Genomic DNA, 71,650 nt, shown 5'->3' with positions numbered 1-71,650 from the left:
ACATGACGGGGAGTCTCGAAATGGTCGAGAGGTAAAGATTCATATATAGGATGATAGTATTCGGACACCGTAAGTGTTCTGGGGGTACCGGGTACGTATCGGGTCACTGGAAGGGGTTCCGGGCAACCCCCGGCAAGCTGTATGGGCCTAATGGGCAAAGAGGGGAAACACACCAGACACAAAGGGGCTGGTGCGCCCCTCCCATATGGGCTGGCCAAATTTGAGAAGGAAAGGAAAAAGGGAATAGGATTCCCCTTCCCCCTCTTCCCTTCCTACTCCGAATAGGAACAGGAAAGGGGGGAGGCCGAATTGGGAGGACCCCAAGTAGGATTCCTCCTACTTGGGGCGCCCCCTTGGCTGCCTCTCCTCCCCTCCAACCTATATACATGAAGGGGGGCATCGCTAGAACATTATTAGCCGTGTGCGGCACCCTCCTCCACAGTTTACGCCTCCGGTCATATTCATGTAGTGCTTAGGCGAAGCCCTGCGCGGATCACTTCACCATCACCGTCACCACGCCGTCGTGCTGACGGAACTCTCCCTCGACACTTTGCTGGATCAAGAGTTTGAGGGATGTCATCAAGCAGAACGTGTGCAGAACTTGGAGGTGCCATATGTTCGGTGCTTGATCGGTTGAATCGAGAAGATGTTTGACTACATCAAACACGTTAAGCTAACGCTTCCGCTTTCGGTCTACGAGGGTACATGGACACACTCTCCCCCTCTCGTTGCTATGCATCTCCTAGATAGATCTTGCATGAGCATAGGAATTTTTTTGGAATTGCATGCTACGTTCCCAATAGTATAAGTGAAGCAAAAGAGCATTCTTCAAATAACGGTTTTCTATGTGAAGAGAAACAGGCAATCCAAACTTCAAATGATATAAGTGAAGCATATGAAGCATTCTATAAAGCCATACTCAAAAGATGTTGGGGAACATAGTATTTCAAGAAAATTCCTACGATCATGCAAGATCTATCTAGGAGAAGCATAGCAACGAGCGGTGAGAGTGTGTCCACGTACCCTCGTAGACCGAAAGCGGAAGCGTTTAGTAACGCGGTTGATGTAGTCGAACGTATTCGCGATCCAACGGATCCAAGTACCAAACGCACGGCACCTCAGCGATCTGCACACGTTCAGCTCAGTGACGTCCCTCAAACTCCTGATCCAGTTGAGACCAAGGGAGAGTTTTGTCAGCACGACGGCGTGGTGACGGTGATGAGGAAGTTACCGGCGCAGGGCTTCGCCTAAGCACTACGACGGTATGACCGAGGTATGTTTCTGTGGAGGGGGGCACCGCACATGGCTAAAAGATCAACTTGTGTGTTCTAGGGTGCCCCCTCCCCACGTATATAAAGGAGGGAGGGAGGAGGCCAGCCAGCCCTAGGGGCGCGCCCAAGGAGGGGAGTCCTACTAGGACTCCAAATCCTAGTAGGATTCCACCAAGAGGGAGAGAGGGGGAAGGAAGGAGAGGGAGAGGGAGTAGGAATGGGCTCCCCCCTTCCCTTGTCCAATTCGGACTCCAAGGGCGGGCGGCCTGCCCTGGCTGCCCTCCTCTCTCTCCAATAGGGCCCATGGTGGCCCATTAGTTCCCCCGGGGGGTTCCGGTAACCCCTCCGGCATTCCGGTTTTACCCGAAACTATCTGGAACACTTCTGGTGTCCGAAAAACATGTTCCAATATATCAATCTTTATGTCTCGACCATTTTGAGACTCCTTGTCATGTCCGTGATCTCATCCGGGACTCCGAACAACCTTCGGTCATCAAATCACATAAACTCATAATACAAATCGTCATCGAACTTTAAGCGTGCGGACCCTATGGGTTCGAGAACTATGTAGACATGACCGAGACACATCTCTGGTCAATAACCAATAGAGGAACTTGGATGCTCATATTGGCTCCTACATATTCTATGAAGATCTTTATCGGTCAAACCGCATAACAACCTACGTTGTTCCCTTTGTCATCGGTATGTTACTTGCCCGAGATTCGATCGTCGGTATCACCATACCTAGTTCAATCTCGTTACCGGCAAGTCTCTTTACTCGTTCCATAATGCATCATCCCACAACTAACTCATTAGTCACATTGCTTGCAAGACTTATAGTGATGTGAATTACCGAGAGGGCCCAGAGATACCTCTCCGACAATCGGAGTGACAAATCCTAATCTCGATCTATGCCAACTCAAAAAACACCATCGGAGACACCTGTAGATCATCTTTATAATCACCCAATTAGGTTGTGATGTTTGATAGCACACTAAGTGTTCCTCCGGTATTCGGGAGTTGCATAATCTCATAGTCATAGGAACATGTATAAGTCATTTAGAAAGCAATAGCAATAAATAAACGATCATAGTGCTAAGCTAACGGATGGGTCTTGTCCATCACATCATTGTCTAATGATGTGATCCCGACAACACATGTCTATGGCTAGGAAACTTAACCATCTTTGATTTACGAGCTAGTCTAGTAGAGGCATACTAGGGACACTCTGTTTGTCTATGTATTCACACATGTACTAAGTTTCCGGTTAATACAATTCTAGCATGAATAATAAACATTTATCATGATGTAAGGAAATATAAATAACAACTTTATTATTGCCTCTAGGGAATATTTCCTTCAGTCTCCCACTTGCACAAGAGTCAATAATTTGGATTACATAGTAATGATTCTAAGACCCATGGAGTCTTGGTGCTGATCATGTTTTGCTCGTGAGAGAGGCTTAGTCAATGGGTCTGCAACATTCAGATCCGTATGTATCTTGCAAATCTCTATGTCCCCTTCCGACACTTGATAACGGATGGAATTGAAGCGTCTCGTGATGTGCTTGGTTCTCTTGTGAAATCTGGATTCCTTTGCCAAGGCAATGCACGAGTATTGTCACAAAAGATTTTCATTGGACCCGATGCACTAGGTATGACAGCTAGATCGGATATGAACTCCTTCATCCAGACTCCTTCATTCGTTGCTTCCGAAGCAGTTATGTACTCTGCTTCACACGTAGATCCCGCCACGGCACTCTGTTTGGAACTGCACCAACTTACAGCTCCACCATTCAATATAAATACGTATCCGGTTTGTGACTTAGAGTCATCCGGATCAGTGTCAAAGCTTGCATCAACATAACCATTTACAACGAGCTCTTTGTCACCTCCATAAACGAGAAACATATCCTTAGTCCTTTTCAGGCTATTTCAGGATGTTCTTGACCACTGTCCAGTGATCCACTCCTGGATTACTTTGGTACCTCCCTACTATACTTATAGCAAGGTACACATCAAGTCTGGTACACAGCATTGCATACATGATAGAACCTATGGCTGAGGCATAGCGAATGACTTCCATTTTCTCTCTATCTTCCGCAGTGGTCGGGCATTGAGTCTCACTCAACTTCACACCTTGTAATACAGGCAAGAACCCTTTCTTTGACTGATCCATTTTGAACTTCTTCAAAATCTTATCAAGGTATGTGCTTTGTGAAAGTCCAATTAAGCGTCTTGATCTATCTCTATAGATCTTGATGCTCAATATGTAAGCAGCTTCACCGAGGTCTTTCATAGAAAAACTCTTATTCAAGTATCCTTTTATGCTATCCAGAAATTCTATATCATTTCCAATCAACAATATGTCATCCACATATAATATTAGAAATGCTACAGAGCTCCTACTCACTTTCTTGTAAATACAGGCTTCTCCAAAAGTCTGTATAAAACCATATGCTTTGATCACACTATCAAAATGTTTATACCAACTCCGAGAGGCTTGCACCAGTCCATAAATGGATTGCTGGAGCTTGCACACTTTGTTAGCACCCTTTGGATCGACAAAACCTTCTGGTTGCATCATATACAACTCTTCTTCTAGAAATCTATTCAGGAATACAGTTTTGACGTCCATTTGCCAAATTTCATAATCATAAAATGCGGCAATTGCTAACATGATTCAGATAGACTTAAGCATCGCTATGGGTGAGAAGGTCTCACTGTAGTCAACTCCTTGAACTTGTAGAAAACCTTTTGAAACAAGTCGAGCTTTATAGACAGTAACATTATCGTCAGCGTCGGTCTTCTTCTTGAAGATCCATTTATTTTCTATGGCTTGCCAATCATCGGGCAAGTCAACCAAAGTCCACACTTTGTTCTCATACATGGATCCCATCTCAGATTTCATGGCCTCAAGCCATTTCACGGAATCTGGGCTCATCATCGCTTCCTCATAGTTCGTAGGTTCGTCATGGTCAAGTAACATGACTTCCAGAACAGGATTACCGTACCACTCTGGTGCGGATCTTACTCTGGTTGACCTACGAGGTTCGGTAGTAACTTGATCAGAAGCTTCATGATCATCATCATTAGCTTCCTCACTAATTGGTGTAGGAATCACCGGAACTGATTTCTGTGATGAACTACTTTCCAATAAGGGAGCAGGTACAATTACCTCATCAAGTTCTACTTTCCTCCCACTCACTTCTTTCGAGAGAAACTCGTTCTCTAGAAAGGATCCATTCTTAGCAACGAATATTTTGCCTTCGGATCTGTGATAGAAGGTGTACCCAACAGTCTCCTTTGGGTATCCTATGAAGACACATTTCTCCGATTTGGGTTCGAGCTTATCAGGTTGAAGCTTTTTCACATAAGCATCGCAGCCCCAAACTTTAAGAAACGACAACTTGGGTTTCTTGCCAAACCACAGTTCATATGGTGTCGTCTCAACGGATTTAGATGGTGCCCTATTTAACGTGAATGCAGCCGTCTCTAAAGCATAACCCCAAAACGATAGCGGTAAATCAGTAAGAGACATCATAGATCGCACCATATCTAATAAAGTGCGGTTACGACGTTCGGACACACCATTACGCTGTGGTGTTCCGGGTGGCGTGAGTTGCGAAACTATTCCGCATTGTTTCAAACGAAGACCAAAATCGTAACTCAAATATTCACCTCCACGATCAGATCGCAGAAACTTTATTTTCTTGTTATGATGATTTTCCACATCACTCTGAAATTCTTTGAAGTTTTCAAATGTTTCGGACTTATGTTTCATCAAGTAGATATACACATATCTGCTCAAATCATCTATGAAGGTCAGAAAATAACGATACCCGCCGCGAGCCTCAACACTCATCGGACCGCATACATCAGTATGTATTATTTCCAACAAGTCTGTTGCTCGCTCCATTGTTCTGGAGAACGGAGTCTTAGTCATCTTGCGCATGAGGCATGGTTTGCAAGCATCAAGTGATTCCAAAAGCCCATCAGCATGGAGTTTCTTCATGCGCTTTACACCAATATAACCTAAACGGCAGTGCCACAAATAAGTTGCACTATCATTATTAAACTTATATCTTTTGGCTTCAATACTATGAATATGTGTATCACTACTATCGAGATTCAATAAAAATAGACCACTCATCAAGGGTGCATGACCATAAAAGATATTACTCATATAAATAGAACAACCATTATTCTCTGATTTAAATGAATAACCGTCTCGCATCAAACAAGATCCAGATATAATGTTCATGCTTAACGCTGGCACCAAATAACAATTATTCAGGTCTAAAACTAATCCCGAAGGTAGATGTAGAGGTAGCGTGCCGACGGCGATCACATCGACTTTGGAACAATTTCCCACATGCATCGTCACCTCGTCCTTAGCCAATCTTCGCTTAATCCGTAGCCCCTGTTTCGAGTTGCAAATATGAGCAACAGAACCAGTATCAATACCCAGGCGCTACTACGAGCATTAGTAAGGTACACATCAATAACATGTATATCAAATATACCTTTCACTTTGCCATCCTTCTTATCCGCCAAATACTTGGGGCAGTTCCGCTTCCAGTGACCAGTCCCTTTGCAGTAGAAGCACTCAGTCTCAGGCTTAGGTCCAGACTTGGGCTTCTTCACTTGAGCAGCAACTTGCTTGACGTTCTTTTGGAAGTTCCCCTTCTTCCCTTTGCCCTTCTTCTTGAAACTAGTGGTCTTGTTAACCATCAGCAATTGATGTTCCTTCTTGATTTCTACCTCCGCAGCCTTTAGCATCGCGAAGAGCTCGGGAATTGTCTTATCCATCCCTTGCATATTATAGTTCATCACGAAGCTTTTGTAGCTTGGTGGCAGTGATTGAAGAACTCTATCAATGACACTATCAACCGGAAGATTAACTCCCAGTTGAGTCAAGTGATTGTGGTACCCAAACATTCTGAGTATATGTTCACTGACAGAACTATTCTCCTCCATTTTGCAGCTGTAGAACTTATTGGAGACTTCATATCTCTCAATCCCGGCATTTTCTTGAAATATTAACTTCAACTCCTGGAACATCTCATATGCTCCATCACGTTCAAAACATCGTTGAAGTCCCAGTTCTAAGTCGTAAAGCATGGCACACTGAACTATCTAGTAGTCATCAGTTTTGCTCTGCCAGGCGTTCATAACGTCCGGCGTTGCTCCTGCAGCGGGTCTTGCACCTAGCGGTGCTTCCAAGACGTAATTCTTCTGTGCAGCAATGAGGATAATCCTCAAGTTATGGACTCAGTCCGTGTAGTTGCTACCATCATCTTTCAACTTAGCTTTCTATAGGAACGCATTAAAATTCAACGGAACAGTAGCACGGGCCATTTATCTGCAACAACATAGACATGCAAAATACTATCAGGTACTAAGTTCATGATAAATTAAAGTTCAATTAATCATATTACTTAAGAACTCCCGCTTAGATAGACATCCCTCTAATCATCTAAGTGATCACGTGATCCATATCAACTAAACCATGTCCGATCATCACGTGAGATGGAGTAGTTTTCAATGGTGAACATCACTATGTTGATCATATCTACTATATGATTCACGCTCGACCTTTCGGTCTCAGTGTTTCGAGGCCATATCTGCATATGCTAGGCTCGTCAAGTTTAACCCGAGTATTCTGCGTGTGCAAAACTAGCTTGCACCCGTTGTATGTGAATGTAGAGCTTATCACACCTGATCATCACGTGGTGTCTCGGCACGACGAACTGTCGCAACGGCGCATACTCAAGGAGAACACTTATACCTTGAAATTTTAGTGAGATATCATCTTATAATGCTACCGCCATACTAAGCAAAATAAGATGCATAAAAAGATAAAACATCACATGCAATCAAATAAGTGATATGATATGGCCATCATCATCTTGTGCCTTTGATCTCCATCTCCAAAGCACCGTCATGATCACCATCGTCACCGGCTTGACACTTGGATCTCCATCGAAGCATCGTTGTCGTCTCGCCAACTATTGCTTCTACGACTATCGCTACCACTTAGTGATAAAGTAAAGCAATTACATGGCGATTGCATTTCATACAATAAAGCGACAACTATATGGCTCCAGCCAGTTGCCGATAACTGTTACAAAACATGATCATCTCATACAACAATTTATATATCATCACGTCTTGACCATATCACATCACAGCAAGCCCTGCAAAAACAAGTTAGACGTCCTCTACTTTGTTGTTGCAAGTTTTATGTGGCTGCTACGGGTTTCTAGCAAGAACCGTTCTTACCTACGCATCAAAAGCACAATGATTTTTCGTCAACTGTGCTGTTTTAACCTTCAACAAGGACCAGGCGTAGTCAAACTTGATTCAACTAAAGCTGGAGAAACAGACACCCACTAGCCACCTGTGAGCGAAGCACGACGGTAGAACCAGTCTCATGAACGCGGTCATGTAATGTCGGTCTGGTCCACTTCATCCAACAACACCGCCGAATCAAAGTATGACATGCTGGTAAGCAGTATGACTATTATCGCCCACAACTCTTTGTGTTCTACTCATGCATATAACATCTACGCATAGACCTGGCTCGGATGCCACTGTTGGGGAACGTAGTATTTCAAAAAAATTCCTACGATCATGCAAGATCTATCTAGGAGAAGCATAGCAATGAGCGGGGAGAGTGTGTCCACGTATCCTCGTAGACCAAAAGCGGAAGCGTTTAGTAACGCGGTTGATGTAGTCGAACGTCTTCACGATCAAACCAATCAAAGTACCAAACGCACGGCACCTCCTGATACGTCTCCAACGTATCTATAATTTTTTATTGTTCCATGCTATATTATATTCTGGTTTGGACATTAATGGGCTTTATTATACACTTTTATATTATTTTTGGGACTAACCTATTAACCGGAGGCCCAGCCTAGAATTGCTGTTTTTTGCCTATTTCAGAGTTTCGCAGAAAAAGAATATCAAACGGAGTCCAAACAGAATGAAACCTTCGGGAACATGATTTTCGGAACGAACGTGATCCAGAGGACTTGGACCCTACGTCAAGACATCAACCAGGAAGGCACGAGGTAGGGGGCGCGCCCTCCACCCTCGTGGGCCCCACGTTGCTCCACCGACGTACTTCTTCCTCCTATATATACCTATGTACCCCCAAACTGCCAAATACGGAGCCAAAAACCTAATTCCACCGCCGCAACCTTCTGTACCAGTGAGATCCCAGCTTGGGGCCTCTTCCGGAGCTCCGCCGGAGGGGGCATCGATCACGGAGGGCTTCTACATCAACACCATAGCCTCTCCGATGATGTGTGAGTAGTTTACCTCAGACATTCGGGTCCATAGTTATTAGCTAGATGGCTTCTTCTCTCTTTTTGGATCTCAATACAATGTTCTCCCCCTCTCTTGTGGAGATCTATTCGATGTAATCTTCTTTTGCAGTGTGTTTGTTGAGACCGACGAATTGTGGGTTTATGAACAAGTTTATCTATGAACAATATTTGAATCTTCTCTGAATTCTTTTATGTATGATTGGTTACCTTTGCAAGTCTCTTTGAATTATCAGTTTGGTTTGGCTTACTAGATTGATCTTTCTTGCAGTGGGAGAAGTGCTTAGCTTTGGGTTCAATCTTGCGGTGTCCTTTCCCAGTGACAGTAGGGGCAGCAAGGCACGTATTGTATTGTTGCCATCGAGGATAACAAGATGGGGTTTATATCATATTGCATGAGTTTATCCCTCTACATCATGTCATCTTACTTAAAGCGTTACTCTGTTCTTTTGAACTTAATACTCTAGATGCATGCTGGATAGCGGTCGATGTGTGGAGTAATAGTAGTAGATGCAGGCAGGAGTCGGTCTACTTGTCGCGGACGTGATGCCTATATACATGATCATACCTAGATATTCTCATAACTATGCTCAATTCTATCAATTGCTCAATAGTAATTTGTTTACCCACCGTAATACTTATGCTCTCGAGAGAAGCCACTAGTGAAACCTATGGCCCCCGGGTCTATTTTCCATCATATTAATCTTCCAACACTTAGCTATTTTCATTGCCTTTTATTTTACTTTGCATCATTATTACAAAAATACCAAAAATATTATCTTATCATATCTATCAGATCTCACTTTCGTAAGTGACCGTGAAGGGATTGACAACCCCTTTATTGTGTTGGTTGCGAGGATTTTATTTGTTTGTGTACGTGCGAGGGACTCGTGCGTGGCCTCCTACTGGATTGATACCTTGGTTCTCAAAAACTGAGGGAAATACTTACGCTGCTTTATTGCATCACCCTTTCCTCTTCAAGGGAAAACCAACGCAGTGCTCAAGAGGTAGCACCTCCGCGATCTGCACACGTTCAGCTCGGTGATGTCCTCGAACTCTTGATCCAATTGAGGCCGAGGGAGAGTTTCAAAACCTACAGATCTCGGGTAAGGGGTCCCGAACTGTGCGTCTTAGGATCGAAGGTAATAGGAGACAGGGACACGATGTTTACCCAGGTTCGGGCCCTCTTAATGGAGGTAATACCCTACTTCCTGCTTGATTGAATTTGATGATTATAGGGGTTACAAGAGTTGATCTACCTCGATATCGTAATAGCTAAACCCTAGATTCTAACCTGATTGATTATGATTGCCTCTATGGACTAACCCCTCCGGTTTATATAGACACCGGAGGGGGGTAGGGTTGTACAAGGTCGGTTTACAGGGGAAGGAAACTATACACCCAACGATAAGCTTGCCATCCATGCAAAGGAGAGTCCCATCCGGACACGAGGGAAGGTCCTCGATCTTGTGTCTTCACGGCCCAGTCCGGCCCACATCACATAGCCCGGACGCCCAAGGACCCCCTAGTCCAGGACTCCCTTAGTAACCCCCGAACCAGGCTTCAATGACGACGTGTCCGGCGCACAGATCATCTTAGGCATTGCAAGGCGGGTTCCTCCTCCGAATTCCAAAGCAACAAAAAGAACCGCATTCGACCTTTCGATGATGACGCAGTATTCGGCTTCTGTATCTTCGGTCTTGCTGGGTGGCCCCTCCATGATACTTCGGACGGCTTCAGCTTCGCATTAAACATCATGTCCTTCGGCTACGCCTCCGTCGCCTCGGCTTTGACGTGTCAGACGAATACGAAGGGTCCAAGCATTTTTTACAGATAACACCCTGACGGCGTATGGAAGGCATCTATTTAAGGAGATTAGATCTCAGATGCCATTTCACACCTGACGAAAATCCTTCGAACTCACCACAAGTAACCACGCAAACATGGCCAGCGCTCCCAGTTCTTCCTCCCACCCCCACGGTCCTCAAAAAGGCGATTGGGAGAGTTGCTCGGTATCCCATGTCCAGCTGACCAAACTTCAGGTGCAGGGGTATCTCCCTCCTGCGGATCTAGTCCCCTTTCGGGCGGGATTAACTTTCTTCAATGATGAGGCCCTGGCGGAAAACTTCCCCAATCCTACCGAAGGGGAGCGAGTGTGCTTTGTTTCCTTTCTATTAAGGGGCATTGGGTTCCCAATCCACCCCTTCCTCCGAGGGCTCCTGGAGTATTATGGCCTCCAGCTGCACAACTTCACGCCGGGCTCCATTCTTCACATTGCGGGTTTCGTTGCTCTTTGTGAGTTGTTCCTAGGCTGCGAGGCCCATTTTGAATTATGGAGGAAGCTTTTCTGACTCGTCCCCCGCTCCCAAAACGGATCTATATTCGAGGTGGGCGGTGCCGAAGTATGGCGTATAGCCGGGAAAGGATACCTGTCCGGCACTCCGAAGAAGGCATCCGAAGAGTGGCCCTAGGAGTGGTTTTATATTGAAGATGTTGTTCTCCCAGACCCAATCCGACGGGGCCTACCCGAATTTTCCAACGCTCCGTTAAAGAAGCGCCACAGTTGGCGCCCCCGGAGCCTCGAAGAGGAAGATGGTGCGGAGGTCAAGAAGCTAATGGACAAGATAAAGATACTTGCGCAATCCGGATTGTCCATAATTTAGGTAATGGCGATTTCAATAACGCGAGGCGTTCAGCCACTCCAATCCAGAGGACTCCCCATGTGGCACTACAACGGGGAAGACGATGCATCACGCTGCGGGCGTAAGGGTCTGGACAACTTCGCCGCCTTGGCCGCCATGTTGGCTGATCTTTATAAAGGGGAGAAAGAAGAGTTCACTCGCCTTACATGCCGAGAGGGCTTTTCTATGTACAACCCTACTAGCTGGGTGAGCCTTTGCTCCGTAACCTTACTCGATCTTCTTCCTGAGTCGTACTTAGTTGAACTTTAATCCGACTATTTTTAACAGGAATGGAGGAAGGTTGTCGCGGGGATCTATAGCCCCGCTCCGCAGCCGGAGGACCATATTCAGGACCTGGATCCCGGATTTGAAGAGGATCCGGATATATTCGTAGAGCTCAAGGAGGGGCTCTTCTATCAGGCGAGCTACGACGGCACAGAAGTGGCCATTATAGCTTATTACCCCGGCCTTCTCCCCTCCTCCCACATAAGTACCCGGGAGATGCTTCCTCCAAAAGAGTTTTCTCATTGCGCCTCACCCACCGCACGGTCTCGTGCTTCAAAGGGGTGGCACTCGTCTTGTCACGCCGTATCAGAGGCGTCCCTTAAGAGGGCGGAGCCTGCGCGGGGCGGGTCTTCGAAGAGAAAGGCGGATGGCAATACTGCCGAGCCTTCATCAAAGAGGTATGGTTTTTAATATGCCCTATGGCAATCATACTGAATTTTGACGATTCCTGCTGTGCCATATTTCAGGAAGAGCATTCGCTGGACTGTGTCCGGAGACCTCGCTGGACATGCATCAACCAATCCGACCCCGGACCCTGCCTCCAGGGCTAGAGTTGATACGAGTGCAATGCCGGGTTGTCCTCTCTCCGAAGATTCAGATAATGTGTTCGTCACCAACTCCGAAGTAGAGAGTGCAATGAACCATCGGCGCTGGAGGGCAGCTATGCGCGACCCCAACTTTACTAAAGAGGCATTCAATGCCTTCAGCTCAGCGGATGCATACATCCAAGTCGGTCGGGATGGGGTTGCTGGAGCCACTCGCCAGCTTTCAAAGGATATGCGGGTAAGAACTTTATTGTGTAGATTTAATAATCATATGCCAGTAGCCCCCGAGACTTGAAACAGTTGACGCAACTGATTTAAGGATCATTGTATAATCAGGTACTCACGGAGAAGAACAACATGCTGTCTTAGAAGCTGGAAAAATGTCGGACCCAGCTAACTGTTGTCACCGCCGAACTAGAGAAGTCCAAGGAGGCACCGACTGGTAATGTCCACTTCTGTCCGGAAAATATAATCGTATGCCAGTAATATTTTTTGAAATAAACACTGTGGTATTTATGATGGCAGGATCGCCGGATCAGCTGGAAGAGGAACTAAAGGCCACGTAGGTGGATAAACAACATACCGAAAGGCAAGAGGCTGCTGGTCAGCGTATACTGACACGGACCGGGGATGAGAAGAACAAGCTACAAGATGCCAACATCAAGCTAGCCAAAGAGCCAAAGGATATACGAGCCCAACTGGCGGATGCCTTTAAGGAAAACAGAAAGCTGAGAGGCGGCATATTCAGTATGCTCCTAAACCGTACTTTTGTATGGTCCCCAGGTGGAAAGTTTTAACAATTTTGTCTCCGTAGGTGTGCTGACTGGTCGGCCCGAAGGAGAGGTGTCCGGATGCCACGGTGATCTGCTGCAAGAGCTGTCCAGATTGCATGAGCGAGCCCGGAAGGCAATGAGGAACATTGCTAAAGCTCTATGGCCAGCCGATTCTCCTCCAGGAAGTATGGAGGAACTCGTTAATTTATTCAAAGGAGCTCGTCGCCGCTTTGGACTATGGAAGATATCGGCCTGCCGAGAAGGCGCACGAGAAGCCTGTGCCATGGTGAAAACACAGTATACCGGACTTGATCCGAATCATATGGCCCGGGTCGGGCCTCGGGGACCAGATGGTCAAGAAATTCCTATTAGCTTGGTGTATGACCAAGTCAAGATAGCCGCCAAGTTTTCACAACAGGATTGTAAACTAGACAACATGTTAGATGGTCTGGAGGAAGAAGTTTTTGAATCCAAGTAGTAATGTACTGTTATCGGCAAACTTTTCTCCGGCCGAATTGTAAAACGATTGTCATGGCAGACCTTCTGCTTCAACTTCCGAAACTCGATGTTCGGAGTGTTTCCGAATACTATACCGTCGGTAAACACCAAAGTATGTTCGGAAACCAGGCAGTCCGATCATAGTTGCTTGAACAGACAAGTTGTATTCGGGGAGTTATGTTATATTACATTTGATTGTAAGAAACAACCTCCAGAGAGAATAGTTCCGTTAAGGGTTCCTCTCCCTGGGCCAGCATGCATTGTTATGCATGCCTAAACTGTGATGCGAAAAATAACAGTATACATAATTTGTGGGGGCTTATATGGCAACAAGGGTAATTCGTCTTTTGTCCGCCGACCAATTATTCCCTTAAGAACACTAGCTTTCGACTTCACCCGTCTGAGGTACACGTCCGGACAACCCAGCTGTAACAATCGCAGAGGTTCTCCCTTTATTCCCTAGCCGAACAAATGGGAACCTAGGGGATAAGCACAGGAGCCAGGCAGCCCAGCTTGGCCAAAACTTAAGTCATAAAGGTGCATATAATTGCGAAGAAAAGGCATATATGAGGAGACGACACATATATACGATGAGCTTGATGCTCGAAAATAATAATAAGCTTCTGTGGCAAGAAGCCCCTAGGTATTGTGGGGTATGTACATTTAAGGATGTAGACCCCTTAAGTGTGTGGTTTATCCGAACATGTACTAGAAGTCATATAAAGACAAAAAGAAGAAAGAGAGAAAATAGAAAAAGGTAACGAACAATGAGTCCGGACTTAGGCGTAGAATCTTCGGAGTCTGGCAGTGTTCCATGGGTCCGACTCTAAGCGATTATCCGATGCGTTGCGAAGGCGATAGGCTCCTCCAGTGAGAACTTTATCGATAATGAAGGGACCCTCCCATTTGGGCTTGAGCTTGTCCTTTTTCTTCTCTGGTAGGCGTAGAACGAGTTCGCCAACATTATAGGTCTTTGCCCGCACTTCTCTGCTTTGGTATCTTCGAGCTTGTTGTTGGTAGAATGCTGAACGAGCCTTGGTGATGTCGCGCTCCTCCTCCAGGCCATCTAAGTCATCTTGCCGATCGATCTCGGCCTCTCTCTCTTCATACATGCGTACTCGAGGTGAGTCGTGAATAATATCGCAGGGCAAGACGGTCTCTGCGCCGTACACCATGAAGAACGGTGTGTATTCGGTCGTGTGATTGGGCATGGTCCGCAGCCCCCAGAGTACGGGGTCGAGCTCCTCAACCCAGTGTTTATCTTACTCCTTTAAGGACCGTACCAGTCTGGGTTTAATGCCGCTCATTATCAGGTCATTAGCCCGCTCGACTTGACCGTTTGTTTGAGGGTGATATACGGAGGCATAATCAAGCTTGATGCCCAGATTAGCACACCAAGTTTTTACTTCGTCGGCTGTGAAGTTAGAGCCGTTATCGGTGATGATGTTGTGTGGGACACCATAACTGTGTACGACACCGGATATGAAATCTATCATTAGTCCGGCTTCGGCCGTTTTAACTGTCTTGGCCTCTATCCATTTAGTGAATTTTGTCGGGTCACGGGTTCCGGCAAAACCCTTAAGGTTCAAACTTTGGGTTGCGCGCGAAGTTCTTTCCCTCCTACCGATCCACGCCCTAGGTTTGCTAAGATCTCGCGGACGAACTCGGCGAACTCACAACACAAAAGACACGAGGTTTATACTGGTTCGGGCCACCGTTGTGGTGTAATACCCTACTCCAGTGTGGTGGTGGTGGATTGCCTCTTGGGCTGACGATGAACAGTACAAGGGGAAGAACAGCCTACTGAGGTTGAGGTGTTCTTGTGCTTAGTGAACTTGTGGGTGTGAGGATGGAAGATGGAATCGATCCCCTACTACGGTGGCTAGTTCTACTTATATAGTCCCTGGTCCTCTTCCCAAATATTGAGCGGGAAGGGAGCCTACAATGGCCAATTTGAAAGGGGACAGCTAGTACAGCTTATCCTGACAAAAGCGGTCTTTGCATGCAAAAGGCTCTGGTGGTGACGCTGCCTTGGGCTCCATGGTGACCTCCGTCTTGCCGTCCTGCTGGTCTTGGTCTCGTTGCACTGATATGGAAACCTTTGCTTGATGCCTCGGTACTCTGCGCCTACGCTTGCTCCCTTAGCACCAAAGGGGAAACAAGGACACTGCGCATGTTGGGGCCCGCTTGGCGCCCGCCTGATCTTGATCGTCATGGCTCACGTCACGAGCCCAAGCTTGGACGCGGCTGCCCCCGTAAGCATACCGTGACCCCTGTCGCGGCCCCCCGTTCCCGGGGTGGCACCGCTGCGCGTGGCAGGAGTCGCTCCGGTCGCGGCAGCCCCGTCGATGAAGGGAGACGCGTCGTGGTTGCGCGGCCTCCCCGGCCGCGCTTCCACTCAGCAGAGGTGCTGCCAGAGTTCGTTGTCTGGTCGGAGGATCCGGTCGGCAGCTGGCTCCAGCTTCCCCGCTTCTTTGGCGATGATCTGCTGGCTTCCGGTCCAGGTGGGCTCTGGCTGCAGGCAGACGGTTGCTGCAGCCGGGCTTCTTGGGTCGTGGTCGAGGTCTCCGTCGCGGGCAACTTAGCTCTGGCCCGTGGTTGGCAGACATTCGCCCACGCGCGCAGCCTGGGCAGGCGGTGCACCCTCCACTTCAAGTATGACAGTGACGCGACCCTCTATGTGAGGGTGTTTGGGGAAGATGGTCGCCGCGCTGGGTGCTGCCCCGAGGTGAACGGCGGCGAGGAGGTGCTCGGCCTCGGCGACGGTCGCGACGAGGGCGAGGGCGAGCCCGTCGGCCGCGCCTCGTCCAGCTATGGTGGCTCTTCTCTCGGCGACAACTCCAGCAGTGGCGGCTACGACCAGCTGCCATGCCGTCGCGCTCACTTCGAAGGTGGTAGCGGGTCGTCTCGCCGCCGCGCCTCCATGAAGCGCGAGGAGGGATCCGGCTAATGCTCGGGACGTCGCCAAGGGCCTGCCCCCGTTGACCGCTGCGGGGGCGAGCGCCGCTTTTTTTTGTTCTCCTCTTCTTTCCTGCATCAAAATGAAACCAGTATGGGCCCGGAGGGGCGTGTATCGAACTATGATTCCTCAATCATTATGCTATGCTTGTTTCCATGCTGTGTTGTTATTTTGTGCAGAGATAACTTAGCTTGGTGCGTTTGGGGCAGCCTCCTCTTCACGAGGCATTTGTTTCCTCGTGCCCGTCTTGACCTAGTGGTCTGTGGTCGCTCGGGAACTGAAAAAAATTCGTTAGGAAGCTTGCTAGGAGACTTGTCATTCACCCAAGCCTTGACCCAACGCTTCATATCACGGTAACCGAGGGGCACAGATTAGGGGAGATGCGCCAGCTTGTGGGCTCGAACGAGGGTGCCTCGCGAGAAAGCAGGCGGAAGGCAAAGAGAAGGAAAAATGCTCGCGAGGGCACCTGCCTATCCCCCTCGCGAGGTATGTGAGAGAGAGAACACAGGCGAACTACAGTCGGAAATGGCGGCAAAAGGCGCCGGAACCAAATCAGCAAGGAACACCAGAAGCAAACTTCGATTAAGAGAAGGTGAGCCAACTACGGAAAGCAAATGAAAAGCCGCGTCCGGCACCTAGTCTAGTCTTCAAGTCTTCTCACCAGCGCGGAGCTAAGTGCTGCCACTAGGCGCGGGAGGGAGCCCCCGAGGCCCGAGGGCGGCTCTCCGGGGACTCCGGGGCGTGTACAGCCCCACTCATTATTATGTGAGAGTGTCACAGGCGGCGATTCTTCATAGGCACCGGGCCTTCTTCACAGGCACTAGGCCTTTCTTCACAGGCACTGGGCCTTGCTTCATGGGTAGAACTTCCGGAGGTGCTGGATGTTCCAGGCGTTCTGGATGGGCACCCCGTCCTGCGTCTCCAGGCGCGCGGCGCCAGGCCTGGAGACGTGGACGACCTTGAACGGGCCCTCCCACATAGGTGAGAGCTTGTGCAGCCCTTCCCTGGAGAGGACCCGCCTCAGGACGAGGTCGCCCGCCTCGAGCGTCCTAGAGCGGATGTTGCGGTAGTGGTATCACCGCAGCGCCTGCTGGTACCTTGCCGCCCTCAGTGCAGCCTCGCGGCGACGTTCCTCCCCCAGCACGAGGTCCATCCCCGCATGGCGTCCTGCTGGGTTTCATCAAACGCCAGGACCCGTGGGGAGCGATGCTTAACCTCGTGAGGGAGGATCGCTTCAGCTCCGTAGACGAGGAAGAACGGGGTCTCACCCGTCGGCTTGGTGGCGGTGGTGCGGATGGACCACAACACGGACTGGAGTTTGTCGTGCCAGCCCCTGCTGCAGGCCTCGAGCTTCTTCTTGAAGGTCCTGGTCTTGAGGCCCCTCCGGACCTCTGCGTTGGCGCGTTCGGCCTGGCCATTGCTCCTGGGGTGCGCCACCGAAGCGTAGCAGATCTGCGTTCCAAGGTTAGCATAGTATGTTTTGAAGAGGTTACTAGTGAACTGTGAGCCGTTGTCGGTGATGATGCGGTTGGGAACCCCGAAGCGGCTCACGAGACCCTTGATGAACTTGACTGCAGAGCCAGCTGGGATAGTGCGGACGGCTTCCACTTCCGCCCACTTGGTGAACTTGTCGATGGCGACGTGGAGGTAGTGGTAGCCCCCAGGCGCTCGAGGGAACGGGCCCAAGATGTCTAGCCCCCAAACCGCGAATGGCCATGTGAGCGGGATGGTCTGGAGGCATGGAACTGGCAGGCTTCACAGGACTTCACCAGCTCGGCCGCGTCATTGAGCGCCGTGGGCCAGTAGAATCCGCTGCGGAATACCTTGCCGACGAGGGTCCGTGATGACGAATGGTGCCCGCAGTCCCCACCGTGTATGTCAATTAGCAACTCCTTCCCCTGGTCTCTGGAAATGCAACGCAGTGAAACATCATTTGGTCGCTTCATGTACAACTCACCGTCCTGGATGCAGTATGCCGTAGCTTGCCGGGCCACGCGCTCTGCGTCCTCCTCCTTCTCCGGCAGCACTCCTTGCGTCAGATATTCCTTGAATTCCTTGGTCCAGCATCCCTCCTAGGGCTCGAGCGCCAAGAGCAGGCGAGCTCCTGAGGTCAGGCCACTGGCTGGGGCTCCTGTGGCAGGCGGCTGTGGGAGCTCCTCCCGAGGTTGAGCTGTGCTTGAAAGTGGTGGTGTCGCTGACGGCTTGAAGAGCCGTTCCTCAAAGACGCCGGGCCCTTGGGGCTGCCGCTTGGATGCTCTCTTGGAGATGTCGTCAGCTTCCTTGTTGGTGCCCCGGGGCACATGCTGCAACTCCAGGCCCAAGAACTGCTTCTCCATCTTGCACACCTCCGCGAGGTATGCCTCCATATGCTCGTCCTTCGGCTCGTATACCTTGTTGGAGAAGTTGACCAGGAGCTGCGAATCGCCCTTAACAGTAAGGCGTTTCACCCCCAGAGATGTCGCGGCCTTTAGGCCAGCTATGAGGCCTTCGTATTCTGTGATGTTGTGGGAGACCTTCTCGCCCTGCTGAAAGCAGAGCTGCACAGCGTAGTAGAGCTTGTCCTGAGTGGGCGAGATGAGTACTGCTCCAGCCCCCGCGCCCTGGTGCGCGAAGGCGCCGTCAAAATACATGACCCAATCGTCTGGCGCCTCGAGGTGGACCGGTCTTCGCCTACTTCAAGCGTCGGGGCGTCCGTCCATTCCGCCACAAAATCAGCGAGCGCGGCTCCCTTGATAACCCTGGTAGTGCTAAACTCCAACTGGACTGCCTGCAGCTCGATGTTCCACTCAGCGACCCTTCCAGCAGAGTTGGGGCTCCTGAGCACCCTCTCCAATGGGTAGGCTGAGACGACCTTGATGGGGTGGCCCTGGAAGTAGTGTCACAGCTTGCGCGAGGCCACCAAGAGCGCGAGCAGGAGCTTCTGAGGCATGGGATATCGCGCCCTCGCGTCCCGCAACACTGTGCTGACAAAATACACCGGGTGCTCGACGAGGGCTGGCGCGTTGGTGAGGCTCGTGTCTTGCGGAAGTTGGGGTGTCTCCTGAGGTGGTGGGACTCCTGACGCCTGATCGCTTGCGGGGATCTCGGTGACGTCGTCCTGCCGAGCTTGGTTTTCTGTTGATGCTGCTAAGGCTCTTGCGGCGCCTTCCTGATCTTGCGTCACTTCGGCTGGCGGTGTAGCTTGGCGCAGTGCGCCCTTGGCATGGTGCTCTTCCTGAACCGCCACCAGCGCCACGCTGGCGGAGTACGGGGTGGCGGCAAGGTATAGTACTAGGGGCTCGAGAGGTCGTGGCGCCACCATCATCGGAGGGCTGGTCAAGTATCTCTTGAGGTCTTGAAAAGCTCGGTCGGCCTCCGGGGTCCACTCAAATGGGCCCTTCTTCTTCATCAGCTTGAACAAGGGTAGGGCGCGCTCTCCCAGCTTGGAGATGAAGCGTCCCAACGCAGTTACCTGACCAGCCAGCTTCTGCATTTCCTTGAGGGTCTGCGGTGGGCTCATGTCCTCAATGGCCTTGATCTTCTCTGGGTTCGCCTCGATCCCTCTGTGGGACACGAGGAATCCCAGCAGCTTGCCGGAAGGGACACCGAACACGCACTTCTCCGGGTTAAGCCGCAAGTTCACCTGGCGCAGGCTCGCGAAGGTCTCCTCCAGATCTTGGATCAAGGTCCTTGCCTCCCGAGACTTCACCACAATGTCGTCGAAGTAGGCCTCCGTGTTTCTCCCGAGCTGCCGCCCTAAGGCGATGTGCATCAGCCGCTGAAAGGTCGCGCCCGCGTTGCGCAGTCCGAAGGGCATGCAGGTGTAGCAATACACCCCGCACGGGGTTAGGAAGGCTGTCTTCTCTACATCTTCTACCGCCATCTTGATCTGGTGATACCCTGAGAACGCATCCAGGAAGCACAGCAGGTCTCACTCAGCGATGGAGTCAACGATCTGGTCGATGCGTGGAAGCGGGAACGGATCTTGGGGGCAGGCCTTGTTGAGGTTGGTGAAGTCGACGCACATTCGCTCCTTCCCGCCTTTGTTCGGCACTACGACAGGGTTCGCCAGCCATTCGGGGTACCGAACCTCGCGAATGGCACCCGCTGCCTCCAACTTGCGGGTCTCTTGGACGATGAAGGCATGCTTCTCCCTGGATTGCCGTCTCGCCCGCTGCTTCACGGGGCGCACATTGGGGCACACCCTTAAATGATGCTGAATCAGCTCTCTCGGGACCCCCACCAGCTAGTTGGGCTCCCATGCGAATATATCTTTGTTTGCGCACAAGAACTTCACCAACGCTTCCTCTTGGCTCGGGTCGAGGCCGGCACCTATGGTAAAGGTGGCTTCTGAGGACCCGTCCTCGTTGACCGGCACCTGCTTGGTTTCCGCCTTGTCTTGGGTGAACAGCTGCTTCTTCTTGGTTGGTGCGGCTCCCTTGGCCTCGGGGGTGCCCGCATCGGCGGGCTGCGCCGCCGCGGCGGTCTTGAGGGCGAGCTTGAGCGCCGCCAGTGCCTCCTTGGTGCCCCCCTTGACGGTGAGAACGCCCTTGCTCCCAGGCATCTTCATGAGGTTGTAGGCCGGATGAGTCGCTGTCATGAACTGGGCCAGAGCTGGGTACCCGAGGATGGCGTTGTACGGGAGGCCAATGCGGGCGATGTCGAAGTCGACAAGCTCGGTGCGGTAGTTGTCGCGCGTGCCGAAGGTGACGGGGAGGTGGATCTGCCCCAGGGAGCAGGCAGTGCCGCCACCAACTCCTGAGAAAGGCTTGCTGAGGCTGAGCCGCTCGAGCGGCACGTGAAGAAGGCTGAAGGCCTCCACGCAGAGCAAGTTGAGGCCGGCGCCGCTGTCGATGAGGGTCTTGGTAACAGCCACGTTGCAGATGGTGGGCGTGCAGAGCATCGGGAGCATGCCCGAGCCGGCGGTGGAGTCGGGGTGGTCTCCTAAGGCGAAGGTGAGGTCGGCTTCGGGTGCAGCCTAGCCCGGCGGAGCCCCCGAGCGCTTGGAGGCGGCTTCGATCTGGCGGAGGAATGGCTTGACATGGCGATCTGAAGGCGGCGCTTGAGAGCCGCCTAGAAGGGCCGCGACCGCGTGGTGCGCCGGTGCCGCGTAGTGCACAGTGAAGGGGTCGCGCAGTTCCTCCCAAGATGTCACCGTAGACCCGGGGAGGTTGAGCAGCCAGGCGCGCGGCGCGTCGGTGAGGGCCATGGGGAGCCAGTTGGCCATGACCTTGTCGTCGCCCCCGGCCTCGAGGACGGCCTCCTCATATGCCAGCAGAAGGCCGACGGGTCCGCCGCGCCGTCGTAGCGCGGCGGCATCTCCGGCTTGAACTTGGGTGGCCACCGCACCTGCCGCAGGGCGGGGGCCAGGGCTCGGAGCCCCCTGGACCCGTCGTCAGCGCCGGTCGTCGGAGTCGGTAGCGGGGCGCCTGCCATGAGGGCGAAGCGCGGTGGCGGCGGAGCGTAGATTGGCGGAGGGAAGGCTACGGCGCACCCCTACCTGGCGCGCCAAATGTCGGATCACGGGTTCCGGCAAAACCCTTAAGGTTCGAACTCTGGGGTGCGCGCGAAGTTCTTTCCCTCCTACCGATCCACGCCATAGGTTTGCTAAGATCTCGTGGACGAACTCGGCGAACTCACAACACAAAAGACACAAGGTTTATACTGGTTCGGGCCACCGTTGTGGTGTAATACCCTACTCTAGTGTGGTGGTGGTGGATTGCCTCTTGGGCTGATGATGAACAGTACAAGGGGAAGAACAGCCTCCTGAGGTTGAGGTGTTCTTGTGCTTAGTGAACTTGTGGGTGTGAGGATGGAAGATGGAATCGATCCCCTACTACGGTGGCTAGTTCTACTTATATAGGCCCTGGTCCTCTTCCCAAATATTGAGAGGTAAGGGAGCCAACAATGGCCAATTTGAAAGGGGACAGCTAGTACAGCTTATCCTGACAAAAGCGGTCTTCGCCTGCAAAAGGCTCTGGTGGTGACGCCGCCTTGGGATCCATGGTGACCTTCGTCTTGCCGTCCTGCTAGTCTTGGTCTCGTTGCACTGATATGGAAACCTTTGCTTGATGCCTCGGTACTCTGCGCCTGCGCTTGCTCCCTTAGCACCAAAGGGGAAACAAGGACACTGCGCGCACTGGCGCCCGCCTGGTGCCCGCCTGATCTTGATCGTCATGGCTCATGTCACGAGAACCTCGCGAGGTTTGCCCTACCTTGATCTCACCGCTCCTCGCGAGGCAACCTGGTGAGGCCGCTCCTGAGGAGGTCTTGTGTCGTCCGCCTCACGAGGCTTGGCCCCTCGTGAGGGTCTTGAATGCCTTGTTGATGAAGATGGGTCATACAGGCCCGCTAGCACAGCCACGCCGCGGGCCGCAGGCAGGCAAGTCTGGGGACCCCCGTTCCCAGAACGCTGTCAAATTTGTCTACCATGACCAACAGATATTTTTTCTTATGGCTTCCCCCTTTAAGGGGTCCGACCATGTCAAGCCCCCAGACCACAAAAGGCCAAGTAATGGGGATTGTTTGTAGGGTGGTAGGCGGCATATGGCTTTGATTAGCGAAGAACTGGCATCCTACACAATGTTGGACGGGGTCTTGTGCATCTGCTAGGGCCGTAGGCCAAAAAAACCGGTACGAAAGGCCTTACTTACGAGGGCCTGAGCTGCGGCATGATGGCCGCCAAGACCAGCATGGATTTTGGCCAAGAGTTGCGTCCCTCTTCTTCGGAGATACATCTATGAAGGACTCCGGTAGTACTTTTCTTGTAGAGCTCTCCTTCATGAACCTTGTAGGCTTTCGAGCGTCGAACGATGCATCGAGCCTCATTCTGGTCCTCAGGGAGCTCTCGCCTATTAAGGTAGGCCAGGAAGGGTTCGGTCCATGGGGCAATTACTGCCATGATTACATGGGCCGATGGTGTTATTTCGGTGGCTGAGCCCCCGATGATATCAGGATTGTGTTCGGGATCTGGGGGTATGATCGGATCCGGACTGGTGTTGCCACTCTCGTCCTGCCATACCACGGATGGCTTGAAGAGCCTCTCCACAAAGGTATTGGGTGGGACGGGGTCGCGCTTAGCGCCCATGCGAGCAAGGATCTCCGCTGCTTGATTACTCTCTCGGGCCACGTGATGAAACTCGATACCCTCAAACCGAGCTGATATATTAAGTACAGAGTTACGGTAAGCCGCCATCTTCGGATCTTTGGCATCGAATTCTCCGTTTATTTGGGATATTGCGAGGTTTGAATCCCCGCGCACCTCAAGGCATTGTATGCCCATAGAGACGGCCATCCGAAGACCATGCAATAGGGCCTCATATTCGGCTGCATTATTGGAGTCTGTATACATTATTTGGAGCACATAACGGACTGTGTCTCCTATGGGGGGCGTCAGGACGACACCGGCCCCAAGTCCGGCTAGCATTTTAGAGCCGTCGAAGTGCATCACCCAGTTGGAATATGTGTCGTACTCTTTAGGGAGTTCGGCCTTTGTCCATTCGGCGACGAAGTCAGCCAACACCTGAGATTTAATGGCTCGGTGTGGCTTATATGTTATTTCAAACGGTAAGAGCTCAACAGCCCATTTGGCAATCCGGCCGGTGGCGTCTCAGTTGTTTATGATATCATTAAGTGGTACTTCGGAAGCCACCATGATCGAGCACTCTTGAAAGTAGTGCCGCAGCTTCCGGGATGCCATGAAGACCGCATACGCTATCTTTTGATAGTGTGGGTATCAGGATTTGCATGGTGGGAGGACCGTCGATACATAGTATATTGGTTTTTGAAGTGGGCTTTTATGTCCCTCTTCCTCTCGTTCGACGACGAGCACCGCACTCACCACCTGGTGCGTTGCAGATATGTGTAGTAACATGGGTTCGCCGATGTTTGGCGCGGCCAGGATTGGGTTGTTTGCTAGCAGAGCTTTTATTTCTTCCAGTCCGGTTGTTGCTGCATCCGTCCACTCAAAGTGGTTGGTGCATCGGAGCAGGCGATACAATGGCAATGCCTTTTCTCCTAATCTGGAGATAAAACGGCTTAAAGCTGCCACGCACCCGGCTAGTTTTTGGACCTACTTGAGGTCTGTTGGTATAGCCAATTGTGACAGGGCTCGGATTTTGGCTGGGTTTGCTTCAATTCCTCTATTGGAAACCATGAACCCAAGCAGTTTTCCGGCGGGGACGCCGAAAACACACTTTCTGGATTGAGCTGTATGTCATATGTTCGGAGGTTGTCGAATGTGAGGCGCAGATCGTCCACCAATGACTCGACGTGCTTAGTTTTGATGACTACGTCATCTACATATGCTTTAACCGTCTTGCCGATTTGCTTTTCCAGGCATGTTTGAATCATGCGTTGGTAAGTGGCGCCGGCGTTTTTGAGCCCGAAGGCATAGTGTTGAAGCAGAAGGGGTCGTATGGGGTAATGAATGTTGTTGCCGCTTGTTCGGATTCCTTCATCTTGATTTGATGGTATCCGGAGTATGCATCAAGGAAACATAGTGAATCGTGTCTTGCGGTTGCATCAATGATCTGGTCAATACGAGGAAGGGGGAAGGGATCCTTAGGGCAGGCTTTATTGAGGTCTTTGAAATCGACACACAGGCGCCAGGATTTATCCTTCTTTGGTACCATCACCAGGTTTTATAGCCAGTCCGGATGTTTAATTTCTCTGATAAACCCGGCTTCAAGTAGCTTGGCTAGCTCCTCCCCCATAGCTTGTCGTTTGGGTTCGGAAAAGCGCCGCAGCGTTTGCTTGACTGGTTTGTATCGCTTCAATATATTGAGACTGTGTTCGGCCAGCCTGTGTGGGATTCCTGGCATATCCGAAGGGTGCCAGGCGAAGATGTCCCAATTCTCGCGCAGGAACGTGCGCAATGCGGCATCGACCGTCGGATCCAGCTGTGCCTCGATGGAAGCTATCTTCTTGGGGTCCGTCGAGTGAACTTGAAATTAGACTATCTCGTCTGCTGGCTTGAAGGAAGTGGATTTAGTCCTTTTGCAAGAATTACGTCATCCCTATCCACTGTCAAGCGCAGAGCAGTGAGCTCCTCGGCCGCCAGGGCTTCGGATAGTGCCTCGAGGGCCAAGGATGCGGTTTTGTTTTTGGCGCGGAGTGCTATGTCCGGTCACTGGCAATAGTGATAACACCGTTGGGCCCGAGCATTTTGAGCTTCATGTACCGTAATGAGGTATGGCTTGAAAGCGTGTGAATGCGTCTCGCCCTAACAGGGCATGATATCCGCTGTTGAAAGGGGCCACCTGGAAGATTATCTCTTCGGACCTATAGTTCTCTGACGTGCCGAATACCACGTCGAGTTTAATTTTCCCCGCGCATCTTGCTTCCCGACTGGGGATAATTCCTCGATAAGTTGTATTGCTATGCTCGATGCGACTCCTGTCCGTTTGCATTTTATTGAGCATGTCCTTGTAAATGAGGTTTAGTCCGCTGCCACCGTCCATGAGCACCTTAGTGAGGCGAAAGCCGTCTACAATTGGGTTTAGAACCAAAGCGGCCGGTGCTCGGACTGATCGGGCCCTTGGCTCGTCATCGGCGTTGAAGGTTATCGCCATATCGTTCCAAGGATTTATTGCGGCTACATGATTGACTTCGGCGAGGTCGCGGAGCGCCCTTTTGTGCCGGTTGTTTGAACAAAAGGTCTCGAAGACCATAAACACATTGAGGTCATTATCCTCGGGGGAATGCCTCGCCGGGGTAGTGTTGGTGAGAATAGCCTCACCGCTTTTGGCTATGTGCCGGAGTATCCAACATGCCCGAAGGCTATGAGTTGGTTCGGAATTTGGAGTCATGTGTATCTGACAGGGCTTGTCGAGCCATTCATCAAAGACAGTTCTGTGTCCCGGTAAGGGCTTAGTATTCCTTTCCGCAAAGTAATGATCAGGTGCCCCGTAAGGGTGCATCCTTTTTGCCCGACCGATGGGTGGCTTAAGGGACGGTGGTTCCCACCGAGCTGCCTGGGCTTTCCAGGCGCTTTCCATTGCGCAATACTTCTGTACTATGTGTGACAGGTCTGCAAAGTGCAGTATGAGGTGCCGATTGAGGGCATTAAGGATCCCCACGTCCGTACAGTTGCGGCAAAAGGTTGATACCGCATCGTCGTTGCAACAGTCCTTGATCTTGTTTTTAACAAGTAGGAATCTAGCCAAAAAGTGATGGACTGTTTCCTGGGGTTGCTGTCGTATATGCATTAAATCGGATATGTCCGGGGGACCGGAATTGCTAGGAGAATGTTGATTGTGGTGGGTGGGTGGGCTTAAATCCGAACCCTGACCCACTGTGGAGTCCGGATTTTGAAAAAAATCTGAGGTCATTGGCCCAGGATCCGGAGTGTTCTGGGGTTTTTTAGACTCAGCACCTAAATCTATGTTCGGAGGACAGATGACCTCATCTTGACGATGAGTGTCTGGCTCGTACGGCTCGGAGATCCGGACATAGTTTGTTTTCAGCATAGGAGGAGTAGTATCCTCAACTTGTTCTTCCACGACAGTCACTAGGTGGGTGACAGGTGGAGACCTGATTTCCCTCTGATCGGGTTTAAGCCCAATCAGATCATAATCTGTTGCGACCCCCAGGGCGGCGATGCGATCTAGTAGTTCGTTTAAAGACGAGACATCCGTCGGATCCATCTTATTAACACTTTCGGGTTTGATGCGGAGGTGATTTTTGGCAATCCGAGGGACCGCCTTGTGCTTAATGGTCGGGCGGCCGCCTATGGTAAATCGCCGATCTAGAGGATCTGCCCAAGAACTAGGGCCCTTCCAGAGGCGATTTTGTTGCTGAAGACGAGGCGAGCCATCGATCCTTCCGTCGACAACATAGAGGAACTCTCAATGAAAGCACCAATGTTGGTGTCAAAACCGGCAGATCTCGGGTATGGGGTCCTGAACTATGCGTCTTAGGATTGAAGGTAACAGGAGACATGGACACGATGTTTACCCAGGTTCGGGCCCTCTTAATGGAGGTAATACCCTACTTCTTGCTTGATTGACTTTGATGAGTATAGGGGTTACAAGAGTTGATCTACCTTGAGATCGTAATAGCTAAACCCTAGATGTCTCGCCTGATTGATTATGATTGCCTCTACGGACTACCCCCTCCGATTTATATAGACACCGGAGGGGGCTAGGGTTGTACAAGGTCGGTTTACAGGGGAAGAAAACTATACACCCGAATGTCAAGCTTGCCATCCACGCAAAGGAGAGTCCCACCCGGACACGAGGGAAGGTCCTCAATCTTGTGTCTTCATGGCCCATCAGTCCGGCCCACATCACATAGCCCGGACGCCCGAGGACCCCCTAGTCCAGGACTCCCTCAACGGTGATGATGAAGTTACCGGTGCAGGGCTTCGCCTAAGCACTACGACGATATGACCAAGGTGTGTTTCTGTAGAGGGGGGCACCGCACACGGCTAAAAGATCAACTTGTGTGTTCTAGGGTGCCCCCCTCCCCATGTATATAAAGGAGGGAGGGAGGAGGCCGGCCGGCCCTAGGGGGCGCGCCCAAGGAGGAGAGTCCTACTAGGACTCCAAGTCCTAGTAGGATTCCACCAAGAGGGAGAGAGGGGGAAGGAAGGAGAGGGAGAGGGAGTAGGAAAGGGGGGCGCCGCCCCCTTCCCTTGTCCAATTCGGACTCCAAGGGGAGGGGGCACAGCCTGCCCTGGCTTCCCTCCTCTCTCTCCAATAGGGCCCATGGTGGCCCATTAGTTCCCCCGGGGGGTTCCGGTAACCCCTCCGGCACTCCGGTTTTACCCAAAACTATCAGGAACACTTCCGGTGTCCAAATAACATGATCCAATATATCAATCTTTATGTCTCGACCATTTCGAGACTCCTCGCCATGTCCGTGATCTCATCCGGGACTCCGAACAACCTTCGGTCATCAAATCACATAAACTCATAATACAAATCGTCATCGAACTTTAAGTGTGCTGACCCTACGGGTTCGAGAACTATGTAGACATGACCGAGACACATCTCCGGTCAATAAATAATAGCGGAACCTGGATGCTCATATTGGCTCCTACATATTCTACGAAGATCTTTATCGGTCAAATCGCATAACAACATACGTTGTTCCCTTTGTCATCAGTATGTTACTTGCCCGAGATTCAATCGTTGGTATCACCATACCTAGTTCAATCTCGTTACCGGCAAGTCTCTTTACTCGTTCCGTAATGCATCATCCCACAACTAACTCATTAGTCACATTGCTTGCAAGGCTTATAGTGATGTGTATTACCGAGAGGGCCCAGAGATACCTCTCCGACAATCGGAGTGACAAATCCTAATCTCGATCTATACCAACTCAACAAACACCATCGGAGACACCTGTAGAGCATCTTTATAATCACCCAATTACGTTGTGACGTTTGATAGCACACTAAGTATTCCTCCGGTATTCGGGAGTTGCATAATCTCATAGTCATAGGAACATGTATAAGTCATGAAGAAAGCAATAGCAATAAACTAAACGATCATAGTGCTAAGCTAACGGATGGGTCTTGTCCATCACATCATTCTCTAATGATGTGATCCCGTTCATCAAATGACAACACATGTCTATGGCTAGGAAACTTAACCATCTTTGATTAACGAGCTAGTCTAGTAGAGGCATACTAGGGACACTCTGTTTGTCTATGCATTCACACATGTACTAAGTTTCCAGTTAATACAATTCTAGCATGAATAATAAACATTTATCATGATATAAGGAAATATAAATAACAACTTTATTATTGCCTCTAAGGGCATATTTCCTTCAAAAGATATAAGTGAAATGCAATGAGCATTCTATAAATCAACCATGGACTATCTCATACCAGCATGGTGCATGAAAGAAAAGTGAAAACTAAATGCAGAAGACGCTCCAAGATTTGCACATATCACATGAATGAAACGAAGATGAAAACATACCGATACTTGTTGAAGAAAGATGGGATGCCTTCCGGGTCATCCCCAAGCTTAGACGCTTGAGTCTCCTTGAATATTTACTTGGGGTTCCTTGGTCATCCCCAAGCTTGAGATCTTGCCTCTCCTCCTTCCCCTCATATTGAGACCTCCTCAATCTTTGATCACTTCATCCACACAAAACTCAACAGAAAGCTTGGTAAGATCCATTAGTGTAATAAAGAAAATCACTACTCTAAGTATTGTTGCAAACCAATTCATATTTTGTTTTTTGCATTGTAGCTACTATATTATAACTTTTCCATGGCTTATACCATCGATAAAAATCGGTAGTTTCATCAAAACAAGCAAAACAATGCATCAAAAACAAAATTTGCCTTAAACAGGACAGTCTGTAGCAATCTGAACATCTACCATACTTATGGTACTCCAAAAATTCTGAAAAATTAGGACAAAATAAACAATTTTTATAGAAAGACTGTGCAAAAAGTTTCAGAAACTTTCGATGTTCCAGTAAAAAATGTAAAATCACGCACTACAGCCAAAGTTTCTGTTTTTGCACCGCACATACCAACAAGCAATCTACTCATCCTAAAGGCAAATCTTGGCACAATAATTTTATAATACAAAGGATTTGTAAAAGGGGATAATTATTTTTGTTGAGAAGTTTCTGTAATCGAGATTCACACAATCTCCATGGGCATGAACAAAGTTCAAGGACGTCCCCACTTCAACGGTGTTCGTCTTTCTCACTTTCACTTTTCTTTTTGTGAAGTTTTAAGTTCCCCTCTATATTTTTTGTTTTTAAACTTTATAAAAGCACTCAACATAATAAAATGACTCTCTAAAACTTCCGGGTTGTCTCCCTGGCAGCGATTTCTTTAAAGCCATTAAGCTAGGCATAAAGTGCTCAAGTAATGGATCCACCCGGATCCCAAGGTATATCAAAGCCAATTTTAATTAACAATGATTTGGCATTTAGTAGTGAGCACAAAGCAACATATATCATGCAATGACGAAGTCTAACTCTCTTCCTATGCTTCAGCATGTCATAAAAGAACAATTCATGCACATCAAGTAAAGGCCAATGCATACTGTAAGCAATTTCTTGCAATTCTATCGTGTTGGAAACATAGAGAGGAGGAGATGTAGTTCCTCTCTCATAATAATTGCAAGTAGGAGCAGCAAGCACATGCATATTATATTCATCAAAATCATTATGTGCAACGGTAAAAGGCAACCCATCAATGTAATCCTTAATAAGAGCAAACTTCTCCGATATAGTGTAGTTGGGAGAATTCAAAAAGATAATTGGACTATCATGTGCTGGTGCAATAGCAACAATTTCATTCTTAACATAAGGAACTATAGCAAGTTCATCTCCATAAGAATAATTCAAATTGGCATCATGTCCACAAGCATAGCAATCATCAAGTTCATCAAAAAGGGATATTTCAAATGAATCAATGGGATCATAGCAATTATCATAGAATTCATCCTTCGGTAAGCATGAAGGGAAATTAAACAATTAATGTATGAGTTGAAGAGTTACTCTCATTAGAAGGGGCACAGGTAGCTAATCCGCTCTTCCTCCTTTTGTTCTTCGCTCTCCTCATCATCTTTTTCATCCAATGAGCTCACAGTTTCATCAATTCCTTCTTCCATAGACTCCTACAAAATATTAGTCTCTTCTTGGACAGCGGAGACTTTCTCAATAAATGCATCAATATCGGAATTGTATTTATAATTCTCATAACAATATTTAAGTATAGCAAAAAATTTGGGCCTATAAACATCATCATCAAAAGCTTTATACTTTTCAAACAAAGATTCAATTTCATAAGCACCTTTAAAATCAATGGATTCTTCTATTCTTTCCACATCATGGTAATCATGTCTACCATTAGCATAAGAAGCTAAGGTTTCATTATCATTAAATTTGCATGAAAAGGGAAGGTGTGGAGCATTCATCCTAGATCAACAAGTAAAATCATATCTCTGGCATAAATTCCAAGCATACCAATGCAACATATCAATTTGATCCCATAACAATTTCCCTTTTTGTGTCAAGCGATAATCCCTATAGTATTCACGTCGATCTAACGCTACTCCCATTATCAAGTTGAATGGGGTTTTCTCAGGATTATCAAAGTAGTGTTTGATATTTTTCACATAACGAGCATCGAGGGTTTTAGGAGGTTCCCCATCTCCATGAGTAGCAAGTACAACTAATTTTTTTGGTGTTTCGTGTTCCATATCCATAACTAAAGATAGAGAACAACTTAGAACAGGAAATAAAACTATTTACTGATAAAGCAAACAAGCACACATGAGAATATTCACCCCACGCTATTGCTCCCCGGCAACGGCGCCAGAAAAAGGTCTTGATAACCCACAAGTATAGGGGATCGTTTGTAGCCTTCTTCGATAAATAAGAGTGTCGAACCCAACGAGGAGCTAAAGTAGAACAAATATTCCCTCAAGTTCTATCGATCACCGATACAACTCTACGCATACTTGACGTTTGCTTTACCTAGAACAAGTACGAAACTATTTTGCATGAATAAAACTACGAGTACTTTGCGAGAATAAAACTACGAATAAATTGCAAGGTAATAAAAGTGGATAGCTTTTGTCAACAAGAAAGTCATTTGTCCCTAGGCAATCGATAACAAGTACGAGTAATCATTCTTGTAATTTTATATGAGGGAGAGGCATGAGCTAACATACTTTCTCTACTTGGATCATATACACTTATGATTGGAACTCTAGCAAGCATCCACAACTACTAAAGATCATTAAGGTCATGAAACCCAACCATAGCATTAAGTATCAAGCCCTCTTTACTCCCATACGCCATAACCCACTTACTCGGGTTTAAGCTTCTGTCACTCTCGTAACCCACCATAAGCGAACCATGAACATATTGCAACACCCTACAGTGGGGACCCCTCACGTTTGTGTGAGACGGAGGGCACCGTAGGACCATAAATAAAATATACAATCATACCAACCAAGATCACGATTAACCCACAGGACAAAATAGATCTACTCAAACATCATAGGATAGCCAAATATCATTGGAAAATAATATATGGAGTTGAGCACCATGTTGAAGTAGAGATTATAGCGGGGAGAAGGGGTGTTACACCGCTGCATAGAGGGGGAGAAAGTTGGTGTTGACGGTAGCAAGATTGTTGGTGTAGATCGCCGTCACGATCCTGTCCCCGGCGGCACTCCGGTGCCACCGGGAGAGAGGGGGAGAGAGCCCCCCTCCTTTTTCTTATTCCTTGGCCTCCCCCCTAGATGGGAGGAGAGTTCCCCCTCTAGTCCATGGCCTCCATGGCGGTGGAGGGGCGGGAGCCCCTCCGAGATTGGATCTCCCTCTCTGTTCTTTTCTGTTTCGCGTTCCCCAGATCTGATCCTTCACCGTTTCTTTAATTCCCAGAGATCCGTAACTCCGATTGCGCTGAAATTTTTACACAATTTTTTCCATAAATTATTTCTTGCGCCAGAAGAAGGGCCCCAACCGACCTTTGAGGAGAGCACAAGATACCTGGGCGCGTCAGGGGGTGCCCGACGCGCGCTGGTGGGTTGTGGTCACTGTGGGCCCCCGTTTGCGTCGATTCCACCTCCCAAAAATCATAGATATTCCAAAATAATTCTTTGTAAATTTTTATCGCGTTTGGGCTTCGTTTGATATGGATTTTCTGCGAAACAAAAAATATGCAACAAACAGGAACTGGCACTGGGCACTGGATCAATAGGTTAGTCCAATAAATCATATAAAAAGTTGCCAAAAATATGTGAAAATTGTACGATATTGTTATGAAACAATCAAAAATTATAGATACGACGGAGACATATCACTCCCCACCGTGAGTGAGTAATTCCTTTGTAGGCTCGCTGGTCGGTGAGGGAGTTGGATGAGATTCATCATGTAATCGAGTTAGTTTTGTTGGGGCTTGATCCCTGATATCCATTATGTTCTGAGATTGATGTTGCTATGACTTTGCCATGCTTAATGCTTGTCACTTTGGGCCCGGGTGCCATGATTTCAAATATGAACCGTTTATGTTATCATCATTATATCTATGTTCTAAATCCAATCTTGCAAGTTATAATCACCTATTACGCGTTATGATCCACAAACCCCGGAGTGACAATAGTCGGGATACTTTCCGGTGATTACCGTAATTTGAGGAGTTCATGTATTCACTGTGTGATAATGCTTTATTCCGGTTCTCTATTAAAAGGAGGCCTTAATATCCACCCCGCTGCCACAGGAGGGTAGGACAAAATATGTCATGCAAGTTCTTTCCATAAGCACGTATGACTACTTACGGAATACATGCCTACATTATATTTATGAACTAGAGCTAGTTTTGTGTCGCCCTAGGTTATGACTGTTAGATGATGAATATCATCCAATGAATTCACCGATCCAATGCCTACGAGTCTTTTACATATTGTTCTTGCTAAGTTACTATTGCTATTGCTACTATTACACTTGCTACAAAATCATTGCTATCACTGTTACCATTACTAATACTGTTGCTAGTACCATTAAAATTATCATATTATCGTGCTACTAATCATATTGTTGCAGATAATTAATCTTCACGTGTGGTTGAATTGACAACTCAGATGCTAAAATTTGAAAATATTCTTTTGCTCTCCTTGTGTCAAATCTATAAATTTGGGTTAAATACTCTACCATCAAAAACTGTTGCGATCCCCTATACTTGTGGGTTATCACCAAGATGTTTTGTGTCCCTTGTAATGCTACCAGCCAAGTGACGGAGCATCGGCGGGACAATTCCGGGCCTTGGCGCCCCTTCCTTTTTTGGAAAAGGAGGATAGACCCCCGGCCTTTGCATCTGGACGATGAATGCGGCCATCTTATTAATTATTCACAGAAACCATACAAAGTAATACAACAGTGAGTCTGAAGCCACCATCTAGGCAACGCCTGTTTCTACTCCTATCCCATTGATGAAGGTGTGCCGAATATCTGGGCCTAATACCAAATGGACATCGCACCAAACCCTAACATCTAAAGCCGGACGCCCCAGCCCAGCCACATACCAAGACAAGGTCCCATACCGGACCGACACACTCTCAGAGGCTACCGCCGCCATCTTCCACCGGTCCATCTCCAGAGTAGCAACCGACCCATCGACCTTGCCTGGCCTGCCATCGACGCCACCACGACTCCACCATCTTGCACGAATCTGTCCACACGCGCCCGTCACCGAACCTCCGCAGCACCATGCCACCGGGATCCGCCGTCGGCCTTGCGGTGGATGAGACACCGCTCTTCCGCTTGTCCCGTCCAACTAGCACTTGCTCCAAAACGATGCCCTCAGGAGGGACAACGGCATCAAAGGTACCATTATCGTCCGATCCGGTAGATCCAAATCTAGGGTTTCCCCCGGAGCATCATGAGTGGGGTGCCACAACCTGCAACAATGATGCCTCGAGAAGCGAACGACGTCTTAGAAGCCGCCATCGTCCGTCATGACCGACGTCGGCGCGATTTTCACCGGAAGTCGCGCCCCCCAACCTCGCAGCTGGCTGGAACCGAACGGAGCCTCGCCGTGGAGACGAGGGCCGCCGTCGGCATGCCGGCAGGGAAATTTTACAAAATATGTTTATTTTTCTGCTAATCACTCTACTAATTTTCCGCCACGATGCCAAATTGGCAAACGATGCATTCGTGACGTGTAATGCGGCGACGCCCGTGGCGAACAATGCTTATCCGAAGGAGACGACGATGTCCACTTGTTATTGCGTGGCCGCACCGCAAATAGGTCCCGATCGAAGTAGCGAATGAAAACGAAGGGCGAATGCAAACACCAAGGCCGCACTCGAGTGTGGAGATACGGCGTGAGCTCGCTGCATTGCCCGGTGCCTCAAGCGAGAGGTCGCGTGGAAGCCTGGGTCGAACACAATCCGGCTGGGAACAGGAAAATGATCAGCTCGAACCGGCTAACCGTCCGACAATCCTGTTGAACACATCCAATTCGCGTAATGTACTCCGGACGTGACGCGGGGTTACTGCAGACGCATTTGTTTTGCGTGCATGGACACCCATGCCGTGGCATCCATCCAGTCCCAAAATTTGGTGGACAGCGATGTACTCCCGACAGCCCAACGAGTAAGCAAAGCTACTACTCACAAGCGACTGGGTCCGGAGAGTAGTAAACAAGTTGCTACTCTGCTCAATGTAGATGTAGGTGACCAGTGGACACGAAGGAAATGTTGTCTAGTGTTGTTATGGCCACATCCACAGCTGAGGATCCAGATTTTTCAAGTGAAATTTACGTACGTACTAGTACCTCACGCTGCTAATGAGAGTGGATTTATTTGCTCTCGGTCCGAATTTTTCAAAAATTCAAAAACCAACTCTGTAAGTTTCAAAAACATCTGAAAATAAATACGCTAGTACTTATAGTTGTATACTAGATGTATGTGAATTTTCATCACGTAATATGTTTTTTAGCTATAAAAAACAAAATCAGGTACTTTTATAGTGAAATAGTGCATGAGCTAAAAATACGTGATTTTGTCATTTTTGTGTAGCTTCCATATAAAAATATTTCACCATGAAATTTTACAGAAAAGTAGTATACATCCATATGTATGTGTGCATTTTATTCGCAATTTTTTTTAAAAAATATGTATTTTTCAGAATTTTTGTACTTTTCAAATTAAGGGCTAAATGGAGGTCGAGCTCCATTAGCATATTCTTTTTTTTTAGCGTGAACGGCAGGTGCTCTGCCTTTGCATTATAGAAGAGGGAAAATGGTCCAGTTAATAGGGAAACCGGACCCGAAAACCATACAACGTGCGGTTAATATGGGAAACCGGCAAAAAACCACACCCAACATAAATCCTACTCACCCTCATGTCATACCCTACTCACACTCTTTCAAAGGAAAGAGAGCATTTAGTCACCACACACGCCTCTGTAGTCGACAAAAACGTCTCCTCCCGCTGAACGAACTTCGCCGGAAGCCTAATATAATTCCAGCACCAGCGCCAAATCTAAGACTTAAATCCTGATGGGTTGATTCCACCCAAAAGAATTAGCCATCTATGTATGCGGCAATTTGAACATGGAGACTTCAAAAAATTAAGAGAGACCGTATGCATGCGGGTAGCTTTGAATGGCGGCCTTCCATATCTGTGTCCGCGGACGGATGGGCAAGAAAGCTCGCGGCTCATCATTGAAGATGCCCTAAACTAGCTTAGGCTCTCAGTTCGCCGAGAGCATCTGTGTTAACGGAAACAGATCCAACCGAAATCCGGCGCAGCGAGTCCCAGGAAGCTTTGACCCGCGGCCAGCACGGCGCGCACAAAGCACAAGCGCAAGCGCCCAAGCGCGTCGCGTCGCACACCTCTGCAGCGGCCAAACAATGCCAATCGCGGCAGGTGCCGCCCGGACTACGCACAGGCACAGCACAGCCACCACCCTGAACAAAAACTAACACTAAACTAAACTAACCTTAGCTATTCAGCTGCCTCCCCCACGCAAAGAGGGCAAGATAAATACGCACTCCAAAGCGGCACACACACAAACACAAACACATACACGCAGCCCGAAACGCTAGCGCAAACGAAAGCACCACCACGACCGCCGCGGCAACTCGGCGGCTTGCTTGCTTAGCTGCGAGGAGCCGGGAGGCGCGCGCGCGCATTGGCGCATACGGCCGCCGGCGGGCCAGCCACATACACATCGCCGGGCGTCGCGTTGGTGGCCTAGCAAAGCCGCGAAACCCAAGAATCGGCCGCGCCGTCGGCAATGGCGGGTCGCCGCCTGGCGCTGCTGCTCGTCGCGGTGGCCGCCGCGTTCCTGGCAGGCGCGAGCGGCCGCCGCGCGAGCGACTCGGCGCGGTTCCCCCTGCTCCGCCTCGCCGCGCCGGCGTCCCTCGCCGACCTGGCGCGCAGCGACCGGCAGCGGATGGCGTTCATCGCCTCGCACGGGCGGCGGCGCACGCGCGAGACCGCGGCGGGCTCGTCTGCCTCTTCGGCTGCCGCGGCCTTCGCGATGCCGCTCACCTCCGGCGCGTACACGGGCATCGGGCAGTACTTCGTGCGCTTCCGCGTGGGCACCCCGGCGCAGCCGTTCCTGCTGGTGGCCGACACCGGCAGCGACCTGACCTGGGTCAAGTGCCGCCGCCCCGCCTCCGCCTCCGCCCCGGCCAACTCCTCGCTCTCGCCGGCCGACTCGGGGTCGGGGCGCGCGTTCCGTCCCGAGGATTCCAGGACATGGGCGCCCATCTCGTGCGCGTCGGACACCTGCACCAAGTCGCTCCCCTTCTCCCTCGCCACCTGCCCCACGCCCGGCAGCCCCTGCGCCTACGACTACCGGTCAGCATTCCCTCACTCGCCATTCGCATTCGCATTCGCATTCGCATCGCTCTCCCCTCTACCGTACTAACCAGCCTTCATACAAACGCCAGCCCGCGCTTTACTGCTACGACTAGTACCACCACTCCTACTTAGCTGTGCGTAATCGCGATGGATTTGAATCAAATCGATCTGCGGGTGGGGCGTCGTTAATTGGCCCTGGCATTGATGAGGAGGCGCGAGCAGCAGCAGAGGCGGCAGGAGGAGGCAGGAGGAGGCCATTAGTGGTTGGTTGGTGGGCGAGTCGGATCTCGCGCAGTTGCAATTTGCAAATGGCAATGGGGCCGCAGCGTTTAATCAATGCGGCGCCATTGATGCCCTCCCTGCTCCGGGCAGCTCCGGCCTGCCTCGCCTTACTGGTACTGGTACTGGCAGTCCCACTTGTACTACGAGACCGTAGCACTGCACGGCATTCATTGGCTCGGCCATGTAGGTCGACGATGCCCCTTCTCGTATGTACTCCTACCCCCTTCGATGGAGATGGGAGTCCTCATGCTGATTGAGCTCTCTGAAATCTCCGATCGATTTGCCGCTTGCTTCGTCAAAGTCATCGATAGATTGGAGCATATTTATGGCGTCTACTTGTAGAGGCGTGGGCTTGCCATGCCTTCGTGGAGCTGTCGCGGACAAACACGCGCACAGGCGGACATGGCGCGCCATCGTCACTCGGCTCACCAAGGCGATGGACCAAAACGAACACACCGGAAAGAAGAAGAACGCACGGATGCTGCCTCATGTCCCGAACTATGCCCGCTCACGAAAGCGATGAGATGAGATGGATCACATGCGCGCATATGCATCGGATTCGGATCCTGCAGCGCCGCCCAGAAAGGGGTCGCGCGCGCAGGATATCTATCTGCTCGTAGTTTTTGCTGCATGTGCACGCTGCCGGGTGTTCATATCTAGGCCGGGCATTTGTTTTCTTGTTTCATTAACAATGGGCAGAGAAAGGGGAACGGCGGTCGCGGCGGTAGCAGCTGCAGTATAGTATACTCGACTTTGCTTGGCTTGGCTTGAGATCGTCATGTGCACGGTGGATTGGGCTGTACTCCATCAGTGCCTGCCTGCGTGTCAGGACATTGCACATATTCCGTAGGAAAGGAGCCACCGAAAGATAAATCAAAAGATGGTACTGTAAATCTGTAATACGTACTACATGCACCGATCTGAGATGAGATGTTTCTCCGTGCGCCGTTAGTGACAGTCCCAAGCAGGTGCCGTAACAAACGGTATTCGGCTTCTTGATTCCGCAACAAATGAGTGTACCTGCGTAACGTACGACGTAATGCAAGGACAAGAATAGGCCATGGAGTTCGTGAGGAGTAGTGTCCCGCCTCGCTAATGGCCGAAAGAGCAGCTGGCGAGCACGCACTCCCGTGGTGTCATAGCATCTCACACGTACATTTAGATTTGGGGTTACGCGTGTCGACGGCGAACATGCATGCAGCTTGTAGACTGTTCTTGTACTACTGGTAATCGATCACGTTGTGCTGCCTGCCTGTTTTTTTTGTACTAAAAGGAAGAGGAGAAATGGAGTGCCCACCCCTTCTCTTTCTGAAACATGCCGGTTCGTCTCAGTTTGCTCGCCACTTTTCCTCCCTGACTACTCTTCCCCTATTATGTCTAATGTCAAAGGTTAGTGAGTATAGTACAGTATCATCTCCTGTTTATGCAGAGAAAACCAGGTTCTGCTATCGACTGTCAAAAGTCAAACACCGATGAATGTATACGCAATTTCACGGGTGATAGTATACACAGTTTCTCTGGGGGACTTTGACCATACCTGGGCCACCTTCTCCTTGGTCAAAACTGGTTTTGGCTGGAGTAAAACAATTCATCCTCCAGCTCAAATGCACATACTCCGGCTGCTAACCAATCAGGTTCAGGTCGGCATGCATTCGCCAAAAAACACTGATGAACGTAGGACATATCTGCACTGCCGCGTGAGGTCCACTTGTTGGCAGCATCCTTCGCGATAACAGTTCATGGAAAGGCATTACCCTTTCCACCGGTTTAATCATTGTGCTCCGAAGGATTTGCATTTGCTCACAAGCCAGTCCTTGAATCGCGCCATGTGCCATGCACGATTTACGTAACTAACCGTGGCGCATTCTACGGCCGCATGCAATGCAGGTACAAGGACGGGTCGGCGGCGCGCGGCACGGTGGGCACGGAGTCGGCGACCATCGCGCTGTCCGGGCGGGAGGAGCGCAAGGCCAAGCTCAAGGGCCTCGTGCTCGGCTGCACCAGCTCCTACACCGACCCCAGCTTCGAGGCCTCCGACGGCGTGCTCAGCCTCGGCTACAGCGGCATCTCCTTCGCCTCCCACGCCGCCTCCCGCTTCGGCGGCCGCTTCTCCTACTGCCTCGTCGACCACCTCTCCCCGCGCAACGCCACCAGCTACCTCACCTTCGGCCCCAACCCCGCCGTCTCCTCCTCCCACGCCTCCCCCTCCTCCTGCAACGCCGCCGCCGCTCCCCGCGCGCGCACGACGCCGCTGCTGCTCGACCGCCGTATGCGCCCCTTCTACGACGTCAGCCTCAAGGCCATCTCCGTCGCCGGGGAGTTCCTCAAGATACCGCGCGCCGTCTGGGACGTCGAGGCGGGGGGCGGCGTCATCCTCGACTCCGGCACCAGCCTCACGGTGCTGGCCAAGCCGGCCTACCGCGCCGTCGTGGCCGCGCTCAGCAAGGAGCTCGCCGGGCTGCCGCGGGTCACCATGGACCCGTTCGAGTACTGCTACAACTGGACGTCGCCGTCGGGCGAGGACGCCGACGTCGCTGTGCCGAAGATGGCCGTGCACTTCGCCGGGGCGGCGCGGCTGGAGCCCCCAGGGAAGAGCTACGTGATCGACGCGGCGCCCGGCGTCAAGTGCATCGGCCTGCAGGAAGGCCCTTGGCCCGGGATCTCCGTCATCGGTAACATCTTGCAGCAGGAGCACCTGTGGGAGTTCGATATCAAAAACCGACGGCTAAGATTCCAGAGGTCGCGGTGCACGCACTGATCCTGATCGTCCGTTCCACATCCAACCACGTCTTGTGTTTTTTCTCCTTGTGGTGGTGGCCTCGCTGATTATTTGTATTTGTTTTTGTCCCGTCTTCAGATCTATACTAATGCAATGAGAAATGTGCCTCGCAAAAATGAGTAAGCTGTAATAAGTTTTCTGCTTCTCTTTTTTTTTCTTTACCACATTTGGTATCTTCATTTCAGTGAATACATATACTACCGTTTAGGGCTGGTTCGTTTATTTGTTCCACAATTGTGCATATGTTATACCACCGGACAATGTTTTGAGTTATCATTTGGCATGAATGATGAGCTATATAAAAAAATAAAAAATATTTTGAGTTATCATTTGGCATGAATGATGAGCTATATAAAAAAATAAAAAATATTTTGAGTTATCATTTGGCATGAATGATGAGCTATATCAATAATTGTTTCTAGTTTTGTGGCTATTTTTTCGCACAACAAATTAGTATGAAAGAGAAACAAATACAATGCAACACGATTCGACAATCGAAAATCGGGCCTAAGCCACAACGGAATGATGATTTGTCTTTCATGAGTTCATTATCGGTTGACTGGGCAAAATCTCGAGATATGTTAGTGTGGGCGGATTGATTTTTCACATGCTTGCGCTGGTAAATCTCTCCCTTGCTTTTATTTGTATATTCATAGTTCCTTGGAATGTTTCGGTTATTTAGCTATTTGCAAACGCCTCAGTTCGATCGGGGTGAACGCCGCCAATTCAAACAACTAGACAATCACATGGGAGGTGGGCATCGAGATGATTACAGACCATGCTACAGAAATAGGAAGAAGAAAAAACACTACATTCAAATGTCTGGTTGACTCAACCAAGACAAAGGAGATCTTCGCATGGCTTGGTTCCTTGGCGAGACAGACACGGCATGCTACAAGGCACAGTTCCTTGGCCGGACTGACTCCGCCATGATCCTGACCATTTGGAGAATACGGGCACTCCTAAATGCAAGCTCTTCGCATGGCTTGCAATCAACACTAGGATTTGAAGGGATAACCCTTCAGCGTCGTAGGTGGCCAGATTGTAACCCGTGCCCCGTATGCAAGAAGGTCCAAGAGTCGGTGGCCCACCTCCTTTTTCAATGTTGGTACACTATTAGAGTTTGGTGCATGGTCAAAGATTGGCTTGGACTTCACGATGTGCATTCTTCCGATTGGGTGAAGCGACTTCCGTTAAAGAGTGGTGGACCTACAACGCTACCAAGAAAACCCAATCGTGCAGGACGCTGGCTTCCTTGATGTTGCTTATCTCTTGGGCATTGTGGAAGGAGTGGAATGCGCGGATCTTTCGTAATTCCTTCGTCCCGATGGGAGTGATCGTCACTAGGATTAAACAGGATACCTCGGTTTGGAGCATTGCAGGGCCGAGGCATTTGAGTATTGTAATGCAGCGAGAGTGATTGTTGCAATTCTCGCCTTGAGCCTTAACCTCCAAGCCTTCCTCCCTAATCAATGAAAATTGCTAATCTTTTGCCTCGTTTCAAAATACATAGGAGATCTTCAATTTCCATTCTCATGTAAACAAATAAGGCAGCCTTGAGCGTTGGTTGCTTGGTTTGTCCACCTGATAACACTCATCGCAAAGAAGGAGAGTGTGACATCCTAGCTTAATAGGAATGATAGAGTACTCATATCAACAAGGTGCACCTTTTTTCCCGGAAGTTCATCCTCAAGGAACCTCAAAGTAAGGTGTACTTTGCCTGAAGAAATTTAAGGATTGGTGACCGAGTGGAAAGTTGTTTCAGGTGCGCACGGGTGATGACAAAATGCGTAGAAAATAATAGTGTTAGTATGTGAGGCCAGTCTAGATCCCAGGCGCAACCGCCGGGAACCGATGATTGAACCGGTGGGTTTGATTTGGGCATTACAATTAGTATCAGAGTCGATCCTCGCGGTTACACGGGCGGGTACGGGTCAGTGATGCATACATGGGGCACATGTGGATGCTAGCACTAGCGCGCAGATGTGTGCAAAGATGAAATGTTCCTATTGGGATGTATGTTCCTTTGAGGTGGGTGTATGTGACATCCCGGCTTAATAAGAATAACAGACTACTCATATCAACATGGTACATCTTCTTTTCTGGAAGCCCATCTCCAAGGAACCTCAAAGTTAAGTGTGCTTGGCTTGGAGAAATTTAAGAATGGATGATTGACTAGGAAGTTGTCCCGAGATGCGCACAAGTAAGGAAAAAAATGCGCAGCAAAGATTAGTATTAATATGTTGGTCTAGTCTAGAAATCAAGCGCAACAGCCAGAAACTGATGGGCGTTACAGTCACATCCATAGTCTGGTAATGACTTAGGTTAGTAATTTCTTGAATGCATCATGTTTAAATTTCAAAGAATTTAAAATGGGGAATGACAAACCCTAGCACCACATTAATAAACTAGGTTTAACTAAATTATTTCTCAATGAAACCCAAAATGTTCTTAAAAATGATCATGATTTAGGGAAAACGGTGAAAATCTTATCCAAAGATGATGCATATTTTTCCATGGCATTTATAGACTTTGAATTAACTCATATGTTATTTGAATTAGAGCTATAAAATCCTATGAATAATTCCATAGCTTCAATAATTCTGAAAATTATAGTGGGTGCAAGGTGTCCTATGGGAAGAAGGTGATCTAGTGTGGTTCAAGGACTCGCCAACCTAGGTTTAGATGAAAACATTTGGATCTCCTACTAATATGATCAAACAACAAGACTAATCAACCAACCTTGCAGAACTCGACACTTACGAGGAGAAGAACCAAGGAGCAGCCACCATCGCAAAAATGGTACCACGGATCTCATATCAACTATCTGCACTGTAGCCGAGACGTCAAACAGCTAATGAGATTCAAAGGCCACAAACCAAGGAAGAAACCACGCACGACCATCACTATGTCTAGGAAATGATGTTTTTTTTCTTGAAGAGCATCTACAGCCGGATTTGGCAAATCCGGCCCCTATACGTCCACGGATGCATCCAGGCACGCCTGTGGACGCATCTGAACCGCCCCTCATATGTCATGTTCGGCAGAGCCACATACCTCAAATTCGAACTCACAGATACTTGCAAATCCATGCACGTCTATCATACACGCCAATGTCGCACGTAAATAATAAATGTTGGCAGCGAAAATACATAGTTCTTACATAAAATTTATTTTAATTGCACAACTCAAACATTAGCTCTTTGGTCATTGTCGGTCCACATATGCTTCACAAGATCACTGAGTAGTTGTGGCGTCATGATCTCGAAGATTCTGATGCATCTGCATAAAGTTTATAAGCCGTTTTGCATCTTGATCTTTGAGGATATGGACTTGTTCTCCACGCACTTCATAACCATTGGTTTGGGCGACAACATCACCCTCATCCTTGACAATTATATTGTGCAAAATAACACAACATGTCATCAGCTGCCACAAAGTTTCTGATTCCCACATCATTGTAGCTCCATGAACAGTTCATGAACGAGCTTGAAGCACTCCGAATGCTCTCTCCACATCCTTCTTAGTTGCTTCCTGCATTGTTGCAAGTGACTTTGTTTGTTGCCTTGTGGTTCGGATATGGTCTTCACAAACGCAACTCACTAAAGATATATGCCATCGGCAAGATAGTATCCCATGTTGTAGTCACGGCCATTGACAGTGTAGTTGCACGGCGGCAATTCCTCATTACAAAGCCTCCTGAAAATGGAGATCGTTGAAGCACGTTGATATCGTTGTGAGAATCCGGCATTCCAAAGAAAGCATGCCAGGTGTATAAGTCATGTGATGCCACTGCTTTCAGTGTGATGGTGGCCTCTTTGGTGTTACCTTGATACATTTCACGCAAACCTTTGGGTCAGTTCTTCCATTGCCAATGCATGCAATCAATTGATCCAAGTACTCCTCGAAATCCTCTTGCCTCTCCAATAGCCAACAACTTTTCTGTGTCCTGCACATTTGGTTCCTTTAGACACTCAGCTCCAAACACCTGCACGGCGCGGGCAAACCTGGCAGTAGTCTTCAGGCATATGCTCTCCCCCATCCGGACCATCTCACCAATGGCATCGACGACAGTACCAAGTGTAAGCATCCTCAGAGTAGTTGTGCATTTCTGCTTAGCGGAGGAAGAAAGATGGCCGCAACAATCCCTTGTGAGCTGGAAGTAGTAGTCGTGTGCTTCCACTCCCTCCACAGCACGCAAAAACAATGGTTTGCGCATACAGAAACGACAACGAAACCATGGATCATCTGTGAAAGTTGGGTCTGGACCAAAGTAGTCCTTGTACACTAGCTGTGCTCCGGAGACCCTATCCCGATTGATCACTCTTTTCCCTTTCATTGAGCCCTTAAAGTTGAGAATATGCTCCACCTGCCGTTCCATTCCCTCTTGCATGCTTATGAGCATGATCATGTCTGACTCTTCGTCTGAATTCCATGAAACGAAGAACTCATCTTCAATCATTTTATCAAACTACATCGGTGCATACTCCTTGTCTGATGAAGCATTAGAATCCATCATTTTTCCTACGAATAAATCACAGAAAACCGGGGCAAATATTGTGTCGAACACACAGAGCGCAAGGGGCAACCCAAAAGTTGCTGAACATACTGTGGTGACGTCCGGGCCGGGCCGGCAACAAAGTCCACAGAGGCAGCACGATAGAGAGGACTGTAGTACCAGTGCTGGCGGCGTTAAGGCTCGGAACGGCGCCGGAGCAAGGGTGGCGGCGGAGCTAAAAGACGTCCAGTGTGAAGGAGGAGGAAGAGAGGAGAGAGCAAATGCAATCGGCGGGTTAAGGGTGATGAATTTGGTGCAATTTATGATGGGGTCGGGGTGTCGAGTCCGACGTTGCAGACGCGCGTGGTCACGCACGAGCCTCCTCATATCCGCCCTACATTATGGCTGGATATGAGGGGCGTCGGTCAGCCCAAGGTTTGAGGCCCATTTAAGGCGCCCGTCTATGTCAGGATTTTCACCGGTTAGTAACCAAGGCGTCCACCCGGACATTTGGGAGAGGAGATAAGACGCCCGACTGTATGTGCTCTAAAGGCTTCACAAAATAGTTCCAACAAGGAATATGAGCGTCACTGTCGCATGTGAGATCAAAGCAAATGCAGAGTTTACGCCCGTTGCATCACACCTCTACACCATCGCCAAACCATAGCCGCCAATAATTCAGCGAATGTCATCCTTGCTGCTGTTCGCAGTTTGCTTGCATGGTGTTGGGTTCTTGGTACTCACCAAGACCCTGTGATTTCATTTTTGATATATTTTTTCCGTGAACACGGAGATCTTCATACATATATGTTAAGATTGCAAACAAGTGCATTTGCAATAATTTGTATGAGAACGATGGCATTTCACCACAAGACTGCCTATTCCCTCTGTTCCTAAATACTAGTATATAATGCATATTAGTTTTTCAAAAAGTCAAATACTATCGATGTTCGACCAAGTTTATAGAAATATATATAAGGATATATAACATTAAATAAATATAACATGTAAATATATTTCATGTTGAATCTAGACATTGATATTTTTGTCTAAAATGATTAAAGTGTTGAAAAAACTAATACACCTTATATTTAGAAAGGAAGGGAGTTGAATATTACCCTCTCACTATTTACAGTTATTGTGAATCTTGTCGATGACCGCCGATGGGAGGAGAGTGATGTTCTCAAAGACCTGCCGGTTCCTCTCCGGCTAAAGGGAGTGAAGCGTGCAGATAATTACCGAGTTCACCTCCTTGCAAAGTTGTGACATGGTTGACGAATTGTGGAAGATCTTGCCATACATCGTGCTTGTTTCAAAATTTCCCGGTTAGCATGATTATTGTGGGCGTGACCGTCTTTCTCGGATGACTAGAATTTTGGGTGGGTCAGCAACAAATCCTTGACCGAATGGGGGCGGTTGGGTGAAAATTGTGCAACCCACAGTTACGGTTAAAAAATAATTAGATTGTGCAACCCAAGCCACTCCCCATCGTCCCGTTCAGCTCACGAAACAAGAGAGCAGAGAGGTGAGACCAGTCCGAAAATCCAACCGGAGACTTCAAGAAATGGAAGCCGCCGGCCCTCCAACGCAGCCGCCGGCGCCGCACCCATTGGTGGCTCCGCTGTCGTTTCTGCTGGGCAAGTGGCGCGGCGAGGGCGAGGGGACCTTCCCCTCCATCGTCCCGTTCCGCTACGGCGAGGAGATCCTCTTCTCCCACCACCCTTCCAAGGTACACCGCCGTCTCCCGGCCGTATGTGTCCCTTCCGTGGCAGAAACTTTGCCTTCGGTTGGCCGATTCTTAGAGCTTTCATGCCTTTGCCTGACTCGGCGTGGGTGCGCGCAGCCGGTGATCTCGTACACGCAGAGGACGTGGAAGGCGGCGTCCGGCGACCCGATGCACGCCGAGAGTGGGTACTGGCGGCCCCGCCCCGACGGCTCCGTCGAGGTGGTCATCGCCCAGAGCACAGGCCTCACCGAGGTCCAGGTGTGTTCGTACTGACTGCCCATTGAGTTCTTGCAAGCATAGTTCTGTCTGATGCTAGATTGAGTATGGTATGCATTTTGGAGCCAGCTGCAAATGGCAACTCTGTTTGGGTATTGCCTGTTGGTATTCGTTATAGGCCATCGCAAATTCGCAATCCCAGTTTATAATTTGCACGGCAGGTGTCTGCATACTGCAGTTATATTGTTCATATCTGAAGATTCTGAACTGGATACTGAACTAGCATAGTTGCTTGCAACAGTAGGTGGGGTTAATTATCCTTATCTCACCTGCTAAGCGGCGCAAAGAAGGGGCAAAGGAGCATTTATGTCATTGCAGTATTAACACTGATTTATGTGGAGTTGTGTTGATCTCTTATGTACTCCCTCGGTACCATAATATAAGACGTTTTTGCAGTTAAATTTGAACTGCAAAAACGTCTTATATTATGGTTCGGAGGGAGTAGGATAGAAAGGAATGTGATATACAAATAGGAAGTGAGTTGACGCCTGCAATATTTGGATCCTTTAATATTGCAAAGAATAAATGGCACAGAACTATAGTTATTATGTCAAAATTTATCAGAAAACTAACAAATACCCTTAATATGTTTACAAAACTATACCAAAGTATATTTTAAATTTACATTTTAAAGATGAAAGTGTAGTTTTGTCACTGAAATATCTGCTTTTTTGAAGTTAAATGTGTGTTTATGTTTTAATTTTTGAATAAAGATAGTGTAGGCTTGAGATATTCGCTCTCTTTGCAAATTCGTTGCAACTGGTGGTCCCTTTTTTCCTGTATTTTCGCTAAACAACTGTTAATCAAATACCAAAAACTAGCACTGGAGGCTTGCTGGTAAATGATAAATAGAGAGGACACATCCAAACAATAGTGGTCCTCTTATATAAGTTGCTTATAGGGCCAAAGGTACTCACAAGGCCATAGCTCATAACTCACCCAGGCATTGTAAGAATTAGGTTTCATCGGAGTGTGATTTATATCACTAAGCAAAACAAGTTTTTTTTGGTGAGAACTAAATAAATTGGTGTGTTACTTTAGTTATTTATATTTATTTATTTTAGCTAAACTGTTATTTGTTGCCACAACTTTGTTTCTAAAATGCAGACAGGTTCATATGATAGTGAAAAGAAAACAGTGACACTCCAAAGCGAACTTATTGGCAATGCAGCAAAGGTACTTCTCCTAGGACGATTATATATGATGTCTCTTATTATCATCTATTTCGACTACCTTTATTACTATGCCACATGATGTTCTGAGGGTCAATTTTCATTTGACTATGTGACAATGCTTTTGTTTTTGCATTCAACCTACCATGGGCTAATATTTGTCAAAAGAGTTTAGGTACTTTTGTTGTTACGTAATCTGACTCTTAAGTTGGATGGGATAGTGTATTTTGTTTTTTGCGAATTAGGATAGAATGACGTTCCTCACTTGTCCAGGTGATGAACTCATGATACACTAAGGCTTCTATGAGCTAATAGAAATTTATATTTGCACCCATATATCTATATTTAACAAGGGATAAATCTACATGTAAAGTTTCTTAACTCTGGAAGCAGTGCCCTACTTCCATCTGCACTTGTCTTGTTTGTTTAAAACTCAGAAACTATGACACTTAGATCTGCTTTTGTGTTCATGAACCGAAGTAGGAGGGGTATGACTCATCTTGCTGGCGGCACTTCATTGTATTTTTTGTCATAGGTTCGCAACACTCAAATCTTGACCATCATGTACATTGTCTTTCCTTGTTGGAGTTGCTAAACTTCATAGGAAGGTCATCTTCAGGGTTATCCACTCGCTTACGGAGTCTTGCAGCCACCTAAGTTGCCTGAATCTCCTAAGAAATCTTGTATAATTTTGTCAGGTGAAGCAGATCACGAGGGCTTTTCAGGTGGTGGATGGGGAGCTCTCGTACGTCGTTCAGATGGCAACAATCACAAACAGTCTACAGCCACATCTGAAAGCGCTTCTCAAGAGGATCTGAGCAATCTCCTTGGTTGGGATTGCGGTAACATACCGTATCTGAAGCTCTAGATTCTTTGGGAAACTTAAAGCTCAACTAATAAGGAGCTTCTATTTATTATTTGCGAGGACATGAAAACCTATCATTTGCTGGAATCTGAAGATTATTCAGGGCTTACAACATTCCGTATAAGCTTTATGAGCGTCAGCTGTGTAACGCACAGCAAACTCATGGGAAAGAAACTACAAAATCATAACGTCTGCAAAAATAGCATTAATGAAATGGAACATGAAGTTTCTGCATGCACCCATGGAAAATTTGCAGAAACTGTTTTTTGGGATTAAAAACAACAACAATGTTTCAAAAAGGGTATTTTTTTAAGGGGGGCGCTACGCGTCCCGCGGATGATCTGGAAAGATCGACCACCTCGCCGGCCGTTGGATGAAGTGAGAATGACCATTGGATCTCCCCATGTGAACCCCGTTGAAACCAGTGATTTGCAACAAGTCAATTGTTGCACTCAGTCTCTGTAACATGGGCCTTGTTGCAACAAAAAAACGTTCTTTTCCATTTTCTTCTTCTGAAACACAACTCTCTTCATTGCAACAAAATCGGTGTTGCAAACCTCCTTTGCAACAAACCTTTGTTGGAGAAACATTTCTGACTGAAAAAAAAAATCACTAGCTCGCGGCTCCTTGTTGCAATTGCAAAACAGGGTTGTTGTTGCAAAAATAAAATAAGGAGGCATTATCCGGCCATGAACAGGGGTAAAGAAGTGTGATTTTACTCCACCGCCGACGTCCAGCGGCCAGCACACAGCACCCCGGTGGCCGACTTGTAACACTAGGCCTCGACTGGCCACACCTCCGTCGAGCACGCAGCAACCCGACGGCTAAACCTCTCAACAATGGACATGGATGGGTGGCTTGGAGCGGCACACTTGCGGCTCATGGCAAATCCTGGAGCCGCTGCAAGTGAGAAGATCCAAGAAAGATTGAGAGAGGAAGAGATAAAGCGGCGACCTTGGGAGCGGCCGATCGGTTGATTACAATCATTTCCTCTTTTTGTAAGCACTTTTGAACATCAATTTTTCTTTTCAAGACATCCACAAATGAAACTTTGCATGTCAATAAAACATTCAACAATGTTTATAAAAAACAGAATGTCTTGAATTTATTTCCAACTTTTTCAAAATTTTCTGCTCAACTGGGGTGCATTCCATAAGTTCACAATTTTAGGGATGCAACCAGCCCATCAGGATAAGTCCTAGACTTTGCACTACTACCATTTTCCTCCGGCAATGTTCATTCTCCATATCAGATGACAGATGCTCATAGAGGTAGGGGTGTCCATGCATTCATGGGGTCAGTATGCTCGTTTGCATCTATACTGTGTTAAAAAAAGAGATAAAAACCTTATCATATAAGATTGACTTGGGGTGCAGAGGGGTAGAGAGTGAGAGACGTGTCACAAAAATACAAATAGGTTGGCATAACGCATAACAGGCAGCTGTAGGGACATACTTTCAAGTTTCAAAGATCCTAAAATCAGAACCAAAATTACTAACAGATATCCATCGCTCGATAGCCAAAATACAGAGATTGTTAAGTCTTCACTCCACTACAGAACCCCTGGATTCCTCAAGACAACAGTAGGGCAATCATGCTTCGGTCTGCTCCCTCAAGCGACGGATCGTGCTCCTGACGGTGACTGCACTAGCAGTGCTGCAAAGACGCATTGTGAAATTAGCATAAAGCGATATGACAATGAAGAGGTCATCCAGAAGGAGCTCGGAACAGATGCATACTTCATGGTATAGGCGCCGCCAGCCTTGACCTTGCCACAGTCCTTGCATCCCCAAATTCCAACAGCTTTCCTCTTCACAGCAAACTGGTTATGATTCACAAGCAGAAAGCGTAGTTTTAGACAACCGAATGCAAGTTTCTATATATTTTCAAAGAAGAAGTGTATAGAAAACCAAATATATGCTACAAATTACTAGCATAAGAGTATGTAGCATATTAAATACAACTCCCTTTCCTGTACTCAGATTACTACAGTACAACAAGCCTTTCATGGCGATGACAGCATGTACAATAAGATAAGATGACATTTTTGTATGATGAAACTACAATTAGAATGGCAACAATAAAACCAAATTGGACACCTTCTGTTGCAAATAGAAGATAACACAGCTAGCATAAGATATTACAGGGTAATGACATAACAAGACAAGAGGAATTTACGACTGACATAGCAAAACTATCACTTGGAGAGAGAAAACATAGAAAGCGATACAAAATATCACATCAAGCATTAATAAATACACCCTCCATCCATAAATACTTGTCGGAGAAATGGATGTATCTAGACATATTTTAGGTTCTAGATACATCTATTTTTATCCATTTATGCGACAAGAAATTCCAGACTGAGGGAGTATGAAGGTGCATGGAAAGGTAGTCAGTGTACAGTACTACCCCAGTAAACAACAACAGTTCATACATAGCAGATAGCATTCACACAATGCACTTTGTGTAACCAAGTAGGTGACAGAAGACATACCTTCCCACAGAATTCACAGAAGTACTTGGAGTGCTGAGACACCTCCATCTTCTTGATCTGCTTACGCAAACTGGCACCATACCTGGTACCTATAACATTGCAAGGGCTAATTTCAGGACACAGCAGAAGCACATAAACAGGTAAATGAGCCAAATGTTACAAGCGCATACCATACTTCCCGACGATTCCGGCCTTCTTGGTGCGCTTCGTCTGAGTAGACATTGCAAAACAACAAATTACACAGCAGCATAATAAAAATGAACATTATGATATAGTCAGTGAAGCAACTGCTAATGCACATTTAACATCGAATTTGGGCAATTGATTAACTTCGGATGTGGAAAGCTTAACATCAACGAAACACTAATACATTAGATAACGAAAATGTTCCGATATTACATCCAGTGTGTATCCTTCCCGAAACAAAATATCGCATGCTCCACTCAAACCACTTGCGCAGATGGCTTTTCCCATGCTATTCTACCTTACTAGCCACAAGCCCACAACACCATGCCAGTGCAGATTTTGTGCACCAAGGGACTGGTTGAGTACCTGCGAAGTATCCTAATACACCTAGGTTCTGAGCGAATTGAAGAACACATCGATTGGCCCAGAGGAAGTTTGCATACAAAGCACGAAGCACAACTCAGGGCTAACACGAGTGGTCGAAAGGGAGGAGCTCGAGAGAGCTCAACATATTAGTAACACACAATCGAATTGTTGAATCATGATTTCGCACCTAGAAACACTACGATCTTGCAGGATGGATCCTAAGAAATACCGCATCCAAGACTGAAACGTGTTTCACTGTCGTAAGAGCTTGCCGAGAAAGGAAGTACGAGAGGAACGTACCATCTCGGCGGCGGGTAGCAGGAGGCGGCTGCGGCGGCGTAGGCGGGGAGATGGCGGCGCGCGTGCGAGGGCTCGGGCAGGGGGCGCTAGAGGGGAGCTTATATATCGGAGGCTAGGGTTTCCGTGGAAGTGGGCCTTCGACGGCTGGACTATTACATGTGGGCTGGGTCAAGTGGATAGATAGGTGGGCTTATCACACTCCAGGTAGGTGGTAGTACAGAGTGGGCTTTCTTCACTCGGTTAGAAAAATTAGTTTTTCTTTTAGCGGGAAAGATTTTTTTCTTAGAAAAACAAAATTGTATGTTAACATATTCGTACCCGAGCCCCTAAAAAATCAAAGTCCAGATAAATGTCGATTCCATAGCTTGGCATGCACTTTGTTTTGTGTTTGTGTCTTTGTTTGTCGCATATGTGATATCAATTAAATGTGTCAATTATAGCTCTTTCCAATACGCTAAACGTGCTACAGATCAAATATGTTCTTTCAGACTTTCAGTTGCTACCCCTTGTCCTGCAGCCATGAGGAAATGACCTCGATAGAATGTGGGCAGCTCGACCATGGCAAGCGCTCGTTTGCTGAAGTTGTGAAACAAGGTGTGGGTATGGCTGAGCGTCGTCCTTCTGGATCCAGCTCCGGGGCAGCATCTCAACGAGGCCCTGCCCAACGTGCCCTAGCCCCCGTGCAGCGTAGGCGAGCTTCTGCTCCATCTGGTAAGGACCCTATGCCTGCACAGAAATCCAAATCTACTGCATCTACAACAACGTCCTCTCAAGTTCCTGCGTCTCAAGCTGTAGATGGTGAGGTAGAGCAAGTGTTAGACCCCAGGTATAAGGATATGATATGCTTCAATTGTGGAGGGCCTGGTCACGATGTTGGGAACTATGTGAAAACCAAAGCTTGCTTCATTTGCCAGCAGAATCATAATGTCAACAACTATGCTACTTGGCCCAACACTACAAAAAAAAGACACATCCGTGACATTTTGGGCCGAACAAAAAAAAATTATGTCATACTTATGACACTTCTATGACGATAATTGTGACAAAACCCGGTATCATCATAGATGTGGTGGGCTCCTACTTCTATGACAAAAAATTATGACAGAAAAATGGGCTTTTCATCCTGGGCGGGCCGGAGACGCAGTTGCATGACATTCTTTGGGCCGTCCATGACGGAAAAATCGTGGTAGAAGCGATGGCGAGGAAAATATCGGGGGAGTTCCCGGTTACGGTGGATGGTCGGGGCCGAGCGATGCGCGTTCCTCTCGTACGTACGCGTGTGTGCGAGGCGTTGGGCTCTAACTGAACCCGAGCGATTGCACTAGATACATTACTGAACCTGAGCAATCGATCCCTTGCTGTTAACTGAACCCGAGTGATTCCTTCACTACTGCTGCTAACTGAAGCTGATCGATGCTGCATATGGATGAACAGTGAGCGTTGTTGGGGGGTTTGGATGAACAGTTCCCGGTGGGGGGTTGGATGAACAGGAACCCGTGGTAGTAGAGGCCGTTGCCGCTGGATGAACAACACCCTGATCGATCGAGCCGGTGGATGAACAGGACCCTGTGGAGGGCTGGATGAACAGGACCCCGTGGAGGGCTGGATGAACAGTAGCCGGTGGAGGGCTGGTTGAACAGTAGCCGGTGGAGGGCTGGATGAACAGTAGCCAGTGGAGGGGTGGTTGAACAGGACACCGTGGAGAGGGGTGGTTGAAGGACCCCGAGAAGAGGGCTGGTTGAACAGTAGCCGGTGGAGGAGCGCGCGGTGGAGGCTGGATGAACAGGAGCCCGTGGATGAACAGTCACAGGTGGAGGCTGGAGGAGGTCGACGGTGGAGATGAACAATAGCCCGTGGAGGCTGGAGGAGGTCGACGGTGGAGATGAACAGTATCCCGTGGAGTCCCGTTTTACGGTACGCCACACCCCTCCCGATGAACAGGACCCCCGTTTCGACCATAGCGCTCCAACACAAGTCCGTTTCCTCCGTTTTGCGATACGCCACACCCCTCCCGATCAACAGGACCCCGTTTCGACCGTGGCCGGTCGAACACAAGGCCGTTTCCTCCGTTCTGCGGTACGCCAGGCCTCACTTCCATCGGCTGTTCCGTCCAAGCCGGTTGGCTCCCGATGAACACGACGACGCATTCCGTTCCGACCTAGCCGGTTGCCTCCCCATGATCACGACGACGGCGCAGCTTCTCCGTTCGGACCCAGCCATTTACACAAGCCCTGGCCGTACGTATGCGCGAGTAGGCGTTCAAGACCCCGCCTGTATGTACGTACGTGGCCGTATTTACTTTCTTGCACCCTGGCCGTTGTACGTACGTGTACATGCTACGTGCGCACCATTACTATGACACATGCCCTTCCTTACTCGGCCACGGTTCATCGCTGCAGCCTGCAGATAGACCGATCGACCAGTATGTACGTACACGTTCGCCACCAGAATGACAACGCTACGTACGCTTCGACTAGGTGGGTCCCGACTGCCAGGCACTTCCTTGCGTGTGAAGATGTAGCTCGTGGGTCCCAGCAGTCAGGGAGAAATATTTTTTTCACGAAATACGGTGGCCCGTCCGGTGGGTCCCTGCTGTCAGGTGGAGGAATCATTATTTTCCGCGTAATAAGGAGGCACTTCCTTGCTGCGGCCATGGACCCAGCTGTCAGCCTCTCCACGTACAGTACTCTTTCGATGGAAGTCGTTCGTTGACCATATTGACCACGCCACGGCGAGAGCACCAAGGCGGTGGACGACGGCGGGGCCTAGGAAGGGAACGACGCGGAGCCACGGAAGACGCGGCAGTGGATGCCCATGCGGAGAGGAGTACGAGGGTTCACTGGTTCGATTGCGGTGTGAGGCTGCCGTCGCCGCACGGCCTGGCCAGCGGTGGGAATAGTAGGGGGCTGTGAGGCCTCCGCGGCAGCACAGCCGGCCACTGGAGGCAGGAGCAGGTGGCACGACCGGCGCTGCTTTGGGCGGCTGGAGCAAGAAGACCAGAGGTTGAAGAAGCACGACAGCTGTTGGATGGACATCGTACGGTCACTGCAGCTAGAATCGTTTATATTGACTAAGTTGACAAAGCCCTTGGTACGCGTCAACTTAGTAGGCCCACAGGTCAGCCTCCGAAACGGTGCACCCCAGATGTCATGGGAAGAAATCATTTTTTGGGCGGGTGAAGCTAGAATATCCGAGATTGAAGAAGAAGCACAACATCCGTTGGATGGACATCCAACGGCCACTGTTGCTAAAACCGTGTGTTCACTATAAGTTGATAAAGCCTTGCATACGCGTCAACTTTTTTTTGGGACGCGTCAATTTAGTAGGCCCACAGGTGTGTGGTAGAGAACTTATAACCCATTTGAGATTTGTAAGAATGTACAGCCCATTTTTGAATTCTAATGAATTTACTACAGCTCATTTACAGTTTGTTAAAAGTACAACCCATTTTCTAGCTAGGATAACGATTAATAATTTCAACCAACCGTTCAAAATAGAATTCAATAGAATTTACCATATTTTGATGGGATCCAAAATATTTTTATCCCTAAATTTCTAGTCAGATTAAATACAATTTCAATATAAATTTGTCTTACATAAAAATCCAACGAAACATTGCGCGCGCAACAATTAATGAAATTAAAATTTTCAAAATCCAAAAATAATATTTTATAAACTAATTACGTGTTTGGTGCATTTTTTATAGTTACAGCCCAGTTTTTATAATTACATCCCATTTATTATTTCTTAAAGCCCATTTTCTTTTTAAGCCTAATGCATCCGCTTTAGGAAAGATTTGCAGCCCGGCGGGGCGGAGAATAACAAGTTGACCTTGCCTGGGTATTCCTCAAAAAAAGTATAGTTGGACTAGCCATTTTCAGCTTAAAAAAATTAATATCTGGGCTGGATATCTGGCCTGGGCTAGACGGGCCACAACCCGCCCAGTTAATACCCTGCTCTCCTCTGAACAACAACGAAAACGTTGCTCTTGTCTCAAAAAAATGAAAACATCGCTTAAGAAAAACTCTGCAGTGCTCACACATCAAAACACACAAATACTGCTCGAGCTGTTTGGTCCCAGCTGTCGGCCGCTCCTTGCGCAATTCTCTCGTTTATTGACTACATAGGTTGACAATAGTGTGGGACCGTGATGTCAGGAAACCAGGAGGAAGCAAAAAAAATTACAGTTGTAGTATATAATAAGGAGGCACTTGCAGACGTGCGGCTATGGCCCTGGTGGGTCCCCACTGTCATCCTCTCCAAGTAAAGTCATCTCCTCATTCCTCATGTCTGTTGACCATGTTGACAACGTGAGACGGCGGCGCCACGGCGAGCGCAACAACTCGAAGGACGACGAAGAGGGCCTCGCAGGCCCTACGGATGGTCTGGTACAACGCCTGCTGCTCATTCGGGAAGCCAGGATCATAGGGCCACATGTCCGCGACGGCATTGTCGTTCGCTTGTTCACCAGTGCTCGTTGACGAGACGGAGGTTGCAGCACAGGTCCTCCTGCGCTGGTTGCTCTTCCACCATTAAGGCATCGAAGTGCGGCCGCACCTGCTCTATGGTGAACACGGCATGAACCGGCTTGGACAGTGGCGCTGGCTCCTGGTCGGAAGTTACGTCCATCGTCTGATTGTCGTCGCTCAGCTCGGCAAGCTCGCTTGCGAGCCAGCATGTCCGGCTGCTGGACCGACCCGCTGCCAAACACGAGTCTGACTGCCCTGGCTCACCCAGACCGCCTCCCTCGCCCGCGCGCGCTTTCTGCCCGAAACGTTCAGCGGCGCCCGCCCCGCTTCCCCGTGCAGGCGATTGCTCCGCCTTCAAACGACACAAGTGTCGTCCGTCCGTCTGTCTACCGCCTACATTAATGATACGCGGTTGCCGAGGCGGCAACTCCGGCGCCACACGTCCGTCCCTCCGCCGCCCACCATTGCTATATAAACTGTTGCGCAGGTCATAGCCGCAGTCATCCGCCTCCGTTCCCTTTCTCTTGTCCACACCACTACTGCCCACCATGGCTTCCTGATACGTCTCCATCGTATCTACTTCTCCAAACACTTTTGCCCTTGTTTTGGACTCTCACTTGCATGATTTGAATGGAACTAACCCGGACTGACGTTGTTTTCAGCAGAACTGACATGGTGTTATTTTTGTGCAGAAATAAAAGTTTTCGGAATGACCTGAAACTTCACGGAGAATATTTTTGGAATATATAAAAAATACTGGCGAAAGAATCAAGTCCAGAATTGCTACCCCAACCAAGAGTTACCCAAAGCGTAGGTTGCTACCTCAACTCGAGGAGGAAGCATTGAAACCTACATCACCAGCGTATGATGCGGCTGATCGGCCACCTCGCGGCCGAGACAGAGAGGCATTTCAGCCTGAAAACCAGCCCGCACCCCGCCGCCACCCAAACAAAAATACCAAGGGCCGGGGCAACATGCGGGACCTGCGATATGTATTGGAAAACAAGGCAAAACATGCAAGATCAATCTACGGATCACGGGGGCGCGCACCAACGCGGGACGATGACCGTCACGCCGGATACACTAAAAGAAAATCCGGCCGGGCCGAATACAGCAGACAAGACTCATATGAACTGCGTCGTGATATAGCCCGGCACAGAGGCGCCGCACACCCCCTATGCTTCACTAATGAAGTAATGGATCATGAATTCCCAGAGGGTTTTAAACCCGTAAATATTGAATCATATGATGATGGAACAATAGACCCCGCGGTATGGATCGAGGATTTCCTCCTCCACATCCACATGGCTCGCGGTGATGATCTACATGCCATCAAGTACCTCCCACTAAAACTCAAAGGAACAGCTCAACATTGGCTGAATAGCTTGCCAGCAGACTCCGTTGGCAGTTGGGAGGATTTGGAAGATGCATTCCTTGACAACTTCCAGGGCACTTATGTGCGACCACCGGATGCTGATGACTTGAGCCATATAACTCAGCAGCCGGGGAAATCGGCCAGGCAATTCTGGACCCGGTTCCTAACTAAGAAAAACCAAATTGTCGACTGTCCGGATGCAGAGGCCTTAGCGGCATTTAAGCATAACATCAGTGACGAGTGGCTCGCCCAGCACCTCCGCAAGGAGAAGCCGAAGTCTATGGCGGCCCTCACGACGCTCATGACCCGCTTTTGCGCGAGCGAAGACAGCTGGCTGGCTCGCAGCAACAACACATCAAGAAGTCATGGCACTTCAGATACGAAGGATACTAACGGCAGACCGCGTCGTAACAGACACAAGCGCCGCAACAACGGCGACAACGCCGAGGACACGGCAGTCAATGCCGGATTCAGCGGCTGTAAATCCGGTCAGCGGAAGAAGCCGTTCAAAAGAAGCAATCCGGGCCCGTCCAGTTTGGACCGCATACTCGATCGCTCGTGTCAAATTCACGGCACCCCCGATAAGGCAGCCAATCACACCAACAGAGAATGCTGGGTGTTCAAGCAGGCCGGCAAGTTGAATGCCGAAAACAGGGACAAGGGGCTGCATAGCGACAACGAGGAGGAGCCCCAGCCGCCGAACACAGGAGGACAGAAGAGGTTCCCTCCACGAGTGAAAACAGTGAACATGATATACGCAACCCACATTCCCAAGAGGGAACGAAAAACGTGCACTAAGGGACGTCTATGCGATGGAGCCAGTCGCCCCAAAGTTCAACCCATGGTCCTCTTGTCCGATCACCTTCGATCGCAGGGACCACCCCACTAGTATCCGTCATGGCGGATCTGCCGCATTGGTCCTTGACCCCATCATCGACGGATTTCACCTCACCCGAGTCCTTATGGACGGCGGCAGCAGCCTGAACCTGCTCTATCAGGATACAGTGCGCAAAATGGGCATAGACCCCTCGAGGATCAAACCCACTAAAACCACCTTTAAAGGTGTCATCCCAGGTGTAGAGGCCCATTGCACGGGCTCAATCACACTGGAAGTGGTCTTCGGATCTCCGGACAACTTCCGAAGCGAGGAGTTAATCTTCGATATCGTCCTGTTCCGCAATGGCTATCACACACTGCTCGGGCGAACCGCATTTGCCAGATTCAATGCGGTACCGCATTATGCATACCTCAAGCTCAAAATGCCAGGACCTCATGGGGTTATAACAGTCAATGGAAACACAGAACGCTCGCTCCGCACGGAGGAGCACACTGCGGCCCTCGCAGCTGAGGCACAAAGCAGCCTTTTAAGGCAAACCGCCAATTCGGCGATAAAGCCCCCGGACACCTTCAAGCGAGTCCGGAGTAACCTGCAACAGGATCGCCTGGCACATTCAGAGCTTGCCTAGCAATTCGGCCCCCGTCCTAGTCCCGGTCAAGCGACGAAATCTGTGCCGCGCGTACATAATTACGCACTAAAAATACCATGGGCATAGGCGGGGGCACGACCAGGGCACGTCCCACAATGCGGCTCAACCGCCCCAGGGGCTGTATACCTTTATCATTTCCTCTCTTTCAGGACCTTACTCTCTGGAAGCCCTTTCCGGCAGTCTGATTGCTGGACACATTACGGAAAGGAACAACCAAGGAGGCAAGAAGCTAAGACGTACAAGGGAATCCCCAGGTGGTCTCTGATAACACTCGAAGTACCCATTTTTAATACCCATACGCAGCTTACCCTTGGATAGGACATGTCAAATAGTCCTATTTTTTGCTTATTGCACTACTTGTATCAGTACGCTTCGACGTATTATTTAACAAGGTGTAGCATTAGTCTATAATTGCATTACCCTTATTTTTTCTTGTCTGTTTATTTACGACAACTTGCACCCGTACATTCTGGTACGACCATTACGCCAGGGGCTTCAGTATACCCCATAATACGGCGTGAGAAGTCCGAACACTTTCGACAGTGCGGCACCCCGAACTTATAGCATTATATGCATCAGCTCCGAATCATGTCTTGGGTCAATAGTTGGGTTTGCCCGGCTCCCATGTTTTGGTACCTTACGTTCCACAATATCGGCTAAGGTAGCGTTGGGAGAACTACTGCGATTGTGTCCCGGTTCTTCCGGACGAGCACCTCAGTAGAGAAAGCCGAAAACTGACTGCCATGATAAGGCGAGAGCTGGTCGCTGTTCGAGAGGTCTCAAGTCCTTAAAGACTTTTTCCGCTTCGGGCAAGGAGTCAGCCTTGCCCGACTTAGGCGTATATAGCGCCCCAAATTCGGCCTTCCGAATACTAGGGGCTTCGCCAAAATTTAAAATTGTAGACTTCTATGGCTAAGGGAGAGTGATAAAGCCTTATAGTCCGATTGCCTCGTTCGTTGTGCTGAACACCTCCCTCGAAGGACCCAAAATTGGGATAAAGAGTGCTCAGGTTTATCCCGAACACCTCAGTACTAGTTACATGGGGGCAGAAGCCGACGACTGGCCAACTCTCAGATTTTATAAACGGCCGCACAGAAGGTAATATTTTAAATTCACAAGCATTGCATAGCACAAATGAACTCGTTTCATATAACAGGATCGCATGAGTACATTCATTCGAATATTACATCCTTAGTACATTCCTCCGTCACAAGGCGAGAACCCTTCAGGACACTGTTATAATACATCTCGGGATGGCGATGCTCCTTGCCTTCTGGCGGCCCCTCCTTCACCAGCTTCGCCCAGTGCACCTTTGCTCGGGCAAAAGCCATGCGCGCGCCCTCGATGCAGACATACCGCTTTATGACGTCAAGCCGCGGGCAGGCATTCACAAGCCGCCTCACCAGGCCGAAGTAGCTATCAGGCAGGGGATCGCCAGGCCACATCCGGACTATAAGACCCTTCATGGCCTGTTCGACCGCCTTGTGGAGCTCGACCAGTTGCTTCAGCTGGTCGCTCAAGGGCCTAGGGTGTTCGGTCCCAGTATACTGAGACCAGAACAACTTCTCCGCCGAGCTCCCCTCCTCGGCCCGGTAGAATTCCGCGGCATCTGATACACTGCGGGGTAGATCTGCAAACGCTCCTGGAGAGCTCCGAACTCGGGTAAGTAAAAGGAAATTTTCTCTCACATGGTTGCTTTGCATACTGAATGCCTTACCCGTCGCTATCTTCTTAACCGCCTCAATTTCCTGGAGGGCCTTTTGGGCTTCGGCCTTGGCATGTTGTGCATTTTCGAGGGCCTTCGCAAGCTCGGACTCTCGCGTCTTAGAGTCAAGCTCCAAGGACTCGTGTTTCTTGACGAGTGCCTGGAGCTCTTGCTGCACCTCGCCCACCCGGGCCTCTTGTTTTTCCCGCTCAATGCGCTCCTTGGCCGCCTTGTCCTCGGCCTCGGACAGCGCCTTCTTTAGGGTCGCCACTTCGGTCGTGGCCCCTGGCAAAATTCATGACGATCCTATGATCTAAGCAACCATCCTTTTTTTCTTATCAACATACAGACGGGGTATAACTTACCTTTGTTCTCTTCGAGCTGCCTTTTGGCAAGGCCGAGCTCTTCCATGGACCGCTCAAGGTCCCGCTTCAGTGCGGCGACCTCCGCAGTACGCGCGGCAGCGGCTAGCATGAAGCCTGCATATGCACATAGACATATTTCGATTAGACTCCTGCGGTTATTATTTGATCCTCTATTCGGCCTTTCTTCGCAAATGCCAAACAGAGCATCAGGGGCTAGTGTCTATGCGGTGACATTCTCTTATAATCCGGTTACTTACCTCAAAGCCTGTTAGGAGGCTGGCACAGGCTTCAGTCAGTCCGCTCTTGGCGGACTAAACCTTCTTGACCACCACACTCATGATAGTGCGGTGTTCTTCGTAAATGGAAGCGCCGCGAAGCGCTTCCAGCAAGTTGTCTGATGCCTCTGGATGGACAGAGGCCACCGGCACATGCGGCTTGCCCCTCTTAACCGGGGGTTGCCTGACAGAGTCCGGAACCACTGGAGGTTCCGGCGCAGCGTTCGGCTGGGGGCCGAATTCGGAGCCCATGGGAGTCTTGCTCCCCTTGCGCCCAGAGTCCGGAACGTCGCCACGAGGCGCCTCCAGGACTACCTCCCCTCGGCTCGGTGCCCTTTGAGACAACACCACGACATTGTCCGTAGGGCGAGGGGTGGAGGCGGTCGGAAGTGAATCGCTATTCATATCCGACGGGTCCAAAGAACCATCCGATGAAGATACGTCGATATGGGCTCGGGATGGACTGCATAATCATGTTCGGCGTGATGAGAAGCAGTGCAATAAAACATACCATGAATTACTATGGAATCCGGACACTTACGACCTTGCCAGGGGCTTGTCCCTGGGCAACCACTCGTCGTCGCTGTAGGCGGCCGTCGTGGAGCAGTCTGGGAGGAGGGTCCTTCCCTTCTTGGACCCTTCGGCCTCCCCGGTTGGGGCGGCCTTCCTTTTCTTGTCCCCCCCGGCTGGGGGGGGGAGAGCTTTCCTCTTCCTCCTCCTCGTCTTCGTGGGAGGAGTGCGCCTCGGAGTTTTCGGACGATGAGTCCGATATAACCCTGCGCCAGAGACCCTTTCGGGTCCCCGTGGCCTTCTTCACCGGCACCTCGTAGGGCGCCGGAACCAGCATCTCCGTTAGGAGAGCATTTGCAGGATCTTCAGGCAGGGGGGCTGGGCAATCGATCTGCCCCGCTGTCTCTACCCAGTCCTGTTAAATGGCATGGAGGCTTAGATCCCGCACATGATTAAACTGGAGAAAATAAACATCCCATGAGATATGAAAAACTCACCGGATTGGCAGGATGCGTTGCGCTGAGTCCGCGGTCCTCGGTAAGGGGAGGAGGTACCTCGGCGCCCTTGAACAGCACCTTCCAGACGTCCTTGTGCGTCGTGTCGAAGAGCTCTCGTAGCGTCTAGTGCTCGGCCGGGTCAAACTCCCACAAATTGAATGCCCGTCGTTGACACGGGAGGATCCGGCGGAAGAGCATGACCTGGACCACGTTGACAAGCTTGATTTTCTTGCTCATCATGTTTCTGATGCATTTCTGGAGTCCAGTCAGCTCCACCGATGAACCCCAGGACAGGCCCTTCTCTTTCGAGGAGGTAGCCGCGTGGGGATTCCGGATCGGAATTCGGGGGCCGCCACCCAGTTGGTGTCGCGCGGCTCGGTGATGTAGAACCACCCCGATTGCCACCCCTTTATGGTCTCCACATAGGAGCCTTCGAGCCAGGTGACGTTAGGCATTTTTCCCACCATGGCGCCTCCGCACTCTGCTTGCTGATCGACCACCACCTTCGGTTTAACGTTGAAGGTCTTCAGCCATAGGCCAAAGTGGGGCCTGATGCGGAGGAAGGCCTCGCACACGACGATAAACGCCGAGATGTTGAGGATGAAATTGGGGGCCAGATCGTGGAAATCCAGCCCGTAGTAGAACATGAGCCCGCGGACAAACGGGTGGAGGGGAAATCCCAGTCCGCGGACGAAGTGGGTAAGGAAAACCACCCTCTCATGGGGCTCTCGCGTAGGGATGATCTGCCCCGCATCTGGAAGCCGGTGTGCGATATCCGCGGCTAGATATCCGCCCCCCCGTAGCTTTGTGATGTTCTCCTCCGTAACGGAGGAGACCATCCACTTGCCTCCTGCTCCGGACATGCTTGGAGTGGTTTGAGGAGAAAAACGCGAGCTTGGGCGCTGGAGCTCGAGTGCGCAAGAATGGATGAGCAAGGAGGAAGAAGGCGTGGGTGAAAAGAGTGAATCCTTGTCCCTTTATATAAGGGCGGAAGAGGCGATGCACCTCCCCACTCACCTGGTAAAATCGCTTATTCCCCAAGCATCGTAATTGATGGCGCGGTTGGGTTACCCACACCCGTATTGATGAGAATCCCGTGATAAGGGGACAGGATCTCTGCTTCGACAAGACGTGCCAAGGAACCCGCCTCGCGATATGTGCAGTGGCTGGTTGTGAAAAACGGTTCGAATAATGACCGGGCCGTGGTGTGATGTCATGCTACAGAATGCGTCAGCAGATTAGATTTGTGGGAATATTATTCTCTCTATGGTGGTATGTGGAATTTGTTTTGCAGAGCCGGACACTATCCTTGTGTTCAAAATCTTCTATGGAATATTCGGAGGAGGAACCCGCCTTGCAATGCCGAAGACAATCTGCGCGCCGGACTCATCATCATTGAAGCCTGGTTCAGGGGCTACTGAGGGAGTCCTGGATTAGGGGGTCCTCGAACAGCCGGACTATATCCTTTGGGCGGACTGTTGGACTATGAAGATACAAGATTGAAGACTTCGTCCCGTGTCCGGATGGGACTCTCCTTGGCGTGGAAGGCAAGCTTGGCAATACGAATATGTAGATCTCCTCCCTTGTAACCGCCTCTGTGTAACCCCAGCCCCCTCCGGTGTCTATATAAACCAGAGGGTTTAGTCCGTAGGACAACAACAATCATACCATAGGCTAGCTTCTAGGGTTTAGCCTCTACGATCTCGTGGTAGATCAGCTCTTGTAATACTCATATCATCAAGATCAATCAAGCAGGAAGTAGGGTATTACCTCCATCAAGAGGGCCCGTACCTGGGTAAACATTTTGTCCCCCGCCTCTTGTTACCATCCGCCTTAGACGCACAGTTCGGGACCCCCTACCCGAGATCTGCCAGTTTTGACACCGCCAGGGGGCCCACACCCTGTCCACGAGGGTGGGGGGCGCGCCTACCCCCCTGGGCGCGCCCCCTGACACGTGGGCCCCCTGAGGCTCCATCGACCTCAACTCCAACTCTATATATTCACGTTCGGGGAGAAAAAAATCAGAGAGAAGGATTCATCATGTTTTACGATACGGAGCCGCCGCCAAGCCCTAATCTCTCTCGGGAGGGCTGATCCGGAGTCCGTTCGGGGGTCCGGAGAGAGGAATCCGTCGCCGTCGTCATCATCAACCTTCCTCCATCACCAATTTCATGATGCTCACCGCCGTGCGTGAGTAATTCCATCGTAGGCTTGCTGGATGGTGATGGGTTGGATGAGATTTATCATGTAATCGAGTTAGTTTTATTAGGGTTTGCTCCCTAGTATCCACTATGTTCTGATTTATGACTTTGCTATGCTTAATGCTTATCACTAGGGCCCGAGTGCCATGAATTCATATCTGAACCTATTATGTTTTCACGAATATATGTGAGTTCTTGATCCTATCTTGCAAGTCATTAGTCACCTACTATGTGTTATGATCCGGCAACCCCGAAGTGACAATAATCGGGACCACTCCCGGTGATGGCCGTAGTTTGAGGAGTTCATGTATTCACTAAGTGTTAATGCTTTGGTCTGGTACTCTATTAAAAGGAGGCCTTAATATCCCTTAGTTTCCAATAGGACCCCGCTGCCACGGGAGGGTAGGACAAAAGATGTCATGCAAGTTCTTTTCCATAAGCATGTATGACTATATTCGGAATACATGCCTACATTACATTGATGAACTGGAGCTAGTTCTGTGTCACCCTATGTTATAACTGTTGCATGAGGAATCGCATCCGACATAATTATCCATCACTGATCCAATGCCTATGAGCTTTTCACATATTGATCTTTGCCTAGTTACTTTACCGTTGCCACTGTTACAATTACTACAAAACTGCTACTGTTACTTTTGCCACCGTTACCGTTACTTCCATATTACTTTGCTACTAAATACTTTGCTGCAGATAGTAAGCTTTTGAGGTGTGGTTGAATTGACAACTCAACTGCTAATACTTGAGAATATTCTTTGGCTCCCCTTGTGTCGAATCAATAAATTTGGGTTGAATACTCTACCCTCGAAAACTGTTGCGATCCCCTGTACTTGTGGGTTATCAAGACTATTTTCTGGCGCCGTTGCCGAGGAACATAGCTCTTTTCTTTGAGTCACTTGGGATTTATATCTGCTGATCATTATGAGGAACTTGAAAGACGAAAAAACCAAGATTTATCCCTCAGCTACGAGGGGAGCTAAGGAACTGCCATCTAGCTCTGCACTTGATTCACCTTCTATTTTCAGTAAGCTTGCGACACCTAAACCTGCTTCTGCTATTAATTCTGATATGTCGCATGTTATTGATGATGCCACTTCTGCTATGCATGATACTTATGATGAAACTACTTCTATGATTGATAACACTTTGCCACTAGGTGAATTTCTTGATGAACAACTTGCTAGGGCTAGAGAGAATGTAATTATTGAAACTGATAATATTGATGAAAGTGATGATGAAGATTCACCCCTAGATATGAATTGCCTGATTGTGCCTGAGGGTTATGTTATGGATGAGGAAATTGCTAGAGACTTTCTTGCTTGCAATGATAGATATGATCTTAAGAAATTATTAGCTAAGCTGAAAGAAAAATCTTTGAATGCTAGAATGAAATATGACCCTGCTTTTGCTACTTCACCTATCTGTATTTCCGATAAGGATTATGATTTCTCTGTCGATCCTGAGATAATTACTTTGGTTGGATCTGATCCTTTTTATGGCTATGAATCTGAAACTGTTGTGGCACATCTTACTAAATTAAATGATATAGCCACCCTATTCACTCATGAGGAGAAAATTTGTTACTACTATATCCTTAAGTTATTTCCGTTCTCATTAAAGGGTGATGCTAAAACATGGTTTAATTCTCTTGATCCTGGTTGTGTGCGTAGTCCCCAGGATATGATTTATTACTTCTCTACTAAATATTTTCCCGCTCATAAGAAACAAGTCGCCTTAAGGGAAATATATAATTTTGTGCAAATTGAAGAAGAGAGTCTCCCACAAGTTTGGGGGAGGCTTCTCCAATTACTTAATGCTTTGCCTGATCATCCTCTCAAGAAAAATGAAATACTTGATATCTTTTATAATGGACTAACCGATGCTTCCAGAGACCACCTGGATAGTTGTGCTGGTTGTGTTTTCAGGGAAAGAACTGTTGATCAAGCTGAATTGCTATTGAATAATATGTTGAGCAATGAAAATGATTGGACACTTCCTGAACCAACTCCTAAGCCAACTCTGAAGAAAAGGGGTATTCTATTTCTCAGTCTTGAAGATATGCAAGAGGCAAATAAATCTATTAAAGAAAAAAGTATTAAAGCTGAAGATGTTAAGAATTTACCACCTATTGAAGAAATACATGGTCTTGATAACCCGACACAGGTAGTAAAGGTAAATTCTCTCTATAGATTTGATGAAGGTGATATTCCTTGTTATAAGTCTGCTAGCCAATGCTTAGGTGAGTTTGATAATTTTATTGTTAAACAAGAAAACTTCAATGCTTATGTTGGTAGACAATTGAAACGAAATGCTTATATGGTTGAACACTTGAGTGATTATATGTCTAGAGTTAAAGGTGAACTTAAACTTATTAGTAAACATGCTTCTATGGTTACCACTCAAGTAGAACAAGTGCTTAAAGCTCAAAATGATTTGCTCAATGAATTAAATAACAAGAAAAATGGTAATGTTGTTAGAGTTGTGACTAGAGGGGGTAAAATGACTCAGGAACCTTTGTATCCTGAGGGCCACCCTAAGAGAATTGAGCAAGATTCTCAGAGAACTAATGTTGATGCACCTAGTCCTTCTAAGAGGATGAAAAAGAAAAATGATAGGACTTTGCATGCTTCTAGTGAACCTGTTGTAGACACACCTGAGAATCCCAATGATATTTCTATTTCTGATGCTGAAACACAATCTGGTGATGAGCATGAACCTAGTGATAATGTTAATAATGATGTTCATGTTGATGCCCAACCTAGTAATGACAATGATGTAGAAATTGAACCTGCTGTTGATCTTGATAACCCACAATCAAAGGATCAACATTATGATAAGAGAGACTTCGTTGCTAGGAAGCACTGTAAAGAAAGAGAACCATGGGTTCAGAAACCCATGCCCTTGCCTCCTAAACCATCCAAGAAAAAGGATGATGAGGATTTTGAGCGCTTTGCTGAAATGATTAGACCTATCTTTTTGCGTATGCGTTTGACTGATATGCTTAAAATGAATCCTTATGCCAAGTATATGAAAGATATTGTTACAAATAAAAGAAAGATACCGGAAGCTGAAATTTCCACCATGCTTGCTAATTATACTTTTAAGGGTGGAATACCAAAGAAACTTGGAGATCCAGGAGTACCAACTATACCATGCTCCATTAAAAGAAACTATGTTAAAACTGCTTTATGTGATCTTGGAGCCGGTGTTAGTGTTATGCCTCTCTCTTTATATCGTAGAATTGATTTGAATAAGTTGACACCTACTAAAATATCTTTGCAAATGGCCAATAAATCAACTGCTAAACCTGTCGGTATTTGTGAGGACATGCCTGTTGTGGTTGCAAACGTTACCATTTTAACGGACTTTGTTATTCTTGATATTCCCGAGGACGATAGTATGTCGATTATCCTTGGTAGACCCTTTTTGAATACTGCAGGGGCTGTTATTGATTGCAACAAAGGCAATGTCACTTTTCATGTTAATGGTAATGAGCATACGGTACACTTTCTGAGGAAACAACCTCAAGTCCACAGTATAAATTCTATTGGAAAAATTCCAACGATTACTATTGGAGGTTTTGAATTTCCTCTTCCTACTATCAAGAAGAAATATGATATTCTTATTGTTGGGGATGTGCATATCCCCGTTGAGGTAACCTAGTGTTATTCAAAAATTCTCCGATTTCATGCGATTCGGAATGAGTTTGTTAACAAGACTTGATCAACCTTGTTAGTGGATTCCTTTTGATGAGCATGAGATGGATGAAGTTAGAAAGCACAACTCTCTGTACCCTCCTTTTACTTTTTGTTATTTAGATTAAATAAAGCAAAAATAGTATTTTTTGTCTGTTTTCTGAATTATCCTTGTAATAAAAAATACCCCGAAAATAAAAGTTCTCCAAATGTCCCGAAAATGAAATATGATTTTTTGTAGAATATTTAAGGATATCTAGCACTGAGAACACACCAGAGGGGGCAACCACCTGGCCACGAGGGTGCAGGGCGCGCCCTACCCCCCTGGGCACGCCCCCTGCCTCGTGGGCCCCTCGTGCCCCCTCCACTTATTCCTGCACCCATACACTTCGTCTTCCTCCAGAAAAAAAAATCCCCACACAGCTCAAACTCGTGTTCTAGCTCGTTTTGCTGCGATTTTCGATCTCCTTGCTCAAAGCTTCATTCACAAAACTGCTTTGGGGGATTGTTCTTTGGTATGTGACTCCTCCAATGGTCCAATTAGTTTTTGTTCTAGTGCTTTATTTATTGCAAATTTTTGCTGCTTAGGTGACCCTGTTCTTGAGTTTGCATGTCAAATTTATATGGTATCAAGTAGTTCTAATGCATGATATAGTCTCTAGGCACTTGTGGGAGTAGTTGCTATCAATCTTGTTGAGTTTGGTTCACTTTTATTTTGAGTTACTAAAAATTTCAAAAAAAATCAGAAATGATGAAGAGATTATTGAGGGGCTCTTCGAGCCGAAGCTCGAAGGATAAGCAAAGTGAAGAGAATAAGAAGCCCAAATATAATCTTACCGCGCAGGTTCGGCCGTGTGAATGGCCTTGTGATGAGTTCTTGAGAGCAGTCGGAATTTATGAAGATTTTTATTACTTGGCTGAGAATGCGGGCCTCGTCGACTTCCTCCATGACCAGCGCGAACAGTATCTCCTCCTCACTAATATTTTCGTGCAAAATTTTCATTCCCATGCTAGGAGATCGCCACCTTCGGTGGATTTTTATTTATATGATGAGTTTAAGGAGATGTCACTTTATGATTTTTGTGCGGTTTGCAAGTTACCCTTTGCGGGCAGCATAGAGGAACCACATCGTAATGATGTGGAATGGTTTACTGATATGATTGCTGTAGGGGAAACGAGGAAAGTTTCCGATGCAAGAATTACTAGTGTACATTTTCCTATTTTGCGTTACTTTGCAATATTTGCTAGTAGATGCTTAATTGGTCGTGGGAACAGCGGAAACCTTAGTGCCCCTAATATTGTTATTTTGCGCCATGCCTTGTTTTGTGATACTACTTTCAGTTTAGGCGCTATTGTTGCTAAACGGTTAAATCTGAACCATACAAGGGGTCCCATCTTTGGAGGCATCTTTGCTTTGCGCCTTGCCGCACACTTTAACATACCTATTAGGCATTATGATAAAGAGGAAAAGTTGCTGCCTCCTATTTCTCTAGATTATAAGGGTATGGTAGCACATGATTTTATTGTTAAAGATAAGAAGAAGATGCTTAAGTATAAATTGATATTTGATAAAAATTACTGTGAGATTATTACCTTGCCTGCACCCTCTCTGTTTAACATACTTTCAGGCATGTACCTCATCTTGCCGGAGGCCATTTATGCGTACTGGAGCCTGACACCAGTTCTAGAGCCTGAGCCACCCCTGGACCCTTATCGATACTCTGTTTATCAATGGGATCCGGAGGAGATCGCCAAACAATGGCACCCAGAGGACACTCATCTGCACACCGGAGAGAGCAACTTTGATCCTTGGGCATAGACCAACTTAGGCCAAAAGCCTAAGCTTGGGGGAGTACGTATTTCTCACCGACATTACATTCATGTTCACACTCATGCTAGTTGTCGGTGCTCATACTTTTTCATTGTACTATCCATGCTAGTTTATTTTCTGTTTTAAGCCTTCTTGTGTGCTTGAAAAACCTTAAGAAAACCCAAAAAAACTTAGTTGTAGCTTTTAGCTAGTTTACTTTCCATGCTTGTAGTAGTAATAATTAAAAGAAAACCCAAAAAGATTGCTCGTTCTTCTTTTGCTTGTTGGGAGCTTTCCCGTGTAAATAGTTTTATTTCTTTTCTTACTCTTTGGGGGCCGAGAGGAGAAGACCATGATGAAAATGTTGAAGTGGCTCTTGTATGTATTATTGTTGATTTAACCAAGAGCCCATATTACCTTGTCTTCTCCCTTGAATTGAATGCTTGCAGATTCCAGCTTAGTCCAATGCACGTGCACTATTATTATTATCCACACCGTTCGGTCGTGCAAGTGAAAGGCAATAATGACGATATATGATGGATTGATTGAGATGAGAGAAGCTGGTATGAACTCGACCTATCTTGTTTTTGTAAATATGATTAGTTCATCGTTCCTGATTCAGCCTATTATGAATGAAACATGTTTGCAATGACAATTAGAGATTATA

General features: G+C 48.4%; 3 protein-coding genes across 4 annotated transcripts; 2 read left to right on the top strand and 1 right to left on the bottom strand.

Moving 5' to 3' along the window:
* The first annotated feature begins 36,750 nt into the window (after positions 1-36,750).
* On the top strand, positions 36,751-40,912 carry LOC123078981 (aspartic proteinase NANA, chloroplast). The gene is made up of 2 exons (XM_044501646.1): positions 36,751-37,626; positions 39,799-40,912. Exons 1-2 carry the CDS (start codon positions 37,058-37,060, stop codon positions 40,667-40,669), a joined length of 1,440 nt encoding a protein of 479 aa, XP_044357581.1. The 5' UTR covers positions 36,751-37,057; the 3' UTR covers positions 40,670-40,912.
* Positions 40,913-46,623: 5,711 nt separating this feature from the next.
* On the top strand, positions 46,624-49,339 carry LOC123078979 (UPF0678 fatty acid-binding protein-like protein At1g79260). The gene is made up of 4 exons (XM_044501645.1): positions 46,624-46,917; positions 47,032-47,172; positions 48,298-48,366; positions 49,061-49,339. Exons 1-4 carry the CDS (start codon positions 46,753-46,755, stop codon positions 49,178-49,180), a joined length of 495 nt encoding a protein of 164 aa, XP_044357580.1. The 5' UTR covers positions 46,624-46,752; the 3' UTR covers positions 49,181-49,339.
* Positions 49,340-50,624: 1,285 nt separating this feature from the next.
* Positions 50,625-52,713, bottom strand: LOC123078978 (60S ribosomal protein L37a-1). Of its 2 annotated transcripts, XM_044501644.1 has the most exons (5): positions 52,577-52,713; positions 51,895-51,934; positions 51,725-51,813; positions 50,967-51,049; positions 50,625-50,883 (listed from the first exon to the last, which is right to left on the bottom strand). In XM_044501644.1, the coding sequence occupies exons 1-5, from the start codon at positions 52,577-52,579 to the stop codon at positions 50,820-50,822; spliced, it is 279 nt and encodes a 92-aa protein (XP_044357579.1). In that variant the 5' UTR covers positions 52,580-52,713; the 3' UTR covers positions 50,625-50,819. The 2 variants fall into 2 exon arrangements, with proteins under 2 accessions (XP_044357579.1, XP_044357578.1); XM_044501643.1 differs by lacking the exon at positions 52,577-52,713 and having other exon boundaries at positions 51,895-51,961.
* Positions 52,714-71,650: the final 18,937 nt, after the last annotated feature.

This window comes from Triticum aestivum, chromosome 3D (assembly GCF_018294505.1).
Source record: "Triticum aestivum cultivar Chinese Spring chromosome 3D, IWGSC CS RefSeq v2.1, whole genome shotgun sequence".
Taxonomy (NCBI): Eukaryota; Viridiplantae; Streptophyta; class Magnoliopsida; order Poales; family Poaceae; genus Triticum; species Triticum aestivum.
Note: the sequence above shows the minus strand (reverse complement) of the source record. Positions and strands in the feature narration are given on the sequence as shown.

Excerpts from the sequence above, each read along its gene's own strand:
- LOC123078979 (XM_044501645.1), top strand. The coding sequence starts at position 46,753 with ATGGAAGCCGCCGGCCCTCCAACGCAGCCGCCGGCGCCGCACCCATTG. Across the intron at positions 46,918-47,031 it reads TCTCCCACCACCCTTCCAAG|CCGGTGATCTCGTACACGCA; the intron begins GTACACCGCCGT and ends GGGTGCGCGCAG. Across the intron at positions 47,173-48,297 it reads CAGGCCTCACCGAGGTCCAG|ACAGGTTCATATGATAGTGA; the intron begins GTGTGTTCGTAC and ends TCTAAAATGCAG.
- LOC123078981 (XM_044501646.1), top strand. The coding sequence starts at position 37,058 with ATGGCGGGTCGCCGCCTGGCGCTGCTGCTCGTCGCGGTGGCCGCCGCG. Across the intron at positions 37,627-39,798 it reads CCCTGCGCCTACGACTACCG|GTACAAGGACGGGTCGGCGG; the intron begins GTCAGCATTCCC and ends CATGCAATGCAG.
- LOC123078978 (XM_044501643.1), bottom strand. The coding sequence starts at position 51,946 with ATGTCTACTCAGACGAAGCGCACCAAGAAGGCCGGAATCGTCGGGAAG. Across the intron at positions 51,814-51,894 it reads CGGAATCGTCGGGAAGTATG|GTACCAGGTATGGTGCCAGT; the intron begins GTATGCGCTTGT and ends GCAATGTTATAG. Across the intron at positions 50,884-50,966 it reads GGCGGCGCCTATACCATGAA|CACTGCTAGTGCAGTCACCG; the intron begins GTATGCATCTGT and ends GCGTCTTTGCAG.